The following is a 72,089-nucleotide window of genomic DNA, read 5'->3' as shown; positions in this document are numbered from 1 at the left end:
AAGCAACTACACAGAAATACTGAAACAGCCAGAATATTAAAACCACCTGACAGGAAAGTGCCCATGTCCCCATGTGTCCCCCAAGCCATCCGCTCTGGGGGGCCCCTGCATTCCTATGGCAGCCCCGCTACACTGCGATCCTTGGTCGCACGACAGCTGTCGCATGCCAAAATTGCCACGTAGCCGAACCCTTAATGTCCGAGATGGATGGAATAGCCCTTTAAATTTCAGGCAAAAGACAAAATACTTTTCTATACAGACTAATTAGGCCAGGGATGACACTAGCGATGCTAATGGTTCTCCATTAACGTCCTAGCAGCTGGTGAATGGGAGGGAGAAGATCAGATCAATAATAAGCGTTTATGACCTTGATAACATTAAGAGCCAGATAATGTGGACTCAACGCGGCCATAGCGCCGAGGACTAGGGAGGTCAGATCAAAAATTTATGAAATATCGGCAATTTCCGTAAAGCGTAAGTGAATCGGGTGAGCAAATCAAGCACAATGTGTACCGATAAGAAACGGTAGCCATTTTCTGTTTGAAGAATCTAGAAGAGTGAGGGCTCATGCACACGGCCGTTGCCATTTTTGCGGTCCGCAAACCACGGATACCGGCCGCGTGTGTTCTTCATTTTGCGTAACGGAACGTCCTATCCTTGCCAGCAATACAGACAATAGGACATGTCCGTTTTTTTTTTTTTTTTTTGCGGGGCTGCGGAACGGACACGGACAGCACACGGTGCACTATCTGCAACGTTTGCAAAAGATGCGCACAAAAAATCCACGGTCGTGTGCGTGAGCCGTTATCCTCTGTAAATAGGCTGTAGTTTGCCTATATCTGACATGAAACCTCAGAGTCCATAGTCATTACGTATATCAGAGAAGGGCACAGCACAGTCTCCATTTTATATTCTGTGTTATGACTGGTTGCTATGGGCAACAAAGACTGCTGAGGTAAACTGAAACCTGTCCTGTGATTGGTTGCTAGGGGCAATAGGCAGACTTTCTTTAAAACTGCTGTGACTGGTTGCTATAGAAAGATTTCTGTGAAAATGCTGTGGTAAACTGAAAGCTGTGCTGTGATTGGTTGCTACAGGCAATAGGCAGACTGCTGAGATACAATGAAAGCTGTGCAGTGACTGGTTGTAATAAGAAGAGAAGTCTGTGAAACTGCTGAGGTAAACCAAAAGCTGCTCTGTGATTGGTTGCTATGGGCAAGAGACAGATTTTGTTTTAAATTGCTGTGGTAAAATGAAGGCTGCTTTGTGGCTGGTTGCTATGGGCAACAGGAAGATTTTCTTTTAGTCAGTTTCACAAATCTTCCTCATAGTCTACAGTATTTACATGGTAGCCACCCAATCATGGGAAAACCATGGCCTATGCACCAGTTGGATACCATTGGCCACACGTCACATATTCACACAAGACATTATGGATTCAACTTCTATTTAATTTTCGTATACTAGGAAAAACATTGCCTTAAATCGTACCCTGCATACATTACAAAACATTATATAAAAAATAGCCATCTTCCCCCTCAGTGCATGAAGCAGACTGAACACAAAACTTTGGCTTTTGAGGATGATGGTGGAATGGCAAACTAAGACCGTGAAGGGTTAATTAACACAAGATTATATGGTGGTAGGCACCTAAAATGGAGAAGACATTGAAGACTTGTTATAAGGTGTTCCAGTCTCAGTATGGGCCCCTCTCCGACCTCGCTGCCATGGCCAGAGGTGGTCGGAGCTATGGAGATATCTGGCCGGGCACAGTCAAGTAGTATCGGAGCCCGCGCGGCTGTTTCTGTAGCTCCGACCACCTCTGGCCTCAGTACCAAGGCGGGATGAAGTCGGTGGCGGGGGCCCCCGGAGATAGGAATACCCTTAATTAAATGGAATGTCTTAAAGTAAAAGGAAGATTTACAACACCCTGCTTCATTGCTGGAAACGTTGGACCACAGGTATATGGTGACAGGTGGAAAAAAAAACTAAGATGAATATATAAAAAATGAAAACTTGCAGCATGTAAACATTTTTGTAGGACCCACTTCCAGGATTTGGCACCTCAGGTATTGTCCTTTAGCTTTCTGTAGGCAAAGTGTAAGAGAACCAGTAGTAACATTTCTGAGGTGCCACTTAGGGCCACCAAGAAAGGTGCCTGAGAAGAGAGGTCTGCCTCAGCCCGGGGAAACGAAAGCTGAAGAACAGCCAAGGCCAGAAGACTGTTCTGCACCCCGACCTCAATGCTGACTGTCCGACGCTGGGCAATGGGTAGACGCAACAAGTATGCCAGTAAGTATCCGGTCACAAGTCCTACCAACGGCACAGTGACCCCCGCTACAACCAGTATGGGGAGCACTTTACTTAGCAGGGAGGAGCCCATCTGATAGGCCATGAACAGACCTCCTACCATCAGCACAACACTGAAAGGCTTTATCACTAGGAGAAGAAGCTTGGACACTTGAGGAAAACGCCATTTTATCACCATTCCTGTCGAAATTGGTACAGCTATGAAGAGCAACGTGGCGAAAATCTTTAGAAAAGGAATGTGCAACGTCTGGTGGACTCCCAAGAAATGTCCATAGAGGGAGGAGGAAAGCGGCATCAAGCCCACAGCCGCTAAGGTGGACACCAATGTCATTGATATTGCCACAGTAATGTCTCCACCCAGCAGGAGACTGTACAAGTACCCGCCGCCACCGCCAGGAGAGGAGCAGGTCACCACCAGTCCTAAGGCCAAGGGCTGAGAGAGTCCAAAGACCAAGGAGAGGAGATAGGCATAAAGAGGCATCAGAACAAATTGGCCCACAATGCCGAGTAGGACAGGGTAGGGGCGCTTGATTAGGCTTTTCAGGATCTCAAGGTCTACTTTACATCCAAAGGCACATTTGTTGATGAAGAGAAGGGGCAGAAGTGCGTAGAGGAGAGGGCTTTCGGAGAAGTGACTGGCGGCAAACCCTCCATTTTCCTGAGTTTCGGGATTGGCAACCACATGGATGGAGAAGTCATCTCGTTCTTCAAGTACAGATTCAAGAAGCTTCAGTCTCAGGTGGAGGTGAGCAGTTCCAGGCATCTCTGACCAGATATGAGCCAGGAACTTATCCGGCAAACCCTCGGGGGCACGACTCACGTTAAGGACCTTTAAGACCGACGTGTCCAGGGAATGTACGCTGAGCTCGGAGGCGAGGGTGGCAGATCCCACACTGATCACAATGACACCTTTACTATGTTCTGGAAAGTCAAACTGTAGGCAACACCCATCTCCAATCTGAAGATAACCTGGCGGAGAGGGCGATAAGGACGCGGAGGAGGGAGTGCCAGGTATGTTTAAGGTCAAATGCTTGCCGGCGCTCCACTGATGATCTGTTAATGGTTTAGTCTCAGTCACGGGCTTGGACGTGGAGATGGACAGGAAGTAACCAAACATCAGAAACAGGGAATACTGCATTGTGCATGGCAGTCTCAGTCCTCACCACCACTATGGTGCCCCTTTTGGGACATGTATGTCTCGGCACCTTATCCAATACTCATGTGCCACCTTCACCACTACTGTGAGGTGTCCATAAGATGATCCTCAGGGAAGTAATTGTATAGATCCCTTTAAGAGTTCCTTAATAGTGTCAGTTGTCAGGCGTGGATAGGTATACTGAAGCAAGGAGACTCTAGTTACCAACCAAAGTGTACAGGTTTCAGGGGGTCTACAAGGGGATCTCCATAAATGTCTCTTTAGATACCCCTTGGTGGTTTACCTTTCATGGCTTGCAGGATCTCCTCGCACTGTATAATCCTCCTCGGTGCTGTCACCAGGGTCTCACGATATTGAACACTCCCTCTCAGCTTCTTCTCAGATATATGGACCTTCCCTTTAAGAGCAGCGGGTGACTCCCTGCTACAGCCAGGGCTAGGTCCTGTAGGGTCCCCTCCATAGGACAGGGCAATCCCGGCTCGGCTCCATAGACTTGCACAATCACTTCCCAGACAGTCACTACGTAGCGATCACAGGCTGAGCAGGCTGATCGCCTTTCCTGGTTATCACGTGACCACCGAGTGCCACGCCCCCCCTGCTGCTCCCTCCCTGCTTTGCTTCCGGATTCCGCGCGCGCCAGGGAGCGGTGCACGGCGGTAAAAGTAAATACTATACTTGGTAAGGAGGACCTCCTGACGTCACAATATCACGTGACATCCCTAGGTCACGTGCGTCGGCATCTGGCGCGCTCTGCTATCACAGGCAGGCACTTGCCGACTGTTTGCAGAGTAGGAAGGTCAGGCATGGCTGCTCAGCAGCGTCTGTAACACTGAGAGGGGAGAGAGTCTGACAGACAGTGCTAGAGAGGTGGAAGCGAAGAGAACTGTATACAGCGGGGGATTCTGTGTGGGATTATATACTGGGGAGGGGGGGGGCTGCTGTGTGGGATTATATACTGGGGAGGGGGGCCGCTGTGTGGGATTATATACTGGGGAGGGGGGCCGCTGTGTGGGATTATATACTGGGGGGGGGGCTGCTGTGTGGGATTATATACTGGGGAGGGGGGGGCTGCTGTGTGGGATTATATACTGGGGAGGGGGGGTGCTGTGTGGGATTATATACTGGAGAGGGGGCTGCTGTGTGGGATTATATACTGGGGAGGGGGCTGCTGTGTGGGATTATTTACTGGGGAGGGGGGGCCTGCTGTGTGGGATTATATACTGGGGAGAGGGGGGGCGCTGTGTGGGATTATATACTGGGGAGGGGGCTGCTGTGTGGGATTATATACTGGGGAGGGGGCTGCTGTGTGGGATTATATACTGGGGAGGGGGCTGCTGTGTGGGATTATATACTGGGGAGGGGGCTGCTGTGTGGGATTATATACTGGGGAGGGGAGGGGGCCGCTGTGTGGAATTTGTATACTGGGGGGGGGGGGCGCTGTGTGGAATTTGTATACTGGGGGGGGGGGCGCTGTGTAGAATTTGTATACTGGGGGGGGGCGCTGTGTAGAATTTGTATACGGGGGGGGGGGGGCTGTGTAGAATTTGTATACTGGGTAGGGGGGGGGCGCTGTGTGGAATTTGTTTGGGACCCTTACAGTAAACTAACTGCACAGAAATCCAGCATTTTATTAATATGCAAATGAGTACATAACTAGTACAACATATATATGGTACTTACTGGGACATGAGTGGAGGAGTACACACCGGAGCACCCTATATTGTAACTCGGACGTGACTGGAGGAGTAGTACACACCAGTACATCATATATTATTACTGGGACGTGGTTCCTTATGATCTCCTGCATCAGGCCGTGATCAAGGTCCTAGTAGGACTGAAACGATACGTTGGCCAATTGCAATATATAAACAAGATCCTTTTGGGATGGACAACAAATAAATGAATTGAATTTTGAAAAACGACTTATCGAGTGCCGTGGTTTCTATATTTATTTTGATTGACCCCTTCCACTGAGCACCGCACATCATACCCAGGAGTGCCATCCACTATAATTAACACATGTGACTGGAGGAGTAGTACACACCAGTACATCATATATTATTACTGGGACGTGACTGGAGGAGTAGTACACACCAGTACACCATATATTATTACTGGGACGTGACTGGAGGAGTAGTACACACCAGTACACCATATATTATTACTGGGACGTGACTAGAGGAGTAGTACACACCAGTACACCATATATTATTACTGGGACGTGACTAGAGGAGTAGTACACACCAGTACACCATATATTATTACTGGGACGTGACTAGAGGAGTAGTACACACCAGTACACCATATATTATTACTGGGACGTGACTGGAGGAGTAGTACACACCAGTACACCATATATTATTACTGGGACGTGACTGGAGGAGTAGTACACACCAGTACACCATATATTATTACTGGGACGTGACTGGAGGAGTAGTACACACCAGTACACCATATATTATTACTGGGACGTGACTGGAGGAGTAGTACACACCAGTACACCATATATTATTACTGGGACGTGACTAGAGGAGTAGTACACACCAGTACACCATATATTATTACTGGGACGTGACTAGAGGAGTAGTACACACCAGTACACCATATATTATTACTGGGACGTGACTGGAGGAGTAGTACACACCAGTACACCATATATTATTACTGGGACGTGACTGGAGGAGTAGTACACACCAGTACATCATATACACTGTTCAAAAAAATAAAGGGAACACTTAAACAACACAATGTAACTCCAAGTCAATCACACTTCTGTGAAATCAAACTGTCCACTTAGGAAGCAACACTGAGTGACAATCAATTTCACATGCTGTTGTGCAAATGGGATAGACAACAGGTGGAAATTATAGGCAATTAGCAAGACACCCCCAATAAAGGAGTGGTTCTGCAGGTGGTAACCACAGACCACTTCTCAGTTCCTATGCTTCCTGGCTGATGTTTTGGTCACTTTTGAATGCTGGCGGTGATTTCACTCTAGTGGTAGCATGAGACGGAGTCTATAACCCACACAAGTGGCTCAGGTAGTGCAGCTTATCCAGGATGGCACATCAATGCGAGCTGTGGCAAGAAGGTTTGCTGTGTCTGTCAGCATAGTGTCCAGAGCATGGAGGCGCTACCAGGAGACAGGCCAGTACATCAGGAGACGTGGAGGAGGCCGTAGGAGGGCAACAACCCAGCAGCAGGACCGCTACCTCCGCCTTTGTGCAAGGAGGAACAGGAGGAGCACTGCCAGTGCCCTGCAAAATGACCTCCAGCAGGCCACAAATGTGCATGTGTCTGCTCAAACGGTCAGAAACAGACTCCATGAGGGTGATATGAGGGCCCGACGTCCACAGGTGGGGGTTGTGCTTACAGCCCAACACCGTGCAGGACGTTTGGCATTTGCCAGAGAACACCAAGATTGGCAAATTCGCCACTGGTGCCCTGTGTTCTTCACAGATGAAAGCAGGTTCACACTGAGCACATGTGACAGACGTGACAGGGTCTTGAGACGCCGTGGAGAATGTTCTGCTGCCTGCAACATCCTCCAGCATGACCGGTTTGGCATTGGGTCAGTAATGGTGTGGGGTGGCATTTCTTTGGAGGGCCGCACAGCCCTCCATGTGCTCGCCAGAGGTAGCCTGACTGCCATTAGGTACCGAGATGAGATCCTCAGACCCCTTGTGAGACCATATGCTGGTGCGGTTGGCCCTGGGTTCCTCCTAATGCAAGACAATGCTAGACCTCATGTGGCTGGAGTGTGTCAGCAGTTCCTGCAAGACGAAGGCATTGATGCTATGGACTGGCCCGCCCGTTCCCCAGACCTGAATCCAATTGAGCACATCTGGGACATCATGTCTCGCTCTGTCCACCAACGTCACGTTGCACCACAGACTGTCCAGGAGTTGGCAGATGCTTTAGTCCAGGTCTGAGAGGAGATCCCTCAGGAGACCGTCCGCCACCTCATCAGGAGCATGCACAGGCGTTGTAGGGAGGTCATACAGGCACGTGGAGGCCACACACACTACTGAGCCTCATTTTGACTTGTTTTAAGGACATTACATCAAAGTTGGATCAGCCTGTAGTGTGTTTTTCCACTTTAATTTTGAGTGTGACTCCAAATCCAGACCTCCATGGGTTAAAAAATTTGATTTCCATTTTTAAATTTTTGTGTGATTTTGTTGTCAGCACATTCAACTATGTAAAGAACAAAGTATTTCAGAAGAATATTTAATTAATTCAGATCTAGGATGTGTTATTTTTGTGTTCCCTTTATTTTTTTGAGCAGTGTATTATTACTGGGCTGTGACTGGAGGAGTAGTACACACCAGTACACCATATATTATTACTGGGCTGTGACTGGAGGCAGGGGCGTTGCTAGGGTCTCAAAGAATCCGGGGACCAAGCCCCAATGCATATGGCCCAATTCTCTAAGTCAACTAATATTCCTGTTTACTGTCCTCCGAAATTATATTTCCTCAGCTCCTCCACCATACAGTCCCATGTAAATAACATGATTTCCCTCGCTCCGCCATAACTTCCCTCCCTTCAGCCCTAAAATAAGTCCCAGTTAAATAACTACAACTCCCAGCATTGCTCTGCCTCTCCCTTCACTTACCTCAGCTTCTTCCCAGGACTTCTCTTCACTGCTGAGCCGTCTTCTCTTTGTAATGGCTAAACACTATACTCGGCAAGGGGGTTGTGTTGCAGGGCGCTGCCCATGGGTGGTATGTGATGGTGGGGCATCTGTGTGTATGCTGAGGGGGGTGTTTTGTGGGATTGTATGTTGTTGGTAGTGTGTGTAAAGGCTGTATTACATAGGCAGATTTTCCAGGCGATAAGGAAGGGATCGCTCGCTTTGCTGAGGAGACGGCTCCTATTACATGCAGCCATCTTGTCCATAGTATGGGGAGGAGCGGTCATTGTACCGTCGCTTGTCTGCATGCTGTATAGTTTGTAATTAGCACGATCTGCTGTTTGCTTGTTCATCGGGTAATTACCGGCGGTATTACACCGTATTCATGATATGGGATGACTTCAGACCAGAGGTCGCAATAACGCCTGTACAAGCGTCATAGATGCCTGTTCAGGCTGTTTTACTCTCTGGAAAAAGTTTAAGGTGTACCAATACGCCGTAGACTCTTGCATGCCATTCATCAGCGCAGGCGCTCTGACCGGCATGGAGGTGCATCACTGCTGCCTGGGCCTGCAATAAGGAGCTCTGTCATTGGTTAGTGTCCTGCAGCAGAGAAAGCTGGCGGCCGCTGTAAGGAGGAGGAGGGGCGAGCTCCTGGCGTTGCTATAGTAAGGAGAGCCGGGCACGCTTCCCAAGGCCCCCAGCAAATATGGCAGCGGTGGAGCTGAAGACGACATCCCAGACATCAAGATGGACGCGCAGAACAAGGTGACGACAGCAGTGTGTGATCTATCGATGTATGTGATGATCACACACTGCACCGCGCGCGCCCCTCGCACACACTGATGTATGTGTGCGTGATGCCTGTTGTGAATGCAGCTATTAAAGCCAACTGATAAAGTACAGGGTTAATTCCGCTATATTGGACTGGACTTATCACTTGGCTATAATTGCCTGATGGTGTTTAGTAATGGTCCCCTGCATAAATCCCCTCCTCTTAGGGCTGTTTCACACGAGCGGATGCCGTGAGTGACATCCGCTGCGTGAATGAGAGCCAAGACCCGATGCGGACTGCAGAGGCACGGAGCATTAACATGACTGATGATGCTCCGTGCCTCTCTGTGATCTCTTTACTACAAAATCACAGGGAGATAAAGTTGTCACTGTGATTTCGTAGTAAAGAGATCACAGAGAGGCATGGAGCATTATCAGTCATGCTAATGCTCCGTGCTTCTGCTGTCCGCATCGGGTCTTGGCTGTCATTCACGGAGCGGATGTCACGCACGGCATCCGCTCATGTGAAACAGCCCTTAGACTAATTTCACACTAGCGTTTTTCTTTTCCGGCATAGAGTTCCGTCACAGGGGCTCTATACTGGAAAAGAACTGATCAGGCATATCCCCATGCATTCTAATTGGAGAGTAATTCGTTCAGGATGTCTTCAGTTCAGTCGTTTTGACTGATCAGGCAAAAGAGAAAACCGTAGCATGCTACTGTTTTATCTCCGGCGAAAAAAACTGAAGACATGCCTGAATGCTGGATCCGGCATTTTTTCCTATAGGAATGTATTAGTGCCAGATCCGGCATTCAAAATGCCGGATCCGGCCTGCGCATGCGCAGACCGGTAAAAATGTGAAAAAATATACAAGACGGATCCGTCTGTCCGCATGACAAGCGGAGAGACGGATCCGTCCTTGCAATGCATTTGTGAGACGGATCCGCATCCGGATCCGTCTCACAAATGCTTTCAGTCAGCGGCAGATCCAGCGACGGAACTGCCCGCCGGATCACACTGCCGCAAGTACCCTAAGGCCACGTTCACACCGCCACAATTTATTTCTGTTCTTCTGCTCCTGTTATTGTTGCTGCTCTGCTCATCTAACGAAGTGCTGGATCGGCAGTAAAGGTGGGTTTTTGTCTTGCGTTCAACATATACAAAAACCGTATACATTAACGGACTCATCAGACAGATGCCATGCTGTGGCATCCGTTACCATGGGGGGCCACAAGGAGACGTTTTACTTTATGGGGGCCACAAAGAGACGTTTTACTTTATGGGGGCCACAAGGAGACGTTTTACTGTATGGGGGCCACAATGAGACGTTTTACTGTATGGCACTGTCCGGGGCAGCAGCCACAAGGTGACATTATACTGACATTTGGAAACTGTATTATTGTGTAGGTCCAAAGGGAATGTGTTTTTGGCAGTAATTACTTTTACCTTTTATAGCACTTTACAAATGTAAAGGCCGGCAGTCTGATTACAGCGAGTGCAGTGGGGACAAATCTGCTCAAGCCACACAGACGTTGCCTGGGCATTGGGGACAGCAATTTGCGCTCCCCAGTGCACGGAACGGGTGGCACATGTGCCATGAGCCCTAAAAGTCCGAATTTCTCAATATGGGAGCATCTGACCAGATAAAAAAAAAAAAGGTACTGTTTGAAAGAGTGTGACGTGCCCTACAGTGGGTTACCTGCTGACAGACTCCTTTTAAAACATAAGTTTTTTTTTTTATTTCTTTTTATAGGGATAACTATTATTTGTGGTTAAATGTTATGTTTCAGATGAATAAAATATGTAAACATTTCAATAATAAAATAATTTTTTATAAATAAGGGTGGGTTCACATCAGCGTTATCCGTTATGGCTTTCCGTTATAACGGAATCCATAAGATGGAAGTCAAAACGGAAGCCTTTAAGAGGCATTCCGTATTAAACCGTCACCATAGAAGTCTATGGGCATCAAAACGGATCCGTCTGGTTCCTGTTATGCAAGACGGAAAACAAAGTCCTGTCGACAGGATTTTGTTTTCAGTCTTGCATAACGGAGACCATACGGATCCGTTATGATTCCCATAGACTTCTATTATGACGGAAAGCAAAACGGAAGGCCTTCCCTTTTGACTTCCATCTTATGGATTCCGTTATAACGGAATCCATAACACTGATGTGAACCCACCCATATCCATATTATTATTATTATTATTTTTTTTTAAATAACTATATACTTTGGCATTTCGTGGATCCACTTCAACTCACGAAATGGTACCTGTAAGGCTGGGTTCACACTTGAGCGTTTTACAGCGCGTTCAAACGCGCTGTAAAACGCTCAACACATGAAAACCAATGCTTCCCTATGGCCCTGGTTCTCACTTGAGCGTTTTACAGCGCGTTTGAACGCGCTGAAAAACGCCCTACGCTCAAACAAGTTCTTGAGCTTCTTTGGGGCGTTTTGACGCGCGTTTGTGGCCATAGGACACTGCAGTCAATCACACAAACGCGCGTCAAACGCGCGTTTACTATTGCAAAAAACGCGCGTTAAACGCGCATATCAAATACGCTCAGGTCTGAACCCAGCCTTAGAGGATCTCAAGGATACCCTAGGAAAATTGAAAGAGTGATGCTTATCAGGTGCTGTAGGAAACCACAGGGGTAGAGGTTTTGCTTGGTCGCACAGCGTTATCTGTTGGTTCTCTTTGTATTATGCCAATTAGCTTTGGTGGAATATTCTTCTACTTGCACTAATTATTTCAGCTGATTTGTGATCTTTTGTACAACTTCATATAATGTGTTGTCTTCGTGTATTTTTACTACATGTATGATGGTCAGTTGAAGTGATGACATTTGAATATGGTTTTGTTTCCCTTTGCTAAAGAATGAAACCAACTAAAATATTTTTTGAAAAAAAAAAAATCGGTTATGGTCAAAACGTCGTTGTGATTATGCTGCTATTTGAATAAAACAACCACATTTTTTTCACCTTGTTGGCGAGTGCTGCAGATTCTTTTACTTTGTTCTTAAACCCAACACTTCTGTCTAGAGAAGCTCCTCCAGTTTTCCTAATTATCCCTCCTGGAGTGAGATTGCGACTTTTTAAAAAAGTCGCAATGATAAATCTGGAGTCAAAAAACTCATTAACATAGCTAACCCCGCCCACTTTTCGACCCATATTACAAAACTGGAGTGAGTGGTGTAAAAATGCAAAAAGTCACAAAAGCTATATTTTGCAACTTTTTGATGCCAGAATTCTGGAGTTCTGACAAATCAGGGCCTATGTATGTAACGGACATACAGTCAGGTCCATAAATATTGGGACATGGACACAATTCTAACATTTTTGGCTCTATACACCACCACACTGGATTTGAAATGAAACGAACAAGATGTGCTTTACCTGCAGACTGTCAGCTGTAATTTGAGGGTATTTACATCCAAATCAGGTGAACGGTGCAGGAATTACAACAGTTTGCATATGTGCCTCCTACTTGTTAAGGGACCAAAAGTAATGGGACAATTGGCTTCTCTGCTGTTCCATCGCCAGGTGTGTGTTATTCCCTCATTATCCCAATTACAATGAGCAGATAAAAGGTCCAGAGGTCATTTCAAGTCTATTTACATTTGGAATCTGTTGCTGTCAACTGTCAAGATGAGATCCAAAGAGCTGTCACTATCAGTGAAGCAAGCCATTATTAGGCTGAAAAAACAAAACAAACCCATCAGAGATATAGCAAAAACATAAGGTGTGGCCAAAACAACTGTTTGCAACACCGGAAGACCACGGAAAACAACTGTGGTGGATGACCGAAGAATTCTTTCCCTGGTGAAGAAAACACCCTTCACAACAGTTGGCCAGATCAAGAACACTCTCCAGGAGGTAGGTGTATGTGTGTCAAAGTCAACAATCAAGAGAAGACTTCACCAGAGTGAATACAGAGGGTTCACCACAAGATGTAAACCATTGGTGAGCCTCAAAAACAGGAAGGCCAGATTAGAGTTTGCCAAACGACATCTAAAAAAGCCTTCACAGTTCTGGAACAACATCCTATGGACAGATGAGACCAAGATCAACTTGTACCAGAGTGATGGGAAGAGAAGAGTATGGAGAAGGAAAGGAACTGCTCATGATCCTAAGCATACCACCTCATCAGTGAAGCATGGTGGTGGTAGTGTCATGGCGTGGGCATGTATGGCTGCCAACGGAACTGGTTCTCTTGTATTTATTGATGATGTGACTGCTGACAAAAGCACCAGGATGAATTCTGAAGTGTTTCGGGCAATATTATCTGCTCATATTCAGCCAAATGCTTCAGAACTCATTGGACGGCGCTTCACAGTGCAGATGGACAATGACCCAAAGCATACTGCAAAAGCAACCAAAGAGTTTTTTAAGGGAAAGAAGTGGAATGTTCTGCAATGGCCAAGTCAATCACCGGACCTGAATCCGATTGAGCATTTCACTTGCTGAAGACAAAACTGAAGGGAAAATGCCCCAAGAACAAGCAGGAACTGAAGACTGAGTTGCAGTAGAGGCCTGGCAGAGCATCACCAGGGATGAAACCCAGCGTCTGGTGATGTCTATGCGTTCCAGACTTCAGGCTGTAATTGACTGCAAAGGGTTTGCAACCAAGTATTAAAAAGTGAAAGTTTGATTTATGATGATTATTCTGTCCCATTACTTTTGGTCCCCTTACAAGTGGGAGGCACATCTGCAAACTGTTGTAATTCCTGCACCGTTCACCTGATTTGGATGTAAATGCCCTCAAATAAAGCTGACAGTCTGCAGGTAAAGCACATCTTGTTTGTTTCATTTCAAATCCATTGTGGTGGTGTATAGAGCCAGAAATGTTAGAATTGTGTTGATGTCCCAATATTTATGGACCTGACTGTATACATTAAAAAGAACCCATATAAATATACACAAAATGGATGGTATAAGAGTCAGGTCATCCACAAACAGTAATAGAAAATATTTATACTACTGTTTGTGGCTGACCTGACTTATACCATCCATTTTGTGTATATTTAAAAGGAGGCAGTAATCTGGTATTTAACCATCTTTTAACTGGCACAAACTATGTAATATTGCACAGTATTTTTTATTATGTGAGATGTAGAGCTGGGTGGGGTGTCTTACCTTCTTAGCACTTACCTGCATTACTTTTATGATCGATTGTGTTATCATTCATGTACGTCTGTGTATGGACAACTAATAAAGATGGTTTTTGTATTATACGTGTGGTGTTGTTAAATGGGTTCTCTATCCTGTTCCCACACAGTTTTCTTTGTTATTTGATATGTTTTGGGGTATCCAGACATACACATTAAACAGCCTTGGTGACCTTTACTATTAGGGAGCAGCATCTACTGCTACGAGGGGACTCCCTGCATTGTACAACGCTTCAAGCATGTGTCACAGAAAGGACAATTCTGATGCTTCTCTACCCATCCACAGTCCCTCCTTAAGGCTACTTTCACACTTGCGGCAGAGTGACCCGGCAAAACATATGCCAACTGATGGCATTTGTAAGACTGATCAGGATCCTGATCAGTCAGAAAAATGCATTGGAATGCCGGATCCGTCTTTCCGGTGTCATCCGGCAAAACGGATCCTGCATTAAAGTGGTTGTCCGAGTTATGAAAAAAAAATATATAGCACTGAAAATCTGATGGGCAGCAATATATGACTGAGCTAAGCAAGTTTTATGCAAAAAATATATTTCCTCATTTCCCTGGTTCTTTTCTGGCCCTTTGTTTACATGCAATAAAAACAACCTCTGCCCCCCCCCCCCCCCCCCCCCCCCCACCCATTCTCTGCTAAGGGAGTGGCTACAAGAGCTGCCCTGGTGACATGTCTGCCTGCTGGGAGACTCAGCAGTATGTTGTATGTGTAGGACTACAAGTCCCAGCTGTATAATGACACTGCTAAGGGAGTGGATACAAGAGCTGCCCTGAGTGCTGGGAGAATCAACAGCAACTTGTAAGTGTAGAACTACAAGTCCCACTTGTATAATGACACTGCTAATACACACAGGATCTTCCCCCTACCTTCTTGTGCAATGCTCTCTCTGGTCTGTCAGATCCTGTGCCCAGAATTGTCACTGCTGCAGATACCCAGTGTGTGCAGCTGAAGGGGTTAAGAATCCTAGGAGAGAGAGAGCAGACAGCAGTGAAGGGGGTGTGGCCAGCACAGTGACGTCTGGTTTACAGGCTTGTAAACGACCTTTATCAGAGCAGGGAGAGAAGCTGACATCACAGGTCATGTGACCCTCAGTGAAATCTGAGAAACCAGCCCCCGGAGATAAAGTGAGTTAATTGGAAAGCTGTTACATTTGCCTAGTTAGGAACATAGAAAGAACAAAAAAATAACTCTGATAACCCTAATTTTTTTTTTTTTTTTTTTTTTTTCGGTCTGCGCACTAATACATTCCTATAGAAAAAAATGCCTCAGGCAAGTGTTCAGTTTTTTTGGCCGGAGATAATACCGTAGCATGCTACGGTTTTATCTTTTGCCTGATAAGTCAAAAAGACTTAACTAAAGACCTCCTGAACGGATTGCTCTCCATTCAGAATGCATGGGGATATAACTGATCAGTTCTTTTCCGGCATTGAGCCCCTAGGACTGAACTCAGCGCGGGTAAAGAATACCGCTAGTGTGAAAGTAGCCTAATGAAGTGCTGGGGCCTATATGGGGAAGTTACAGTGGGGTCAAATTGACTGACTAGTGACAGATCGGCCAAAAGCAGGTAAAAACAAAGCGGAAACAGACGAGCCAGCCAAATTACACCAAAGTCAATACCAGGAGAGACACATGAGACATTTTCACTATCACTCCTGCAGTTTCTGCACAGTGTGCCAGGCAGGGTCGCAGCATCCATTTACACAGGCTGTGCGTGTCACTGACTGGACCGCATCTCAGTCACAAATTCTCACACCATCTATCTGTGCAAAAGAACACGGACCCTGTAGTGACTGCGCGCTCTGTATTTACTGCAGAACCAGCCAACATTGTTGTTTTTTTCTTTTTTCTTTGAGCAAAAACTGCATTTTATACAGCAGGTAATCATCACACGCCATTTTGGTGTGTATGTGAAAAAATTGCATTTTTATGTGTATATTTAAAATAAAACCGTACACTGGAATATTGCTTGTAGTAGAGGAAATGGGTTTCTTGCATCATAGACTGAAATTTAGGGTTTAGTAGAAAACACAGCTACATTGGACTAGGATATGTTTGGCCGCAGAAAATGACAAAAGACAGGATGGAGGAAAAACCACGTCTTCCACCAGTAATGGCAGTGGCCGGAGCGGCCTGTATCAGCCAGCGACCCCACCTGTTGTTGGCCGTCATTATAGAGGAGGGAGATGAAAATGTGGGAAGCATCATCTCACAGCCGCATGATGTCACCTCTGACAGTGACGTCACCCTCAGATTTTGCCCCTTCCTACAAAGTTGGCTATTTACATACTGGCCTTTCTATTCTGCCTTCACTGCCCCCGTCCACCTGTAATGTGTCAGCTCCATCCAGGATCTGCCCCTTCTAAAGGAAATGCCATATAGTGCACTTGTCTGTAATATGTATGTGCACCCCTTATCATATGTACAGCGCTATGGAATGAATGGTGCTTTAATAATAAATAATAATAATATAAAAGAAAAGTCGCTTCTTCATTTCTGGACCACAATCATGATCGCTGCCACATTATTTTTTTATAAAAAATTTGTGTAACAACTTCCTTGTACATAATAGATGGAAAAGGTCCTTTTGGAGTACGGGAAATAGCCTGGGTGTAAATGTTCATATCCTTTTGATCTATATGAAGCTAATTGAAGCAAGCCTGTAGGCTCTCATAGTAGACATGCTCTTTAAAAGGAGCCTGTAGGATACTCACCTGTCCACAGTCCCGCCACTGCTCTGTTCCCGGCTGCTTTCAATTCCCATGGGGCCGTGCCCCGAGTAACATCCCCCACCCTTAGCTTTAGGCTACATGCACATGGCCGTATTGCGGCCCGCAATACACGGGCGCCGGCCGTGTGGATCGTGGACCCATTCACTTGAATGGGCCCGCAATTCTGGAGATGCAGAACGGAAGACCGGAAGCACTACGGAGTGCTTCCGTGGTGTTTCTTTCCGTTCCGCACCACAAATAAATATGACATGCCATATTTTTTGGCGGTGCGGACAGACCACGGACCCATTGCACGGAACGGCCGTGTGCATGTGGCCTTACTACGGGTCCAGAACATGCCGCACCAGTAACCAGTCTCTGTAGATGTCTGCCTAGGCTACATTCACACAAATGTATTGTGGACGGCAAACCGCGGATCCGCAAAACACGGGCACCAGCCATGTCCATTCCACATCGCGGTGCAGACCCATTGACTTTAATGGGTCAGCCGTACGCAAGATGCGGCAAAAGATAGGACATGTCCAATCTTTTGCAGCACGGACCCAGGTGCACACAGAAACGCTTCCGGGTTTGCGCCTCTGTACCGCCAAAAAATGGACATGTCCCGTCTTTTGCTGATCGCGGACCCATTGATGTCTATGGGTCCGCACCGCGATGTTGAGGGCACGTAGCTGATGCCCGTGTTTTGCGGACTTGCGGTTTTCGGCCCGTGAATGTAGCCTAAGATAAATGTGTAAACTTACTAAAGGTAGATAAATAACCAAAGTCCGAGCCCCAGGACGATGACAATGAGCGGGGGTCATTTAAAAAGACGCTGGTGGAAAAAGCGCCTAGTTTATGATGAGGCTCAGGCGCACCCCCGGCAGTCCTGCAGATGCTGGCTGACACTGAGACATAGTACAGACAGCACGTAGGCCTGTACCTTATTCTTATCTCCAAAATGTGGGATGTATGACCTTCATGGCAATTGATACATAACTTCTAGTAGGAATAATAGAGGAATGGCACAAGAACAGATGCTCCATTATTGTTATTATATGGGGGATGCAAGTGGTTACTAAAACAGTCAGGAGAGGAGATGGGTGTTTAATAAATCTGCCCGCTCTTCTTGCCCCAGTAATGTGGGATGTATGCCCATGGCAACAGACGAGGTCTACAGGCTGATTGTTTTCAGCTTATCTTCAGATTTCCTCCTTGCTCGGCTTTAGATCTTTATCCTGCACTTTAGTCTATTATCACAACCTGTGATTACTGAGGAGATGATGTAACGGTTGTGTAATCGCAGATAATGCCAGGAGGTGAACGACCCAGAATACACATATATATATATATAGCGCTGCGCAGGATAAGAGCTTTGACCCCTTATGGAAATGAGCCACAAGTGCCCCCGAGGACGGGTCTCATCAGTACACCCTACCCAAAGCCTTCCACTCGGCATTGATTGGCACTGAAATCCCTCGCCACATGCAAAGGACACATTCGGGGTCACTTACAAAGATAGGCTTTTTACCCAGCTCTGCCGGGGCCATTCCCAAGTGGCGAGGATGGCGTAAAAACGCGGGTGCAACAAAATATTGCTGCAAAAAGGGGACTTGTGGCATAAAAATGTTTGCAATTTGCACGGGCCCAGCCAGCGCACCTTTGTGTATGGGCCCTTACGCAAACGATAATAGGTAATGGACACCTGCATCCTTTTCAGTAAAAGCTATTCATAATGGATTCTGCTGCGCAAGGACAAATCTCTGCTCAAGTTAAACCTAAAAATTCAGATGTGACCACAGGTGATCCCAACCCCTTCCTGTAGGGCCAGCTACAGGGCCCTAATGCCTGAGGATGGGTAAAGGCTCCTCCTCCATATGAAAAGATGTCCTACATCCTACGACAGATCAAAGGCCCTAGGGAACTCTGTGAATTGTTCATAGACTCCCATGTTAAAATAAAAGTGTACGTTGTACGGGCACTGTTGGCCTCCGTCAGGTGAATGGGTGCATACAGATAGGTTTTACGCATGCGCAGGGAGCTTTCTTGGCGCATAGACAGGAGGATACCGCATGTGTAAGCATCCTAATACAGTTCAGCTGTCGTTACTGTCGGTGAGGAATGTGTGTAGTGGTGGAGGCCAGCGTGTCTATTTTATTCAGGACCATCTCAATTAGGACCCTATTTAAAAAAAGGGCGATATGCTGCCCATAAATGATGATTCCATGTGCCGCACAATGGAGGCGTTTGCCTGTTCATCGGGTGATTGGCGGCACCTTTACAAAGGACAATTATCATGAACGTGTGTTTGGAGTAGAGTTGTTGCGATACCAAATTTTTGATTCGGTTTCGATACCATGAAAAAGTATTCACCACCTAGATTTTTTTTTTATATTTTAATAGTTTGGACTTTTCTGACGTGGCGATGTAATATGTTTATTTATATATTTTATATGTGAAATTGGGAAAAGGGGGGTGATTTATACTTCATATTTTAGTTATTTTTTTTTTTTCACTTTTTATTTAATAACTATTTCCCCCCTTAGGGGCTAGAACCTGGGATCTTTCATCCCTTTTCCTATTCACCCTGATAGATCTCTATCAGGGTGAATAGGACTCCACACTGTCCCTGCTGCTCTGTGCTTTGTGCACACAGCATCAGGGATGTTACCATGGCAACCAGGGCTTCTGTAGCGTCCTGGCTGCCATGGTAACCGATCGGAGCCCCAGGCTTACACAGCTGGGGCTCCGATCAGAAGCTGCCACTGCACCACCAATGAGGGGGAGTGGAGAGGTCCCTGTGGCCACTGCCACCAATGATTTTAATACTGGAGGGTTGAGAGGGGCCGGCGCACTGTGCCACCAATGATTTTAATGGGATGGGGGGATTGAGGGGGGGGGCACACTGCACCACCAATGATTTTACCCCTTTATACAGGAGGCGGGTACTAGCAGATCAGCGGCAGTTAACTGCCGCTGATCGCAGCTCCCTGTCAGGGGCAGGGTGCCGGCAATGCGATTCTGCTGCCGGCACCCGCCTCCTGTATGTGTTAAAGACTGACTCTTACTATCAGGCCACACAGAGCGGCGCCCAGCGATGTCTCAGCACTCACCATTAGTCCTGGGCGCCGCTCCGTTCGCCCGCAGTGCCCCATTACTGTCTTCTCTCCTGCTCCACATGCTGCTGATTACTATCGGAGCGATGGGAGGAGACATCAGCTTCACTAGTGGGCGTTCCTTCTCCCTGGCTGTAGCGCTGTCCAATCGCAGCGCAGGGAAAAGGAACGCCCACTAGTGAAGCTGATGTCTCCTCCCATCGCTCCGATAGTAATCCTATCATTGGTGGCGCAGTGCGCCCGCCCCTCCTCCGCCCCTCTCTTCTCATTGCCGCCCCTCCTCCACCCCCTCTCTTCTCATTGCCGCCCCTCCTCCGCCCCTCTCTTCTCATTGCCGCCCCTCCTCCGCCCCTCTCTTCTCATTGGTGGCAGCGGCAGCAGCACAGGGGGAGGGAGGACAGCTTCCTTCTCCCCGTGCTGCTGAGAGAGAACATGAGCGCGCCGATAGCAGCGCGCTCATGTTCAGAGATACTAGACTGCGCAGAAGCGCAGCCCAGTATCGAAAAAACGGAAATCCCGGTATCGTATCGATACCGGGACAAAAGTATCGATTGGGTATCGAAATTTCGATACCCGCAACAACCCTAGTTTGGAGAAATGCTCATCACTGATAATAGTCCCAATCTTTGGCCCGTGTAAAATGGGCCCTAAGTCAGAGTTCAGGGCCGCTACAAAGACCATCCATCCCCTGGAGGAACCGGCGCATGTACAGTTGAAACCAGAAGTTTACATACACGATATAAAAAGACACATACTGTATGTTTTTCTCAATATCTGCCACGAAATCACAAAAACCTTTCCTGTTTTTGGTCAATTAGGATTACCATAATTATTATTATTATTATTTGCCAAATGTCAGAATAATGAGAGAGAGAATGTTAAGGCATTTCTATTACTTTCTGCAAAGTCAAAAGTTTACATACATTTCATTAATATTTGGTTCCATTGCCCTTAAACTGTATGACTTGGGTCAAACGTTTTGGATATCCTTCCACAAGCTTCTCACAATAGTTGGTCGGAATTTGGGCCCATTCCTCCTCCTGACAAAACTGCTGTAACTGCGCCATGTTTGGTTGTCTTGCTCGCACCTGCCTTTTCAGCTTTGCCCATAAATTTTCAATAGGATTGAGATTAGGGCTTTGTGATGGGCGCTCCAATACATTGACTTTGTTATCCTTAGGCCATTTTGTAACCGGTTTGGCAGTATGTGTCACGGCATTGTTGTTGTTCGCCGTGACACGTGTGCCGTGCATGCTGGTTGCCAGGGGCAATGTGTTGTTGTTGCAGCATGTTTTTACCTTCCTCCTGGTTCTTTCCCTGTCTGGTACTGTTGGGGTTAACTACCTGGCTGGGTATGGCCACTAGGGGTTTATATCGCCTGTGGCTTTCAGGATGGAGTCAGTTGTACTCCAGCCTTTGTTGGTGCTGGAGCTTTGCTCCTTTCCTGGGTGTTCTTTTTGAATCAGATCATTTTTATTAAAAGGTTTTACATACAGCCAATTGTTCAGATAAACCATACATTATATGACAATAGGATATCAATACAGTAAAATCAATCATACTTTATCCAAATCAGCACGTCAATAACACTGCATCAAATAAACCTTTATTAAATCTCCCAGTCCCCCTCTCCGTGTGGTCATCTCCCTCGACATGGACAAAAATGCCCCAATTCTCTTACATCTTAGCTTCCAAATCCCCTTAGGACCATTCCATTCCAAATATGCATCAATCTCTGAGACTTCCCCCCAGGTCCAGCCAGCCACACCTGCCATTGCTTCTTAAATTTCTGTACAGTGCCTCTTTTAATATAGATGCCACTCTCCATGGATATCATATGATTGACCATATTTATCCACTCTGACTTAGTCGGAGAGATCGGCTGTATCCAGTGTTTTGCAATGGATTTACGTGCAATGTACAATAATTTAGCAATTGCTAATTTATAATCATTGGTGGTTGTTAGGTCTTCTACATACCCAAGATACCCGGCCCACCAGTGGAGTCTTTGGTAAAATAACTCCATAGCTGTTTTCTATTTGTCTATACACTCCACACCAGAAACGCTCCAGTTCTGTGCAGGACCAAAACATATGAGCCAAGTCTGCATCCGGGGCAGCACACCTAGGACAGTTAGAGTCCGCACATAGACCCATCTTAAACAGGAGCCGTGGCGTCTTGTATACCCTATGAATAAGGAATAATTGTGATCGCCTATGTGCCACACTCATAGATATCGTGGGTACTGCCCCCTTTTCCTGGGTGCTCAGTCCTTGAGGGCCACCTAGTGCAGGGATGGCCAACCTGAGGCTCTCCAGCTGTTGCAAAACTACAATTCCCAGCATGCCCAGTCTGCCTACAGCTATCAGCCTACAGCAGGGCATGGTGGGATTTGTAGTTTTACAACAGCTGGAGAGCCACAGGTTGGCCATCCCTGAGTCCTAGTGGGACATCGATGTCTTCCCATTGTCTCCTTTCCTTTACTATCCGTTTTGTGTTATGGTGTTGTTTATGTATGGGTGGGTGGGTGTTGTGATGTCTTGTTTGGTGTTCCATGTCTCGTTTGTCTATCGTGTATGCTCAGTCCTGCATGGATGCTAGACATCTCCCTGTGTATCTGTGCCATTGGTGAGAGGGCCCCAGGGTTCCCCAGAGGGGGATCTACAAATCAGTGAGCAGCTCTGCCTGGTGCCTTCATGGATACTGTCCGCATGGGAGTCCAGGCAGTTTCTGGTGTGCTGGTTCTTATGTTTGTACTGTGTCCTGTTTGGTGTGTGGGCTCCAGTACATATGCACAGGTTCCAGTCGTGTGGCTGCGCCAGGTAGGTGTGTTGTTCTGGTTCTTACCTGCCGATCCAATAGCTGTTCACAGTCTCCTCTTTTCCCTGCATCTAGGCCAGGTGAGACTCCTGTTCTTCCGTATCTTGGAACATTATCAGTAGGGCTGTTCAGGGATTCCAGGGTCCGAGGTTCCTGGGTATGAGCCATCCTACCATCTGGGACCGCTCATACAGGTAGAGTCAGGGCCAGGATTAGGGTGGCATTAGGAGGTTACCTGCTCCCTTTTCTCGGTGTCCAGGCCTAGTTATCTTCCTCGTTTCTCCACTGTGTTCGGTGGGGAGTTTCCCCCACTCCCCACGTGACAGTATGCTTCGGGTCATTGTCCATTTGAAAGACCCATTTCCGCCCAAGCTTTAACTTCCTGGCTGATGTCTTGAGATGTTGCTTCAGTATTTCCACATAATCTTCTTTCCTCATGATGCCATCTACACTGCTCAAAAAAATAAAGGGAACACTTAAACAACACAATGTAACTCCAAGTCAATCACACTTCTGTGAAATCAAACTGTCCACTTAGGAAGCAACACTAAGTGACAATCATTTTCACATGCTGTTGTGCAAAAGGGATAGACAACAGGTGGAAATTATAGGCAATTAGCAAGACACCCCCAATAAAGGAGTGGTTCTGCAGGTGGTGATCACAGACCACTTCTCAGTTCCTATGCTTCCTGGCTGATGTTTTGGTCACTTTTGAATGCTGGCAGTGCTTTCACTCTAGTGGTAGCATGAGACGGAGTCTACAACCCACACAAGTGGCTCAGGTAGTGCAGCTTATCCAGGATGGCACATCAATGCGAGCTGTGGCAAGAAGGTTTGCTGTGTCTGTCAGCGTAGTGTCCAGAGCATGGAGGCGCTACCAGGAGACAGGCCAGTACATCGGGAGATGTGGAGGAGGCCGTAGGAGGTCAACAACACAGCAACAGGACCGCTACCTCCGCCTTTGTGCAAGGAGGAACAGGAGGAGCACTGCCAGAGCCCTGCAAAATGACCTCCAGCAGGCCACAAATGTGCATGTGTCTGCTCAAACGGTCAGAAACAGACTCCATGAGGGTGATATGAGTGCCCGACGTCCACAGGTGGGGGTTGTGCTTACAGCCCAACACCGCGCAGGACGTTTGGCATTTGCCAGAGAACACCAAGATTGGCAAATTCGCCACTGGCGCCCTGTGATCTTCACAGATGAAAGCAGGTTCACACTGAGCACATGTGACAGACGTGACAGAGTCTTGAGACGCCGTGGAGAACGTTCTGCTGCCTGCAACATCCTCCAGCATGACCGGTTTGGCATTGGGTCAGTAATGGTGTGGGGTGGCATTTCTTTGGAGGGCCGCACAGCCCTCCATGTGCTCGCCAGAGGTAGCCTGACTGCCATTAGGTACCGAGATGAGATCCTCAGACCCCTTGTGAGACCATATGCTGGTGCTGTTGGCCCTGGGTTCCTCCTAATGCAAGGCAATGCTAGACCTCATGTGGCTGGAGTGTGTCAGCAGTTCCTGCAAGACGAAGGCATTGATGCTATGGACTGGCCCGCCCGTTCTCCAGACCTGAATCCAATTGAGCACATCTGGGACAGCATGTCTCGCTCTATCCACCAACGTCACGTTGCACCACAGACTGTCCAGGAGTTGGCAGATGCTTTAGTCCAGGTCTGGGAGGAGATCCCTCAGGAGACCATCCGCCACCTCATCAGGAGCATGCACAGGCATTGTAGGGAGGTCATACAGGCATGTGGAGGCCACACACACACTACTGAGCCTCATTTTGACTTGTTTTAAGGACATTACATCAAAGTTGGATCAGCCTGTAGTGTGTTTTTCCACTTTAATTTTGAGGGTGACTCCAAATCCAGACCTCCATGGGTTGAAAATTTGATTTCCATTTTTTTTATTTTTGTGTGATTTTGTTGTCAGCACATTCAACTATGTAAAGAACAAAGTATTTCAGAAGAATATTTAATTAATTTAGATCTAGGATGTGTTATTTTTGTGTTCCCTTTATTTTTTTGAGCAGTGTATTTTGTGACGTGCACCAGTCCCTCCTGCAGTAAAACAACCCCACAACATAATGCTGCTACCCCCGTATTTCAGAGTTAGGATGGTGTTCTTAGGCTTCCAAGCTTCTCCCTTTTTCAATTTTAGTTTCGTCAGACCACAGGACATGTCTCCAAAAATGTAGGTCTTTGTTCCTGTGTGCATTTGCAAACAATCTTTTTTTTTTTTAGGTTTCTTCTGGAGTAATGGCTTCTTCCTGGCAGAGTGGCCTTTCAGACCATGTTAATACAGTACTCTCGATTCACTGTGGATATTGACAGTCTTACCAGCTTCCGCCATCATCTTCACAAGATCTTTTGCTTTTGTTCTTGGGTTGATATGCACATATCTAACCAAAGCATGTTCATCTCTGGGAACCCGTTCATCCAAAGTCAATTCGCTCATCCCCATTATTATCCATATTGCTTCCTTTGTTTGCTGGATTCGTTTTTCCATCACATTATACACTGCTTGTATCCATGGTTACGACCACCCTGCAATCCATCCGTGGTGGTCGTGCTTGCACACTATAGGAAAAAGCGTCAGCCTCTCTGGTGGCCGGTACCATGGTAGAGCACATAGGCCAGTGCTTTTTCTTATAGTGTGCAAGAACGACCCCCACAGATGGATTGCAGGGTGGTCTGTAACCATGGAAACGAGCAGTGTATAATGTGATAGAAAAATGAATCCAGCCAGCGAAGGAAGCAATATGGAGAACAACAATACATTAGTAAGCGGCTTGTATTAACTTTCTCTACATGATAAATGCCACTTACTGAAGTGAGACAACCCCTTTATTAAAAGGAGTGGGCCAGTTTCCTATATTGATGAATTCTCCTTCCCATTGAAGTGAATGGGGACAGAGAAGCTGTAATTGCTCCTCCTCGTCGCTCTAATGACGACAGTGAGCAGGTAAACAGTGAAGAGAACGCGTCGCTCGTATGAGCGCTGAGTTCAGTTCACTTCAAACAGCTGATTGGCGGGGGTGCCGGGAGTAGGAGTCCTAAGGATAGGTCATCAATATAGGGAACAGGCCAACCCCTTTAACTGCAATGCCTCATTTTACCTATGGCAGAACTTGAGGGGGATGAAAGGGGTTTTCCAGTCCTTTTATATTGATGATCTATACTTGGGAAAGGCCATCAGTTCCAGATTGGCAGGGGGTCCGGCGCCCTGCCAATCAGCTGTTCAACAGTACCTCCAGAGGCAGGTGCTGGAACTACACAGCTCCATCCATTCTATAGTCGACGGTGCCGGTTACTACAGCATTGCTCCCACTGAAGGGAATGGGAGCAGTGTTGCAGTTACCAGCGCCATCCCCTACATAAATGGATGAAGCAGAGTAGTTCCGCGGTCAAAGCTACTGAAAAACAACTGATTGGCGGGATGCCAGACCCTCGTTGAGCAGATGTTGATGGCCTATCCTGAGCAAGAAGAGTTGACAACCCCACAACCGATTACTAGGGGGCAGCAGAACATCCCCTTTAAAAGGGCATCTGTCAGCAGTTTTGTACCTATGACACTGGCTGACCTGTTACATGTGCGCTTGGCTGCTGAAGGGATCCGTGTTGGTCCCATGTTCATATGTGCCGGCATCGCTGAGAATAATTATTTTTTAATATATGCAAATGAGCCTTTAGGAGCAACGGGGGTGTTGCCGTTACACCTAGAGGCTCTGCACTGATTGACAGAGCCAGGTGTGATGATGATTTCACTGCCTGACTCTGTCAAAGTGCAGAGGGCGTGGCAGTTGCAGAGAGAGCAGAGCCTCTAAGTGTAATGGGAACGCCCTTGTTGATCCTGAAGGCTCATTTGTATATATAAAAAAATGATTATTCTCAGCAATGCGGACACATATGAACATGGGACCAACACAGATGCCTTCAGCTGCCGAGCGCACATGTAGCAGGTCAGCCAGTGTCATAGGTACAAAACTGCTGACAGATGCCCTTTAATATATACTGAATAAGCATCTACTTTAAATAAAAACACAGGCGCTGGAATAAAAAACAAATTCAATTTAATGGAAAGTACACGTGACATTATGGTAAATCCTCTGTTTAAAAAAACGTCATCGTGAAGAAAGCACTTGGGCGTGCCCTCATCTGTCCCTACTCCATTACATACGCACTCGCAATCACTGTGCATGCACCCATTCCTAATGTAAGAGGTAGGTCTTACACCAGGGCAGCCATACGTCACTCCCCCTGAATAATGGTAGATGAAGGCTACTGATCCTCGCCCTCCATTCTGGATCATGGCTATATTTTTGGTGTGTGGTGTAAAATCACCACGATTTAATACCGCCCTCCCACCTCCCCGACTGTTTAATATTAAAATAAATTATAATTATCTTGTAACTTGGAACATCAGAGTAGATTATATCCACCCTTTGATAGACCTCTTAAAATACTTTGTCGCCATTGAGGAGGAAGTAGTGGTGGGCCATCAGATCTAGTGATGGGTCACCTATGCACAGGAAAAGTGGATGAGCAAAGGGGGTCCGACCGCTGGGGCCTCCAATCAAGAGAAGGAGAGTTTGGAGTCTCCCATTTCAGCATGTGCGCTGACACTCCACTCAGGTGGGACTGCCGGAGATGCAGATCGAATCTGAGTGGCATTGCTCATCCTCAATCATCATTCCATTGAAACAGGGGACACGGGACCCCCTTTCTTGCGATAGCCCAGAGGTCAGACACCACCTGTCCTGTGGATAGGTGATAAAGTGTCAATCTTAGTAAAACCCCTTTAATTAAAACAACTATTCCAAGCAGAAAACCCAAATACACTCTCTTGATTGAAAAAAAAAACGGGAACGTGTGGTTCGGATCCTGTTTCCCTTGACGTCATCTTCAACCAATCTGAAGGTCTTGAAATTTAGGACCGTTCTAGCCCTTAGCTCCCCTCCCCGGCCTCAAATGGCTTCAGAGTCTCCTGAGGAATCTGTCCGTGCACATCCAGTTGCAGGACATCGGAAACACGCGGTCGTGCTTTCAGAGGTTTAGCCCTAAAATTCATCTGCTGCTGCTCATGCAACGACGACCAACGACGACGAGACATGCATGGAAATGTACAATAGTTTTTTGCAGATTGCAGCTTGGTAGGTTTAGTTTCTTCATGCCGCGTATCAGGCAGACTGCACGCCTCACATGTACGGTCATCCGGAGGCACTGGAAGGAGGAGGAGGACACAGGACTAGCAGTAAGATCTGGATAAGGTGCAGTTTCTGTCGGCAAAGAATGGCCAACAGCTCAGAAAAAAATAAAAATAATAAAATCACAAAAATGGAGAAAATCGGGTCAGTTGCACGATCCATCACAAGCGCACTCAAGGTCCTGCTTGGGTTGATGTCTTCACCACTCTTTCACTCGACATCTAGCGTACGCTGGGGCACACAACCCTCCAACTCCACGGCCTCAGGCCAGCCTTCATACTTGTTGCTGCCTTTACTGTTCTTTATCAGCTGAGACACAAGGAGACAACTCTCAATATAGTAAAAAATATATATATAATAGTTCACCTAGCCTGTACCCTTTTAGAGATGGCAGCGATGCTAATGGCGGGGGACCAGGCACCTCTTCAGGCTGTTGGTATCACGGCCATGTCTAAGGGTAAAACGTGCAGATCAGGCGATTGTCGGGAAGGAAGCGTTGCTCGTCAGTGGAGGAGACCAGTGAAATTACATGCAGCGATCTCCTCCACAGTATAATGTCATTACTCATCCCCATACTAAAATCATTATTTGCCGGCAGCAGAGCGCGATTACACAGCACAACCTGCCGCCGGCAAATGATGATTTTTAAACCTGCTAAAAGATTCCAATTGCCCAATGAACGAGCATTTGTTCGCTCATCGGGTAAATCGGTGGCAGTATTACACCGACAGATCATCGTTAACGAGCATTCATGAAAACGCTCGTTAGCAACGATTAACTGCGCGTCCAATATTAGCTTAAGTCTGCATCACCTGTCTTGCGACGGCGCTAGTCAAATGTCGGGTCCGCAGTGCCGCATTTGGGAAGTCGCTGGATAAACGATGCTGCTCCTACAATCTAACAGGAGCAGATCGGATCCACACAATCACTATGGGGAATGGATATTGCGGATGTGCTGGCGGCCATCTAGCAGCCCATGCCCTAAGCTCTATACCCAAAATCCAGGTGACAGGTTCCCTTTAAGAACAATCAAGTTGGAAATAGTGACCTAAGGCTAGTTTCATATTAGCGCTAGAGATTCGGCAGGCTGTACCAGCAGGGAACAGCCTGCTGGATCCCTCTGTATTGCGGCACTGCCAAAAGCTTTAAGGGGTTTTCCCATCTCAGACAATTGGGGCATATCGCTAGGGTATGGCCCCCCATTGTCCACCTCTGGGTGCTGCACCTACACCGAGAACAGAGTCCCAAGAGGGCGCACTGTGCATGTGCAGCCGTCCCCCATTTCTTTGGGGCCGCCAAAAATAGCCGAGCTGGCTCAGCTGTTGCCATCGGCCCCATAGAAATGAATGGAAGCTGTGGCAGCACAAGCGTGATGCGCTCCCATTCACATCTATGGGAAGGGAGCTTGGTGGTGGCCGGACCCAGGGAAACCCAGGGTCCTTCGGCCACCACCTCCCCTGCTCCATTCTCGATATAGGTGCAGGTCCCAGCGGTGGGACCTGCACCCATCAGACAATGGGGACATATCCTAGCGATATGCCCCCATTGTCTCAGATGAGAATACCCCTGTCCAGCCCCATTAACTGTAATGGGGATCGGCAGAGATCCAGCCGCAATCCAGCAAATATGCCTAAAATCGGCTGGAAGAAAAATCGCTGCATGCATTATAGTGAACGGGGCCTGACGGAGACATTCAACCTTACTTCTATTACTATATACTACTTTATAACACACAAAGGAGAAGGAAACTTACCTGCTCAAATGGAGACTTATCCTGAACCCCTTTTGCTCCCACGAAAACCCAGCTATCTCTGAAGGCTACCTCCTTTGCTGAAGAGCTTCCCAGCTCATTGAACATCTTCCTGGCATCCTCACTCATTCTGGAAGAAGCAAAGAATGGAGCACACCACGGAAAAGACAAATTTTGGGAAACTTTGTGGCCTGATCAGTGACTTACTTTGTGGCTGGATCATCGTAAGAAGCCAACATCACCAAGGTGCCTTCATGGATGGGACGCAGGAAATTCAAAAGCTCGGATACATCTGAATTAAAAAAAAAAAAAAGACCAAACCCATGTTGTAAAGATGATAACTAGGCGAGGTGCATTGGGGGTAGAGGGGTACATGGACCCACAGAGATTAACACATTGGAAATGGCTGTCTAGTACAGACACAGTTGTAGTAAACGCTCAGCTGTAGGCAGGTGTGGATGGGTTTTTAGCTTTTGCATTTAAACAATAAAGTTTATATTCCCTGACAGCAAGAAAGATCTTACAAATGGAAAGTAATCAAAACACAAACTTATTTATAATCCACAAGTGGTAGCTTAAAGGGGTCGTCTCACTTCAGCAAATGGCATTTATCAGGGAGAGAAAGTTAATACAAGGCACTCACTAATGTATTGTGATTCTCCATATTGCTTCCTTTGCTGGCTGGATTCATTTTTCCATCACATTATAAATTGCTCATATCCGGAGGTTTACGACCACTCTAATCTAGCAGTGGTGGTCGCGCTTGCACACTATAGGCCTATGCGCACTCCCGTGGTCCCAGCCACCACAAAGCGAGCTTCGGATGCTACATCCAAAGCCGATTCGCTAAAAAATTTGTTAAAATGCTGTACAGATATCCTTCTCCGTACAGCAGTAGAATATACTGCCTCCAATGAGGTGAAGTCCATTATTCACAAAGTCGCGCGAGACTTTGTTGAATAACTTCGGTAATTGATTATTACAGTGAAAAACCACTTCAAAACTTGGAACCGAACTCGGCTTCGGTTCCAAGTGGTACCTTGGAACCGAAGCAGAGTTCGGTTGCAAGGTTTTTTTCACTGTAATAATTCATTTCCGAAGTTATTTGATGAAATCTCACGCAACTTCGTGAATAACGGACTTCACCTCATCAGAGACAGTACATTCTACTGCTACACAAAGAAGGATCTTCGTACAGCATTTTAACGAATTTTTTTAGCGAAGCGACTTCGGATGTAGCATCCGAAGCCGCTTCGCTCATCTCTAATCACAACACATTAGTAAGTGCCTTGTATTAATTTTCTCTACATGATAAATGCCATTGGCTGAGGTGACACAACAGCCATCGTGGTGCCGAAGAAGACCGGGAAGATCAGAGGTCTGATAAGATTGGGGGGGGGGGGGGGGGGGGGGGAGTCCAATCAGAGGTCTGATAAGATTGGGGGGGGGGTCCAACCAGAGGTTTGATAAGATTTGGGGGGGGGGGGGGGGGGGAGGTTTACAATCAGAGGTCTGATAAGATTGGGGGGTATGAATTTAGGTCTGATAAAGATTGGGGTCTAATCTGAGGTCTGATAAAAAAAAAAAAAAAAAAAAAAAGAGGAAGTCTTTATTATTTTCCTCCTCTAGGTGCGTCTTATAAAGTGAAAAATCCAGTAATATATTTATACATGTGTATGGGCTCAGGTTGGGAGAAAACGCTGTGGCCCGCCATCTAATGTGTATGGCCAGCTTAGCATTTCCAGACCTGCACGTCCCATTCATGCTATTCGTACTGGATGTGAACAGTAAGGCACCAGTTGCTTGTGCCGCCCGTGTAACCCTGCTACAACCACACAGTATAACCGTACACATCAGAACTTGCCTCCATCCCACATGTCAAACGTCTTGGCCTCTAGGAGTTCTCCATTCACTCCTGGAAATGCAAATGAAGAATATGTTGGTGGACATCAGCAGACATTATAGGACCCTACAGCAAAATTCAGAAAAGTCTGACCTCAAGAGTATCAAACATATGAGGAGATGCAGCCATAGAAGCTTTGCACTGCTCCATGGACTACGGGAATTCTGAAAATCTGAAGGTTGGTATAACAAGATCCGTCAGGCAACTGACCGTTAACTAGCGCAATATTCAGTCCCCGGCCGACGTTGTTCTGGACGCTGCTCATCACCCTGCAACAGAAAGCGAGCCGGTAACTGAAGGGAGGAAACTCTGCGTGCCCCGTTCATGCCATCTGGCATACTTGCTCAGCATCATGGGTACTACAACACCCACAGTCTTCCAGGCACGACTCACATTTTATCTTCAAAGCAGATTTTCGGGCCAATGACGTTCGCTGCTCCGCTCACTACCCGGAAGGCAAAGTGCTTTTCAGGACAAGGCTGCGGTAAGCCACATTTATATTTCCTAGGCCGTGGGTCTGAGAGGAAAGAAAAAGCAAGCAGAGGTCACGGACGGGCAAAGGGTGTAGACATGACATCGAAGAATGGGCCACTAAGGGTCAGTTATGAAACTGCCAACCACAGCACAAATGACATGAGGCCGGGAGCATAAACCGACCACCTGTGTATACCTTCAGGTGGTCACGCAGATCTGCACTCCGCGATAGCCACTATACGATTAGTACTTTGGTCTACAGCATCTAGATTTTGGGGGGGTTTTAGCGGTGTACCTGACGATTCGGCCCCCACATGTCTTTAAAGGGGTTATACCATTATTTTTTTCTTTTTTTAAACTCGTTTTATTAAAGGAAATTAGCACAAGCATGGTACATACAAGACATTGTGACAACCCACGCAGGGGTCAATGATAAAAGGTAGAAGGTTACATAATAATGGCTGGGATTGTAAACGGTTTGTAAATGCATAATACATACATAAGGGGCATCGTATCAATTACAGCCGTATATACGGTGCGAGCTCACTATTGATAAGTTGGGGAGTCAGGGAGGATCATCAATTGCCGAGTACATATGTGTAGTATGCAGGGTGAGCGGGGATGCGCACCAATCTCCCCAGACTTTATGTGGACAACCTGTGTGTTTATAGACAATATTCTCCATGGAGACTGCATGATTTACTAGGGAGATCCACTGCCCTCTTGAGGGGGGTCAATCTCCCATCCAACGCATGGCTATCGCCTTCCTGGCCAAAAACAGCGTCTCTCCAAGAAAAATTCGGTGATAATGCGACCAGGACTCCTCGTCTATAACCCCCAATACACAAAGCTTGGGACATAAAAAGGTAACGTCACAGGAACCATGGTTGCGGGGTCCTCCAACAATGAGGTCCAGAACTGGCGAATGATCTGGCAGTCCCACATCATATGCCAGAAGTTAGCGCCCTCCGCATCGCACCTGTGACACCTAGTAGGAGTAAGTCTTCCCGTCTTGTGAAGTCTAGTGGGTGTGAGGTAGCTGCGGTGAAGGATAAACAGCTGCACCATTTTGTTATTTATCGAAGGTGACACTTTAGTCGGGGTTTTCAAGGCCTCCTCCCATTCTTCAGGGGACAAAGAGGGTATTGACAGCCTCCACTTATCCTCAACTGCCAACGGGATCGCTGTCATGCGACAGTTAAGCAAGTGCGTATACAGTACTGACACGATGCCCCTTGGCCCCCGAGACCTCAGAACCCCAATGACGGGGTAGTTAGATATGCTCCTTTTCGCACCCTGGAATTGGGCCTGTAATGAGTGCCTCAGCTGGAGGTATCTGAAGAAGAGAGAGTGCGAGAATGAACGTAGCTGATCTCAGGACACCATGCCGTCTCCACTCAGATACTACGGGGACTGTATCAGGCAGGTCTTTGTGCACATTTAACTTAGAAGCCTGCCAGACCTAATGTGCTAGTTTGTGGATTGGGAGGAGGCCAGAGCCCTCAAGGACAGGCCACAGCGTGGATACACGCAGATAATCATGTAGAACTCTGCACTGGGCATTGAGGCGTCCGTGATCCACCACCTCAGGAATCTAAGTTGACTCGCTATAAAATAGAGAAAGAAATCTGGAAGGGACGCACCTCCCTGCAACTTCGATCTCTGCAGGACCGATAATGAGAGCTTCCTTCTGGCCTTGCCCCAAACAAATGAGGCGATTAGAGCGTGAATACGCTTAAAAAATCCTTGGGGTACCGGTGTGCAAGCGTGGGATGACAGGTATAGGCCCTTAGGTAACAGCACCATCTTTACTAGATTCAGTCTCCCCATGGTGGACAATGGGAGGGCTCCCCAAGTTTTCATCTTTTCCTGAAATACAGATTCTAGGGGTTCAATGTTCAGGGTATAAGAAAGATGTGGCTCTTTTGTAATTATTACCCCTAGGTATTTAAATCTATCGACTACAGGCAGATTGTGGCGATGCGCGGGCCAGTCGTGTGGCCAAAGTGGCATGATGGCAGACTTGGCCCAGTTTATGTACAGACCAGAGTACCGCCCGAAGCGCGCTATGATATCAATTGCTCTGGGAAGAGTCACCTCTGGGTCCGACATAAAGAAGATCAAGTCATCCGCGTATAATCCTATTCTGTCCTCTCTACCACCCGCACTTACACCCACATATACCTGATCCTGTCTAAATCTAATAGCCAGATGCTCTATTGCTATCGCGAACAATAGACAACCCTGTCTCGTGCCTCTATGCAGGGGAAACTTGTCAGAATGACTACCGTTAAGTTGGATATTACCAGTGGGGCTCTTGTATAGCGTTTCAATCCATTTAATGAATTTGGGACCAAAGCCAAAGCTCCTAAGTGCGGCCAACAGGAAGGGCCATTCTAATGAGTCGAAGGCTTTGGCAGTATCTAAAGAGGCCAGGGCCCATCTTGCCTCCTCAGATGCACCCATCTGCGTTACCACCTGAGCTCTCCTTATATTGTCAGAGGTGGATCTGCCGGGCATAAAGCCCGATTGATCAGTGTGGATCACTGACGTGATCACCCTATTTAATCTATTAGCTAGAATCCTGGTCAGGATTTTATAGTCCAAGTTCAAAAGGGAAATTGGGCGATAAGATCCACAGTCCAGCGGATCCTTGCCGGGCTTCAGAATCACTACAATAGTGGCATCGTACATAGAATCCGTCAAGGATCCGCGGCTCTGTACATATTCAATAGCCGTGGACCCAGGTTTTCCGCATATCTAGAGTAAACCTCAACTGGGATGCCATCCGGGCCAGGCGCTTTCCTTGACGGGAGATCTGTGATGTCTCGCGTTAACATCCTCCTCCATAAGACCTCTATCCAGGTCATCTAGCCGAGGATGAGACATCTCACGGAGGTATGTCTCCAACTCATGCCCTGAGTATGCCACAGCTGAATTATATAGGTCCCCATAGAAATTGCGAAAGCTCTTTAATATGTCTTCCACCGACTCGCCATATGCCCATCAGCATCCTGTATGCGGAGTACTGGGGGAGCCACATTGTTGCTGCGTGCAATGTGCGCAAGCAATTTCCCGGTCTGGTTGCCTGTTTCAAACGATTGTTGCTTAAGGAAGAAAAGTTTCCTTTTGCCCTTTTCTTCCAAATGCAGCATGTATCTTCTCCCTCTGGAGAGCCATTCAATTCTACGTTCCTCAGAGGGGGACTCGGTGAATGCCTTTTCGGCCTCCCTGCAGCTGGCATGCAGATCATTCTCTTTACGTTGCGAATCCCTCTTGACGTGGGAAATGGATGATTTGAGACACCCCCCGAGATATGCCTTTATGGTTTCCCAAAGCAACAAGGCGTCAGTTGAGTCGCCCTGAACCTCCAGGAACATCTTCAACTGGTCTGGAATTCTGTCGTTCGAGCCGAACAGAGACAGCCAAAACGGATGTAGGCGCATTTTACAGCCCTTACCGGCAGAATCAGTCATGGCTAGCTCTGCCAAAACCGGTGCATGATCAGAGGGTCCCTGAGGCCCAGAATGTATCTCAACCAGGTCAGTATATATCGTGGCCTTACCGAACATGTAATCTATCCTAGACAGGGCACCTCTGGCTGGGGTGAAGCAGGAGTATTCCCTAGTGTGCGGATTCCTAGCTCTCCACATGTCTATCCAGCCCATCTCCTGAGAAATCCTAGCGAGAACCGTGCTATCCCCTCCTGACCCACCTCTGTCGCCCCTACTGCTAAATCTGTCTAAGTTCTCATTCATAACCTGATTAAAGTCCCCCATGCAGAGTAAACGAGCACAAAGCCCGTGACTGCCTGTAGAAGGGAGAGATAGAGGCAGGGGGAGAAAAATATACTGTCCTCCTGGATCCACAACCGAGTCATGAAGCTCACACCTAAGGCTTTTATGGACCAACAGAGCGACCCCCCCTGGAGTGAGAACTACCATAAGCATTAAATAAGTGTGTTACCCGTTTCCAGAGTCAGATGGGTTTCCTGAAGACCTACAATATGTGGGTTGAATGAACGAATGTGGGAGAATACCGCAATCCTCTTTTTAGTATCTCCCAGACCCCTCACCATCCATGACAACACTCTCATGGAGGCCATGGGTGCTCTAGCAGTACATCAGAGACATAGACACTCACCCAGATTACACTTCCTGGGTATCCAGGTACCTGATCTCCATGCGGACGTGTCTCCCTTGCTACTTTTGTGAAGTGAGGTAACCATACTTGAGCAATTACGAACAGGTTTTAAAACATTAACAGTGACAACGTGAAAAGGTCGGAGCTAAAACCGACTAACATAATGGCCAATAACTCGGGGACCTGCGTAGCGTAGGTAGATGTAATGACTACGCAGGTTGTGCTCCCTCCCTCTTCAGCACATTGGTAAATAACAGCGGATCACATAGGCAAAGCGTCCAGCATTGCAAGAGAAGATATCCCCCACGCGCTTAAAGGAGCTCTCCTGTAAGTCCAGCAAGATTGAGTGTCACCAAATAAATGGGTCATTAGGTAAACGAATGACATTAAGACTTGCAAGAAATCAGCATCTGACTCAAGGAGCCAACAGCCATGGCCCACTGAAAACAGGAAAGAGGGGGAAATAATACTTGCTGATAGTATTCTTCGGCTTCTCTAGGATCACTGAAGAAAACAGATTTGTCGCCGTCTATCACTCTGAGACACGCCGGGTACGCCATTGAGTACTGGAAATTTAGGTCGCGGAGGCGGCGTTTGACCGCGACGAATGTGGCTCTTCTCTTCTGGAGGTCAGCGGAGAAGTCTGGGAACAGGGAGACACGTGCATTGTCATGTCTGATGTCTTGCTTGCTCGTGGCCTGGCTGAGGATGAGATCCCGGTCTCTCCAGTTTAGCAGTCGCGCCAGCAGAGGTCTTGGAGGAGCCCCAGGTGGGGGAAACCTGGCTGGGACACGATGCGCCCTCTCCACAGCATATGCAGGAGAAAAAGGCGCCTCTGGAAATTGTTCCCTGAACCAGGATTCTAAGAAGGCAGCGGGATCGCGGCCCTCAGCTTTCTCCGGAAGGCCCAGGATCCTTACATTGTTGCGGCGAGACCCGTTTTCCAGGTCATCACATTTCTGCTGCCACTGACCCACAGAGCGCTCCACCTCCTGCACTTTCCCCGCCATTGGTCTGGTCAGATCTTCCAGAGCAGACACGCGGTCCTCAGTAGTCTTGACCCGGTCTCTCAGCTGCTGCATGTCATGGCGGAGCAGGCTCACATCCACTCTCACCTCCTCCAGCTTCCCTGTGAGCGAGGACTGGCACGAGGATATCGCCACTAGCAGCTGCTCGTAGGCAGCTTTCAAGGTAAATTCAGGCTCAGCGCTTTCTTCTGCTTCCACCTGCTGGGCGGCCTGACCGCGGGTGACAGCCGCGGCGCCATTTTGGGCCTCCGACCGGGCGAATTCTTTTAGCCGCTCGGCGGCCGTTTGCGCCTTGTTGGGACCCATATTCGGTGTTCGGGGTCTTCTCCTTCATCTGCACACCGTCCACTCTGTATCAGGAGTCGGCAGTTTGACAGGATGGAACAGGATCGGTGAGGATAGCGGAGCTGTGCTCAAACGCGTGCTTAGATGCCGGCTACTGGCCACGCCCCCAGTTATACCATTATTTGGGTCCATTCATACGTCCGTTTTGGTGTTCCGCATCCGTTCCGATTAAAAACGGAACATTATGCGGATCCATTCATTTTCAATGGAATCCGCAAATAATCGGACAGCACTCATGGTGCTCTCCGATTCCGTGATTCCGTTCTGTTGGTTCCGTTATTCGGATCCTGGAAAAAAAATATACCCTGTCCTACTATTTGTCCGATTTTGCGTTCCGTCATCCCATTCTAGTCAATGGATCCGTCAAAAATGCGGATGACATGCTAAAAGCATCCTCATGTCCTCCAGATTTTCGGATCCGCAAAAAAACAGGAACGTTTATCTGGAAAGGTAAAAATACTGACGTGTGAATGCACCCTTAATCTGACAAATGAAAATCAGACATCATACAGTACAGGACAGTCTCTAACAACCAGCCCTGTACCTCACATGGATCCTGAGATCTCCCCTTTCATTGCTCCAATTGTTCTCTTCGAGCTAGCAGCTCCGCGAGTGTGTCCTTTCTGCAGCAGCTCTCTCCCCATCACAACTGAGGGGACATATCTTTTGTGCAGCAGCTTCCTCCGTATCACAGCTCAGGAGGCGTTTCCTTACTGCTGCAGCTCTCTCCCTATCACCGCTCAGGAGGTGTGTCCTTACTGCTGCAGCTCTCTCCCCATCACAGCTCAGGAGGTGTCCTTACTGCTGCAGCTCTCTCCCTATCACAGCTCAGGAGGTGTGCCCTTTCTGCTGCAGCTCCCTTCCTATCACAGCTCAGGAGGTGTGTCCTTACTGCTGCAGCTCTCTCCCTATCACAGCTCAGGAGGTGTGCCCTTTCTGCTGCAGCTACCTTCCTATCACAGCTCAGGAGGTGTGTCCTTACTGCTGCAGCTCTCTCCCTATCACAGCTCAGGAGGTGTGCCCTTTCTGCTGCAGCTACCTTTCTATCACAGCTCAGGAGGTGTGTCCTTACTAGAGTTGTTGCGATACCAAATTTTTGATTCGGTTTCGATACCATGAAAAAGTATTGCGATACTCGATACCATTCGATACCACGCGAAAAAAATAAACAAAAAAAGCCACGTGCATTCCTCATTTTTAAAAATGGCGAATCGCGCAGTTTTTATTTTATTTTTTCTGTTCCGGCATTCACCACCTAGATTTTTTTTTAATATTTTAATAGTTTGGACTTTTCTGACGTGGCGATGTAATATGTTTATTTATATATTTTATATGTGAAATTGGGAAAAGGGGGGTGATTTATACTTCATATTTTAGTGTTTTTTTTTTTTTAACTTTTTATTTAATAACTATTTCCCCCCTTAGGGGCTAGAACCTGGGATCTTTCATCCCTTTTCCTATTCACCCTGATAGATCTCTATCAGGGTGAATAGGACTCCACACTGTCCCTGCTGCTCTGTGCTTTGTGCACACAGCATCAGGGATGTTACCATGGCAACCAGGGCTTCTGTAGCCTCTTGGCTGCCATGGTAACCGATCGGAGCCCCAGGCTTACACAGCTGGGGCTCCGATCAGAAGCTGCCACTGCACCACCAATGAGGGGGAGTGGAGAGGTCCCTGTGGCCACTGCCACCAATGATTTTAATACTGGAGGGTTGAGAGGGGCCGGCGCACTGTGCCACCAATGATTTTAATGGGATGGGGGGATTGAGGGGGGGGGCACACTGCACCACCAATGATTTTACCCCTTTATACAGGAGGCGGGTACTAGCAGATCAGCGGCAGTTAACTGCCGCTGATCGCAGCTCCCTGTCAGGGGCAGGGTGCCGGCAATGCGATTCTGCTGCCGGCACCCGCCTCCTGTATGTGTTAAAGACTGACTACTGTATATGAGTCCAGACTTTCACTATTAGGCCACATAGAGCGGCGCCCAGCGATGTCTCAGCACTCACCATTTAGTCCTGGGCGCCGCTCCGTTCGCCCGCAGTGCCCCATTACTGTCTCCTCTCCTGCTCCACATGCTGCTGATTACTATCGGAGCGATGGGAGGAGACATCAGCTTCACTAGTGGGCGTTCCTTCTCCCTGGCTGTAGCGCTGTCCAATCGCAGCGCAGGGAAAAGGAACGCCCACTAGTGAAGCTGATGTCTCCTCCCATCGCTCCGATAGTAATCCTATCATTGGGGGCGCAGTGCGCCCGCCCCTCTCTTCTCATTGCCGCCCCTCCTCCACCCCCTCTCTTCTCATTGCCGCCCCTCCTCCGCCCCCTCTCTTCTCATTGCCGCCCCTCCTCCGCCCCTCTCTTCTCATTGCCGCCCCTCCTCCGCCCCTCTCTTCTCATTGGTGGCAGCGGCAGCAGCACAGGGGGAGGGAGGACAGCTTCCTTCTCCCCGTGCTGCTGAGAGAGAACATGAGCGCGCCGATAGCAGCGCGCTCATGTTCAGAGATACTAGACTGCGCAGAAGCGCAGCCCAGTATCGAAAAAACGGAAATCCCGGTATCGTATCGATACCGGGACAAAAGTATCGATTGGGTATCGAAATTTCGATACCCGCAACAACCCTAGTCCTTACTGCTGCAGCTCTCTCCCTATCACAGCTCAGGAGGTGTGTCCTTACTGCTGCAGCTCTCTCCCTATCACAGCTCAGGAGGTGTGTCCTTACTGCTGCAGCTCTCTCCCTATCACAGCTCAGGAGGTGTGTCCTTACTGCTGCAGCTCTCTCCCTATCACAGCTCAGGAGGTGTGTCCTTACTGCTGCAGCTCTCTCCCTATCACAGCTCAGGAGGTGTGTCCTTACTGCTGCAGCTCTCTCCCTATCACAGCTCAGGAGGTGTGTCCTTACTCTCCCTTTTACAGCTTAGTGGTGGTGCACTTTCTACTATAGCTCTTTCCCTGTATCTGCAACAACATAAAGCTGGTGACAGTTGAAGATTTAAACTGAGCACTTGCGACCACCTCATGGAGGTGGAGAAGAAAGAAAATTAAAATAACAAACAGCAGGTGGCGCTATACAGATACATTTTATTGAATTGCTCACGCACTTTTTCCCCCCAGGCCGGCAGTGTAACGTCACTCACTCAGTCATGCTCCTTCCACTTCATTAATGAAGCTGGCGGAGCAGGAGCGTGAATGAGTGAGTGACGTTACGCTGCCGGCCTGCCCGCCGCTTTGTTAGTGAGTACTACTACAGACGATTACGGTAGTTTAACAAACCAGAGCCCCTGCTTGAGCATTAAATAAACAGACTTTACATATGAAGACTGCTGTGAGCAGGGCCTGGTGTAATGGGGGTCACTATTCACACAGGGACATGAGAAGACAGAGGGGACCAGCATAAGAGGCTATATATGTGTCACCCACAGATCCCCTCCATGACGATGCATCATCCACAGATCCCCTCCATGACGATGCATCATCCACAGATCCCCTCCATGACGATGCATCATCCACAGATCCCCTCCATGACGATGCATCATCCACAGATCCCCTCCATGACGATGCATCATCCACAGATCCCCTCCATGACGATGCATCATCCACAGATCCCCTCCATGACGATGCATCATCCACAGATCCCCTCCATGACGATGCATCATCCACAGATCCCCTCCATGACGATGCATCATCCACAGATCCCCTCCATGACGATGCATCATCCACAGATCCCCTCCATGACGATGCATCATCCACAGATCCACCATTAGTTCAAAACCCACCAAAAGCACACCTTTAAATATTTTTTTTTTCTCATTTTCTTCCTCAAAAACCTAGGTGCGCCTTATAAAGCGAAAAATACAGTATTTTTTTTTTTTATTACATGCGATTACAAAACTATTCAGATCCAGGTGCTAGCTTGAAAAGGGTAGAATGTGTTTGGTGGCATAACCCCTTTAAGTCTGTTAGTGGCTTCCCTTCCATAGAGGCAGAGCATACAACTGCCACGGGGCACAGCACAGAACTGGCCTGGGCCTCATATATGACACACAGGAGTATTTTCCTGCTGCCACCACTAGGGAGCGCTCACTGCATAGAAGATCTTACCATACATTTACCACAAATCCATATGCTCTGAGCTCCCCCTAGTGGTGGCTGCAGGTGCCAGAGTTTTATAATTTATTACATTATTTGAAACTTTTGGCAGACCTTCATATTTACAAAACCCTTGCCAGTCATACCACACAGGTCTTACAGTGCCCAGATTTTTATATATTATTTTTTTTTTGGAGGGGGGGGGTACCTCCCAATTTGCAATCCTGAGCTCCAACCCCTATAGAGACATATTACAAAATTACGCTGGTCTTGCAAAAAAAAGTTTTTTCTCTGCCCTCAGTGTACTTAGGAGAGAGTTATGGCACATTATAGAACTGTAGAATCAGTGCCAATGTATAATTTATCACATAGATGGGTACAGAAGTACAGGTTAAAGTGGAACTCCATAACACCCCCACTATGTATGCCTGCTGCTACCTGAAAAACCTCTTCTATATCTCACTTGTGGTTCTATTGTCTGTAGGTACCTCATTGCTTTAATAAAACGCAGCACTTTCTGCACCGACACCGGCTGCAAGCAAAGCTACAGTGTAAAGCATGGGGGAAGAGACAGGTCAGCACCTGACCACCTGCTGAGAATATCAATTGCTGCCATTGTTGATCATATTACCGTATATTCCAATGGAGCAAACTAAAAAGCAAGCAGTGACAATGACAGAAACTCAACGGCAGGTAAGTGGCACCCAATGATAGTGACTACAAGCACGACGGCCTTCCCGCCTGTCTGAGTGGAGCAGTCATTTGGGTCTGTGGTTGGTAAATGAGCCTTAGTTTGCAGGGTAGACTTTATCCATGGGTGACCATGCAGACACTTCAAATGTGATTAGCGCTCACTAATCATGCATAGGTCTTGGTATAAACATGTAGACGGTCTGGTACGTTCAGTAGAGGTGTGCTCTTATCGGAGGCGGGATATTCCCATCTCGCACACACCACAGGATATAATATGAATGTCTGATACACGTGGGTCCCACCTCTCCATTAGGGCGCATTCAGATGACCATGCTGTGCTTTGCGGTCTGCAAATTGCGGATCCGCAAAAGATGGATGCCGTCCGTGTGCCTTCCGCAATTGCGGACAAGAATAGGACATACTCTATATTTTTTGCGGCACCTCGGAACGGAACAACGGATGCGGACAGCACACAGTGTGCTGTCCTCATCTTTTGCAGCCCCGTTGAAATGAATGGGTCGGCACCCACTCCGCCAAATTGCGGAACGGATGCGGACCCATGCAGGACGGTTGTCGGGGATGCAGGTTGCAGGTCCGATAGGAGCCGCATTTATCATACATTTATGGCATATCCTGTGAATATATTTAAAGGGCATCTGTCGGCAGATTTGTACCTATGACACCGGCTGACCTGTTACATGTGCGCTTGGCAGCTGAAGGCATCTGTGTTGGTCCCATGTTCCTATGTGCCCGCATTGCTGAGAAAAATGATGTTCTAATATATGCAAATGAGCCTCTAGGAGCAACGGGGGCGTTGTCGTTACACTTAGAGGTTCTGCTCTCTCTGCAACTGCCGCGTCCACTGCACTTTGATTGACTGGACCAGGTATGATATTTTCATTATCTGAACCTGTCAATCAAAAGTGCAGAGGGCACGGCAGTTGCAGAGAGAGCAGAGCCTCTAGGTGTAATGGCAACGCCCCCGTTGCTCCTAGAAGCTCATTTACATATAATAAAACACCCTTTTTCTCAGCAATGCAGGCACATATGAACATGGGACCAACACAGATGCCTTCAGCTGCCAAGCGCACATGTAAAAGGTCAGCCAGTGTCATAGGTGCAAAACTGCTGACAGATGCACTTTAAGATGGGGATACCCCTTTAAATGGTGTCATGCATACAGCTGTGTGCACAGCAACTTCACGATTAGCGTGTGGATTTAGAATGGTTAGTGAGAATCATTGGTTAAGGTTTCCAGTGAGAAGAAGTTAGTAGAAGTCACTGGCACGAATACTCACCAGCCGTACTGATCACATCGGAACCTGCAGATAATGAGCACAATTAAGACAACATGGCAAATATATCAAGCAGGGCGGCAATACATTGGGGGGAGGGGGGAGAGTGCAGTGTGGCTTCGATGGAGCATATAATACCATTTACGAGTCTATGAGATGAGGGAGGCACAGCACGGGGCGTATGACGGTTTACTTACCACCCATAATCTGCTGTAAACGGGGGAAGCCATTCTGTGTTCCCAGGAGGATTCCCGCTAATATCCATGTCAGGCCCAGGGTGAGCAGTACCACGATTATACGCACTGGACCTGTGGTCAGGGGAGAGAAGTCAATGTAGCTCTCAGACATCTCATTCCCATCAAATAAAGTTATGATCGGTGGGGTCTGACCCGGGGGACCCCCACCAATCCGGAAAATGAAGGGTGAATGCAAGAGCCTGGGGCTGGGCCAGGAACTGCAGACCTAAATCAGCACTGTGGCCCTTTCATTTTCAGAATCATGGAGGTCCCAGAGGTCAGACCCCCATAGATCCTAGCGATATGACATCACTTTACAAGATGCCAATAACCCTTTAAAGGAGTCTTCTATATTGATGACCTATCCTCAGGATAGGTCATCAGCATCTGATCGGCGGGGGTCCGACTCCCAGCACTCCTGCAGATCAGCTGTCTGAAGGGACTGCGGCGCTCCAGTCTCCTCACACCTTACCAAGCACAGCGCCATACATTGTATTGTGGCTGTTCTTGGTATTGCAGCTCAGCCCCATTCACTTGAATGGGACTGAGCTGCTCCTAAGCCACGTGACGTCGCTGGCCTGGGAAGAAGTTGCAATTCTGACTGGAATACAGCTGATTGGCAGGGGTGCAGGGAGCCCGAACCTCACCGATCAGATACTGACGAGTCCTATCCTGAGGACAGGTCATTAATATATAGAGGACCTGGAAAACCCCTTTAAGAGTTGGAGAACTTACCCGCTAACCGCATAATTCAGTGAAGAGGCACAAGTCCGGCCCTAGTGCACTGGGCTCTTCTCTTCTAGCCGTATCTGGAAAACAGGAAGCGCATGTGTAAAAGATATTACTACATGCATTGCACATGCAGGGTTAATGGGACTGCCACCTAATGATCTGGGGGATGAAAGGAATCAAAAAGACCCTCTACTGAGAAACACGTAACTTGGGTGTCACACACACAGTCAATGGATTCCACGTAAATCATGACCCGACATTCATGACCAAGTAACGCTGGAATGATCTGGTAATCTGACAGTCTCCCACTAGATGGCGCTGTGTTACCAGTGTTTAGGGACCACATACTCTTACAGGTCTATTTAGGGTGTGATAAGTGGCAAAACATACAACCCAAAACCGAATTTCACTCTTTGATCACACCCCAAAATAAACACGCCAAAATTAAATCAGACCTCCCGCGTCACTTAACCCTCCTTGCTCCTGCAGCGAGCCGTCCTCCTCGCTCTCCAGCACGGTCATATGCAAGATCTTGTCGCTGGGGCCGAGGAAGGAAATGCTCATCAGTCCCAGGGTCACGACGTGGCGCCAGGAAGGCTTTTGGCTGATAGTCCAGAAATCTTCTCTCTTTGTGAGACTTGTGGCTGTGGCTTACGGCTAGAGAGGAGCGCATTTCATATTTTGACATTCGTTTACGCTTCGTTTGACGGTTAACTGTGAATTACGTTATGGATTCCGTTACCACGGACCATAACGCAATTCTATGACGGAATGCCTTTATAATAGGAGTCTATGGGCTGCATAACGGATCCGTCCCGTTTCCGTTATGGTTCGTGGTAACGGAATCCGTAACGCAATTCACCTTTTACCAACAAGCGAAGTGTGAACCAATGTCATAAGCGGAAATTCACTCATCTCTACTTACGGTTGTCAGGGCATGCTGGCAGTTGTAGTTGTTAAATCTAACTCTATGCTCTTGTCTCAAGGTGAAAAGTAAATGTTTGCCGGTAAACACCGCTGCCTCCTTACAGCGTGTCTCACAGGCTCGTCACCGGAAGGCATCGCGCTGCCTTCCATGCCATCGGGTCCCCCCTACAGCCCCACGGGGAACCGATGGCACCGCCGCCCGCAACATAAAAAGCAGCAAACCGCAGGTCGGGGGGGGGGGGGGGGGGGGGGGTTTCACAGGACCCCCCCGCGCATTGAGCCAAGGTGCCTGCTCAATGATTTGAGCAGCCACCTTGTTCCGATCACCGCCCAGCATGGTGTCGCAATGAGACATGTTGCGACGTGAAAACTGGAGAAAATCCAACTTGGTTGGATTTTTTGCGACTGTTGTGTCGCAACGTGTTGCGTTGCTAGACCACTGAAATACATTATATGAAATGTAATTTAACCCTAAACGGATAGTGACGGCTTCTACTCAGGATACGTCATCAATATTGCACTCCTTGAAAACCCCCTTTAAACAGGGTATAGCCCAGCAAAAAAAAAAATATATAATTGTACAGTACTGTAAGAAGGTACAAGGAATCATCGTGGATGATAGGTACGTGTCACCAAGGTTCCTGGCCTCGGTGGAGTGGAGCAGTTGCTGTTTGACACCTTAATACTTAGTATGGCTGTATAGCTGATCCAGGACGGCTCTTACTGGGAGTAGTCAAAGTGCTGGGTGGGTGACTACTCCCCATGTTCCAGGCCGGGTTTTGCCAGGCCTAAAAACCAGCCAGCACTGCCAGGTGAGGAGGATTACCTCAGTCTGACAGTGGAGCTCAGGAGATGTATGTGCTGGGATCTGAGGCTTGTGCTGGAGGGCTGAGACCCATCTGTAAGGGAAAGGGGCCCCCTGAAAGCCTGCTATGGACTGCTGGAGGCAGAACTGCCAACAAGGTGATTTTTGCTATGTGGACTTTCCATTGTGTGTGAACTAACACCAAGACTGCAAAGTGACGTTTTGTTTCTGCTTTATGTGTGAATAAACACGGAAGTTTGATTTAAGAACTGGTAATTTGCCTCTGTACTGCGTCCGCACACCCTGTCTACCAGAGCGAGTCCAAACACAAGTACATTTTAAGATCCCCCCCCCACAAAGGAACCCTATGGTACCGGATGCCACTGTACGGCATTCATCTGAGGCACGTGCTTAAAGGGGGCTGTCTCATCTCAGAAAATGGGGTCATATCGATATAGGACCAGCACCTATATCGAGAACAGAGTCCTGCAAAATGGTGGCTGCAGGACTCCCCAAGCGCTCTCCCCATAGAAGTTAATGGGAGCGCACCGAGCATTACCAGCCACCACTCCCATTCACTACCATGGGCCCAATGGAAACTTTCGGTAGACCCATAGAAATGAATGTAGGGCGGCTGTGCATGTGATGTGCGCTCCCCACCACTTTCAGAGCTCCGTTTTCAATATAGGTGCGGGTCCCCCAGCACCTTTAAAACAATGGGGGCATATCCTAGCGATACACCCCCATTGTCTGAGATGAGACAACCCCTTTAAAGTGTAACTGTCATTTTTTTATTGGCTCGTTTATTAGAGCTGGGCATGTATACCGGAGTTAGTCTGTCAGTGATTGCCAAAAGATCTGTAATTACCTTATAATAACAGCTTTCATTAATGTCCCCTGTCCCTTTCTACTGCTCCCTTGGCTTGTCTGTCTTCCCTTTAGTATAAACAGAATACGGAGGGGCGGTCCTTCACACTGCAGGCCTGCATGAGGCTTCAGAGTAAGGAGGCGTGTCTCTCAGTAATCCATTCTGATTGGCTGGCAGGGAGCTGCTGGCTACAGCAAGTGTGTATGGGAAGTGAGGGAAAGCAGTTTTGGCCTCAGAGAACTGGCAGAGGTGCCATCTTGAGAAGATCCTCATATTGTAGAAGGCTAAAGGGGTTCTGCACTTTTTTTTAACTGATGCTCTATCCTCTGAATAGATCATCAGCATCTGATCGGCGGGGGTCCGACACCTGGGACCCCCGCCGATCAGCTGTTTGAGAAGGCAGCGGCGCTCCAGCACCACCGCGGCCTTCTCACTGTTTACCGCTGGCCCAGTGACGTCACGACTGGTATCAACTAGCGTGGGCGGGGCTAAGCTCTGTTCACTTGAATGAAGCCTAGCCCCGCCCACACTAGTTGAAACAAAGTGCAGAACCCCTTTAAAACAGCCATAAATAAGGGAAACTGTGGTAAGTGAAGAAACTAATGATTTCTTTATGCATAATGCTCCAACAGCAGTAACATGTGCTAAAACTGCTTTTTTTTTATATAAAAACATGACAGTTACACTTTAAGGTATATGTCGTCATGTGAACACGGCCTTAAAAAGTGCATCAGGCAACGTGTCACATAAAGGGTCATTAGAGAAGACATGGTTACACTGGCCGTGGAAAAATACCCGTTATGGAATTGTATTATGAGCATAGAAATGGGATGAGAACAGGCGGCACCGACGTCTGGGTGGGGCGGCCTACCCAACCTCTCAGTCAGCTGCTGACCACAGCCATGTGCAGATTATATATAATTTATCCCTGTTACGTCATCTCAGAGATCTGAAGCCACTGTATTGTACACACAGCCGGCGGCGGTGACACATGTCCTGGCATATGGCGTTCACACTCCATGGTACAGAAGGGCTGGCATGACCCAGTGTGTTGACACGTGCCGCTTATCGTCCGGGCAGTTTTCTCAGGTTAGACAGATCACCGCCCATTACCTTATACTCAACTGTGCCAACTACACGGCACATGCACCCCCAGGTTACTACAGAGCATGCATGTGCCAGGTTACTGCAAAATCTGCCTAGGTGCCCGGGCGTTGTCTACTGCTGGGAGGACTGAGCAGAGTCCTGCTGCTACAGCCTGCCATGCTTTTCTCCAGGGCTACAAAAAAATGGCCGCTTCCAAAAACAGCACCACACCTGTCCACAGGTTGTGTGCGGTATTACAGCTCAGCCCCATTCACTTCAATGGAGCCAAGCTACTACAGTACCGGGCGCTGTTTTGGGAATAAATCAGCCATCTTGGTCTAATCCTGGACATCCCCTTTAAAGACTTTTTTTTTTTTTTAACCAATTCCAAGAGGACAGAGACGGGCATGCAGACTCGGGTGAGCGATGCCACCACTGCCGTGCCAACCCTCTCTATTCTGCTAAAGGTCATTGGCGGAGTCAATGGAGGAGATGCCACTTACCACTATGGGCTCAAGATGAAAGGTAACAGCGGTCATGTGATCAGCATAGGTCATGTGACACCCAGCAGCCATTTAGAGGTCACATGACCAATGCCATATGTCAGACTTAAAGGAATTTTCCACTTTTATTAGAAAAAAAAAAAAAAAAAAAATATGACATCTATTTGGCTGGAAATAACTTGGCGCAAGTGCTGCCAAGCTGCTTCTCGCCTTCCCAGCCTGGTTGCTAGGGACATACTGCTTAGCAACCGTGTGTCGTTGCCATGCTGCGTATCACTAGCAACCAGATTACTGAGGTCAACTAGTTTTACCAAAGGACCAAGTGAAGAAAATAATGTATTCCTATAAACAGTTTAAGTGGAGAACCCCTTTAAGCACGTGACAAAGCTATATATAGACAGCCTAGCAGGGATTATATGGTTGCTATGGTAACAGGCCAAGCTTCTGCAGTCATTTTAGACATTTCCCAACCTGACACAACCAAGGTTTCCGAACACACGCACAGTCCCTGCCATGGAACTACAAGTGCCAACATGCCTGCCAAGTCACTGCCATATGCTGGGACTCGAGGACGACAAGGCAGTCTCAGGCCAAAGCTGACAGCAGGACACTCACCTCCGCTCACTGTTATATCCCGTTATATCACGATATTATGGTCCGGCGACAGCTTCCCACCCGTAACATATCCGGAAGTATTCGCTGTCCCGAAAGGTGTCGCCTACGAGTTTTCTCAGAACGTGATTGGTTGAGAAGAACGTGGCTCGCCAGTGATTGGCTGTTTATTTAACCAATAGGGACGCGTGTCTTTCCAGGACGGCTGCCGCTCAGGGTCAAGCCTCGGTTCGGCCATGTTGCTACACCCAAGAAGCGGTGTTTTCATGGTTGTCTATGCTGAAACTGCGCTCTGATGGAGGTGACGTGAGGATTCCAGTATTGGGCTTCCTTTCATCTATAGAAAACAGAATTGCGATATGACAGATTTATTGGGTGGACTAATTTTAGAAGTGTGCGTTCTATCTCATGGCAAATAAGGTTAGAGGTAGGGTAATGACTTATCAGCACGCTCAGGTGCCAAATCAAACTACCATACAGTGCTCAAATAATACCGTCATGCAGTGCCATAAAGAGAAAAATAATACCCCCATAAAATGCTGTTATACTGCCATATAATGCCAAAATAATACCCCTCTACAGAGTCATAATGCTGCCATACAAAGCCACAATAATACCACCATACAGTGCCATAATACTGCTATACAATGCCACAATAATACCTCCATACAGCGCCATAATAGTTCCATATAAAGCCAAAATAATACCCCCAGAGGCCCAGACAGTGCCATATAGTTCCAAACAAAACCAAAATAATACCCCCATACAGTGCCGTAATACTTCCATACAAAGCCAAAATAATACCCCCATACAGTGGCATATTGCTACCAAAGTCAAAAATATTACCCTCATACATACAGTGCCATAAGACTGCAATATAAATTCAAAACAATACCCCATACAGTGCCATAATACTGCTATACAAAGCAAAAAATAATACCCTCATACAGTGCCATAAGACTGTCATATAAATCTAAAACAATACCCCCATACAGTGGCATATGACTGATAAACAAAGCCAGAATAATACCCCCATTTAGTGCCATAATACTGCCGTACAAAGCCAAATAAAACCCATATACAGTGCCATAATACTGCAATACAAAGGCAAAACAATACCCCAATACAGTGCCATAATGCTGCCATACAAACCCGAATAATACCCCTATACAGTGCTGTAATACTTCAATACAAAGCCAAAATAATACCCCCATACAGTGCCATAATACTTCCATACAAAGCCAAAATAATACCCCTATACAGTGCTACAATACTGCCGTACAAATCAAAATAAAACCCATATACAGTGCATAATACTGCAATACAAAGGCAAAACAATACCCCAATACAGTGCCATAATGCTGCCATACAAATCCGAATAATACCCGGCCTATACAGTGCCATAATACTTCCATACAAAGCCCAAATAATACCCCCATACAGTGCTACAATACTGCCGTACAAATCCAAAAATAATACCTCATACGGTGCCATAATACTATCATACAAACCCTAAATAATACCCCCATACAGTACCAAAAGGCTGCCTTAGGCCCCTTGCCCCTTCAGTTTTACCTGTGATCGCGTTCAGTTCAGTTTTTATCGCGCGGGTGAAATGCGTTTTGATGCGTTTTTCATGCACGTGATAAAAAACTGAATGTATACAAACAACATCTCTTAGCAACCAATCCGTGAATATCGCATCCGCACTTGCTATGGGGCCATCGTTGCGTGAAAAATCGCAGAATATAGAACATGCTGCGATTTTCACGCAACGCACAAGTGATGTGTGAAAACCAACGCACATGTACACAGCCCCATTGAAATGAATGGGTCCGGATTCCGTGCGGGCGAAATGCGTTCGCATCTCGCATTGTACCCGCGCGGAATACTCGCTTGTGTGAAAGGGGCCTTAGGGCTGTTTCACACGAGCGAGTCCATTGCGGCAATCGCGCTCCGTGTGCGAGTGTGATCCTCCGCTCTGGACTTGCAGGAGCGCACGGCATTATCATGATTTATGATGCTATGTGCCTCTGCTTATTTCTACAGAATCATACTGACAGCTTATGATTCTATAGAAATAAGGCCATGCAGAGGCACATAGCATTATAAATCAGGATAATGCCGTGCGCTCCTGCAAGTCCAGAAACTACCCGCCTTATCCTGATGAAGGATTAAAAAAGGTTCCCTACAGGAAAGCGCTGCCAACTCTGAGACACATAAATCACTGAAGAAAATGCACCAAAAGGATATGTCACTGACTAAACTAGCTGGTCATACAAGCAGATATTAAAAGCTGAGACTTCCGCCAATATGTTCCTGTCAGGAAGATATCGGAGCCCATCATTGCACCACGTCACGGTCACTCAGCATGGCAAAGGGTCCTACCACTACGCTAACTGTGGTGTGAACACGGTCTGAAGGTGATGTGATCCAGCTCACAGCCCAGCCTGCACACAAATGCCTAGCAGGACAGCCAGTGCAATGTGAACAAAGCAGGGCTGTGAGCCCCACCCATATCAGACCATGTGATGAAGGATTCCAGGTGCAAAGGAATGTTCAATTGCCAGATGAAGGCACATTCAAGACATATAAAACAAAATCACTGTAGAATTGCAGTGGCCAATATGGAGGAACTGCTCAGACCCCAAACACTGTAGCGTGTTTCTCATTGGGCGAGCAGTCCCATCGCATGTGAACCACAGAAATATCGTGGCAGATATGTACGCATTAATTGCTCGGGATGGTCGTTTGCTGCGGTCCACATGCGGTGGGACTGCTCCCCCAATGAGAAACACGCTACAGTGTTTGGGGTTTGAGCAGCTCCTCCATATCTGCCACAATATTTCTGTGGTTCACATGCGATGGGACTGCTCGCCCAATGAGAAACACGCTACAGTGTTTGGGGTCTGAGCAGTTCCTCCATATTGGCCACTGCAATTCTACAGTGATTTTGTTGAAGGCTGGCATTGGTGGTAATGATTGTCCACGAGACCGGGAGAAAAGACTTCCCTGACTGCAAAGTCGGGGTCCGGAGCCACCACCTGAGAGCTAGACGCACCAGTGTGGGCAGAACAATGTGACGGTCCAGGGACTCTGGAGATTTGTCCCGAGTCAGGATCGCCAGTTGGAGCGGATGGGAATTAAATTGTGCTAATGGAATCGCCTCGAAGGAAGTGACCATAGCCCCCAAGACTTGCATACAGCAACGGATAGATGAGCACTTGCGATGGAGAAGCAGACAAACTGACCACTGGAGTGCCAGCTGCTTGTCCACAGGGAGGCGGATCAACGCCTCCTCCGTGTCCAGGGTCATCCCCAGGAATGTGAGTCGTCTGGCAGGGGACAGGGAGGACCTCTGGAAATTCACCAGCCAACTGAACTGAGTGAGGGTATCCAAGATGATACGAAGACTGGCCTCATTCTGAGCCAAGGTTGCCTCCTTGACCAGAATGTCGTCCAGGTAAGGAATCAAGGTGATGCCCCTGGAATGAAGCAGAGCAAGTAGGGGAGCGAGGATCTTGCCGTTGCCAGCCCAAAGGGGAGGGTGACAAACTGGAAGTGATGGGGCCCTAAAGCGAAACGGAGAAAGCGCTGGTGCGCTGGGGCAATGGGAATGTGTAGGTACGCGTCCTAAATTTCTATAGAGGAAAGGAATTCTCCCTGGTCCAGTGAAGCAATAACGGAGTGGAGGAACCGGTTCAACAATTTGAGGTCCAAAATTGGCCGGACAGAACCCTCTTTCTTCTGAACCACGAACAGGTTCGAATAAAACCGGGGGATCGGGGAGATCACTTCTCGAGCTAGGAGGGAATAAATTGCCTGGAACAAGGCAGAGGCCCTTTTTGCCTCCTTGGGTAATTTGGACCAGAAGAAGCGATCCGGGGGAGGGGAGGTAAACTCGATTTTGTAACCTGATGTGACTACTTCGAGTGCCCATGCATCTGAGATGTGGGCCCGCCAAATCTCCTGATAAAGGAGGAGACGGCCCCCCACCCGCGAGGGTGGAGGCGCACCTTCATGCAGAGGCCTGTTTGGTGGCCGAGGGATGGGAGGATTGAGCCTTTGGCCTCCAGGCCGCTTGAGACTTAAAGAATGGCCTTTTCTTCTGTTCCTGTGCGGTAGCAGCAGGAGACACCCCTGAAGCTGGCCGCGTACCAGAGGTGCGGCGAAAGGAATGACCCCTAAAAACGAGGACTTAGCGCGAGGGGTGCGCTTGGACTTACTCTGGGGAAGGTGAGTACTCTTCCTGCCCGTGACCTCTGAGATTATCTTATCCAGCCAGGTACCGAACAAACGGGAACCAGAAAACGTCAGGCCTGAAAGAGAGCGTTTGGAAGAGGCATCCGCCGCCCATACCTTGAGCCAGAGCTCACGCCGCAAGGTGATGGCGAGGGGGCGTAAGAGTGGGCAACTAAAGTACCCGCGTCCAAGGAAGCCTCCCAAAGGTACTTCCCTGCCTGAGCAATCTGCAGACCTTGGGACTGGAGCTCCGCTAAGGGGAGGCCCGTCGCCAGATCCTGATGCAAACGGAGCACCCATTCAGAGACCGCCTTAGCTACCCAAGCGGAGGCGAAAATGGGACGCAGGGCTGAGCCGCTTGCTGAAAACAGGGACTTAGACACTGTCTCCATCTGGAATGGCAGTGTTTTTTGCCAGACGTGCAACCAGGGGATCCACCTTGGGAGGGGAAACCCATTTAGTCACGGACTCAGCCGGGAAGGGATATGGTAAATCAAGTCGCTTAGGCGGGGCAAAGGGACGATCTGGGTGGTCCCAGGCCTTGGCAATGACCACAGGAAAGTCGTCATGCAAGGGAAACACTTTTGGAGTTTGCCTGGAGCGGAGGAAGGACACTCCCTGGCTAGTGGAGGGAGGGTCGTCTTGCACCTGGAAGGTGTCCCGACTGCCAATACTAGGCTATCCACCATGGAAGCAATCTTAGAATATGATTCTGAATCCATGTCAGATAGTGAATCACCAATCTCCCCTTCGGACAGGACTTCCCCAGGAATAGAGGATATGTCCGAGCATGACTCCAGGGGGGGTGGGGAAGCAGAGACGTCAGAGGAGGACGGCGTCCTGCTCTGGTCCGCTTCTGAAACGACCTCGCTTCTGGGGTTCGCCCAAGGAAAGTGAGGACTGCTCTGGTGGGGACTTATCAACCAAGCAACCCATGAGGGATAGGGTGGATTGGGATATTTTAGCGGGGTGCTCCACCGCTCGGGATAGGGAACACGCCCAGCCCGGTTCCACAAAATCAGAGCGGTCATGCAGTTGCATAGGCTGGGGGGGGGAGTGTTACCCCAGGCTGAGAGCATGCGGAGCATACAGGGTCCGACTGACCGCAAGGGAATTTCAGATTGCATAAAGTACATGCAAAGTGCGTAACAATAGGCAGGCAGGGGTCATTGGTGGGTTCAGACATGGCTGAATTAGCCTAAATGACGACTCAAGGCTGAAGAGGCAGTAAAGAAACGTCCTACCAGCAAACAGAGGCTACCCGCGTCCTATGCTCCTCCTGAGACGCGGCTGCAGCAACAGAAGCGCGGAAAGAAGGGAAGGAACCGCCCGCTGCGGTGGCGGGAAGCGAAGCCACGCCCCTCCCTCTCAGAGGGAGGTATCACATACGGCCAACCCGGCCGTGAAGCCGGGCCCTAAATTTGAGCCGCGGCCGACCGCTGAGCATGTTGGTCGGCCACCGGAAGAAGTAGGACCAGAGCCCGCGCAGGAGCGGCCCATGTAAAATAAACATAACGTGGGCCCCCCTTGGAGTATTGATAAAGAGTACCGCGCCAGAGGGGGAAGGGAGAGGGAGAGACGGGAGGTATACTCAGCCATTTGATGCTGTCCACGTCCTCTTCCGTCCGGCAGAACCAGTAGGGTCACCACTTCAGCCACTGGCACCTAGGTGGCAGGAAGCTGGAACAGAGGGCTTGGAGACATGGGTGACCCTTAGGCTGTGGGGAAGCAGGGGAGCGAGGCTGCCCTGGTCCACATTGGCTTCTTAGGGGAAGGATAGTTGGTGAGGGAATCCGACACCGGCTATACACCCCGAGAAAACAGAGAGGCAGGCGACTCTGTTTCCCATCCTAAGGAGAAAGAAAAAGGGAAAAATAAAGAAAATTCTAATAAAAATTCACCCTGCAATATGCAGGGAGGTCTGCCTTCTATGACACCAAGCTAAAGACTGATATGCTCTCTCCTGGCTGGGGAGGGTATAGCTGGCAGGGGAGGAGCTATCACTTTCTAGCCTAGTGTCGCCTCCTAGTGGCAGCAAGCAACTATACCCACGGTCCTGTGTCCCCCAATGATACGAGCGAGAAATTGACCTTTTTTTACGAAAGGAAAACAGACACAGACGTGTGAATAAGGCGTTACTCCCATCACAGCAGCTGAAAAGCAAGAGGCCCATACGCTGTTCTTGCTTAGAAGTTAGCACCAATCTGTGTGTGAGGGGGCCCAAAAGATTGGTCACTGCTGCTATGTTTTTAGGCCTGATTGCATCCTCCTCCACCCATAAATATCATCTGGGGTTCAATGGTGATCTTAGGGGGGTCATTTATCAAACCGGTGTAAAGTAGAACTAGCTTTGTTGCCCATAGCAACCAATCAGATTCCAATTATCATTTTCCAAAGGAGCTGTCCAAAATGAAAGGTGGAATCTGATTGGTTGCCATGGGCAACATAGCCAGTTCTACTTTACACCAGTTTGATAAATGACCCCCCCCCCCCCCAAGATCACCATTGAACCCCAGATGATATTTATGGGGTTTGGATCATTAGGACTGCCGGGTACAAGGTACGCTTTTCCAGTATATACTCCATGCTGGGAGGTATATACCAGAATGGCGGCTCGGATGCGGACCCAAACATGGTCCGCATTCAACATTTTTGGAGCATTCAATTTAATGAAAATAACGATTAAACTGAAACAGGCTGTTTTTCAGCTGATCAAAAGTTTAGGACCACATGCCTTTAAAAGGCCAAATCTGTGCAAAGATGTGGATTCATTGTCATTCTCTGTCAGGTAGTCACACGTTGTGATGGCAAAGGCAAAAAAACTCTCCCTTTTTGAACGTGGTCGGGTTGTTGAACTGCATAAGCAGGGTCTCTCACAGCGCGCCATCGCTGCTGAGGTGGGACGCAGTAAGACAGTCATTTGTAATTTCTTAAATGATCCTGAGGGTTATGAAACAAAAAAGTCAAGTGGAAGACCCCAAAAAATTTCATCAGCACTGAGCCGGAGGATCCAATTGGCTGTCCGTCAAGACACTGGACGATCCTCGGCCCAAATTAAGGCCCTTACTGGTGCTGACTGCAGCCCCATAACCATCAGACGGCATCTGAGACTGAAGGGCTTCAAAAACAAAAAACGTCTTCAAAGACCTCGTCTTCTTGAACGCCACAGAACTGCTCTTTTGGACTTTGCAAGAGAGCACCAAACATGGGACATTCAAAGGTGAAAGAAAGTTTTATTCTCTGATGAGAAAAAATGTAACCTTGATGGTCCTGATGGTTTCCAACGTTACTGGCATGACAAGCAGATCCCACCTGAGATGTTTTCCTACGCGCCACAGTGCAGGGGGCGCCATAATGGTCTGGGGTGCTTTTTCCTTCAGTGGAACAATGGAGCTTCAGGAAGTGCAGGGGCGTCAAACGGCCGCTGGCTATGTCCAGATGTTGCAGAGAGCATTCCTCATGACTGAGGGCCCTCATCTGTGTGGTAACGACTGGGTTTTTCAACAGGACAACGCTACAGTACACAATGCCCGCAGGAGAATAACATCACTCTTTTGGCCCATCCTGCGTGTTGCCCTGATCTAAATCCAATTGAGAACCTTTGGGGATGGATGGCAAGGGAAGTTTACAAAAATGGACAACAGTTCCAGACAGTAGATGGCCTTCGTGCGGCCGTCTTCACCACTTGGAGAAATGTTCCCACTCACCTCATGGAAACGCTTGCATCAAGCATGCCGAAACAATAACGGCGGAGCTACTCATTACTGAGTTCATGTTTGGAGGTTGGATTTCTGTTTTGGGAGGGTTTAGTTTTTTTTTGGAGGTGTGGTCCGAAACTTTTGATCAGCTGAAAAACAGCCTGTTTCAGTTTATTCGTTGTTCTCATTAAATTGAACGCTCAAAAAATGTTTTGTCTCACTCCCATTTCTTCTTGTTGCATGTTGAAGCTCTACTTGGAACCTTGTTAAGATCCAGCCATGCTAAATAGGATTGTTTGCCATTTTTCAAGTGGTCTTAAACTTTTGATCAGGACTGTATTTGGGTAATAGTATTATTTCTGAGGACAAATTGGAGATCCCGGTTATTATTGAATATAACTGAGCCCTGCCTCTCTCAGTTTAAGTGGGTCAATGCCCACTGTACTGAAGGAACTGTTCTAATAATCATAGGACTATTGGCATTTACTATATATTTGAGCCTTCTTGTCATCATATAAAGAAAAATCTCCCACCCACTGCATTGATTTAAATATCCTGCCTAGAGTGTAAATTTGGGTCAATGCTAGGCATTTCTTTAGAAGGATGGAGGATTTTGTAAATTGTAGACAAAGGGTACTATGAAATATATACCGGGTACAGTCCTTTGATAGCTAAATACCTAATTTTTATAGTGTATAGGTTGAATATATGTGTTTCTAAAGTACGTTGATAAGTGGCGCAAGAAGCTTGAGTCTAAAGGTAAGCTGAGTGTGGTTGGATGTGACAAATTAGTGAAGGAAATTGAAAAGTATGATGAGAAAAGGAGAAGAAAGTATGGGATTGATTGTGCAAGAAAATGGTTAAAAGTCTCTCAAAAAAGAGGAATACTGCTAGACAAATAGTGATGGAGAAAGCAGGAAAAAGAAGAAAATGGAAGGGTGTAGCAAGTTGTTGATAAGAGCTGGGATTCCAAAAGATGGAAGTTGAAGAAAATGGACGACACAATTAAAAGGATACCTTGTATTCAGATTACCCTGAATTAAGAATATCCTTGCGAGTGCGGTGTATAGAAAACTGTACTTTAATATATGCTCCTAAATAATAAGTAATTTCAATGATCATTGTTTGTATATAGTTTGGGATATCCCTTCTGTATGTATATCAGTAAGTCCACGTGGCATTGTATTAATCATGTTATGTGCATTTTTAAGGTTCTGTCTGGAATCATTTGATTTGTATCTGTTATAACTTTCTGTTTGTAGGAAAAAAAGATAAGAAGAATGTCCATTATTGGCCAGAAATTGCATTTTTAATATGTCTCTTTCTCTCTGAATATAGGTGTGTGAATAGATTGTTGAGTTAGAGGAATGCTGGGTACTTGTATGAAGGGAGACAGCGGGGGAGGCAGCTGTGAGTGGAGTGACCTCATGACCCTGAAAAGGGATAATGGAGTGTAACTGAAGTATTGCAGTCATAAATTATTCATTGACTGTTTGAGTGCTTGAAGTTTGTAGAGAAAGCAGAATGTGAATGGCTGATAGCAAATCACTGAGTGTGTGGAGAGAGTTTATAATCAGGTATGTTTTATGTGTTTTTATATCATGTGTATGGAGCTCCAGGAAAACCTATTGTTATGTGTTCAAGGAACTTGTGTGTGTTAATGTATTGGAAACGTTTCTTTGTGTCTGTCCCCAGATCATGTTTCTATGTCTGTTCTACGTTGAATGTTGTGTCTGTTCCTTGTCATGTCTGTGTGGACCAGAGTTCTGACCTTGTGTGCTGCCAAATAGACTTGGGGGGAACTATCTCTCTTTGGGGAGAGAGCGCCTTAATCGACTTGAGGGGCAATCATCCCAAAACAGCTGTCTGCAAATGAGGTGCTGGCTTATTTAATATCCGATTCATGTCTCAAGGCCTATTTAAAGGGTTGAATATTGACTTATAGGATAGATGCCGTACATCTGGTGGCATCAGAGGCAGAGCTTGTTAAGAGCTCATTTTCATCCCTTTCTTGCCAAATAGAAAACTGATTATTAGAGAAAGGTCCTAAAAGTCCAACCAAGAGGGATGGACTTGGATAACATAGAGGGAAGGGAGCAGCTAACCTCCCCCTCCCTGTTCACTGGGGGGCTTCTGGATATTTGGGAGTCGCGCGGATCCACTGCAGTATTGTGGCCTCTGGATCTTGTGCTTCCAGTACAAGGGTCCATTGTTTGTATATCTGAAGTTGGACCAACATTGTTCCAGAGGCAATAGATGCCTTTTATACCATGAAATGTGCATTGATCACAGCCCCACATCCCTGACTCCAAGACTTTTGTATTATTTTGCCATGAACAAGCAGGGCAAGCTAGATAAGTCCTTAACCAAGACCATGGAGGAAGGCAGAGACTGTTGGGGTATTACTCAGTGGTTCTGGACCCTGTAATCATTGGATATCCATTTATGTATGAACAGTTGTGGCTGCAGCTGAACTCGTTAAAAAGCTGCAAGAGCCCCATGCAATGTCTAAAATTCTACCAAGTCAGACACCTATCTACAGCTAGACCAGACACCTTTCCAAGGTTAGATTCGCCAATTATGAGGGGTTTTTTTTCTCTTACCCTCCAATCTAGTTAAGTGTTGCAATGTTACGAATCCAACCACCTTGAATGTTACGAATCCTACACCAAAGAATAAGGTGAAAACCAGTCTCTAATTTTCAATTAGTCAGTGAGGAATGCCCATTTAACATGACTTACAAATATGATAGTCAAGCATTGGAAGGTATGGAAACAAGTGGATTGGCAAATTTATTTGTGTCCCACTCAATAACCCTTCTGCTGAGTATTTTGTAGATGGCTTGATATCAGGGGACAAGGCCCAAGGAAGATTTGTCGCTGAGTATGCCATAGTCCAAAATGGTGAGGAAAAAAATACAGAAACCACTCCCTTCTAGTTGTTTGACACAAGATGTGGAGCTGAAGGTAATCACTGCAGAGTGTAATCTGGGTAAGGGAAAAGAGGTAAACCTCCATATGGACTCGAGGTATGCGTTCGGTGTAGCACATGACTTTGGAGCTCTTTGGAGGAGCCACAGTTTCTTGAGCTCTGTAGGTAAGACTAAGGCTGGGTTCTGGCGTATACACACTAAGGTCTGTCTTTCCTGTTGTTTGTTTTCCATGATGACCACCCTGTCTCAGTCAATGGTCCATAACTTTAAAGGTTTTACAGAACTAGTTTGCCCCAGGGTTTCAGAATGCGGTTGAGAAAAATTTGTATAGGGATGCCTTACATGTGCAAGGCTAAACCCTGGTAAGCCTACCCGGGTACCCAGGAAGAGCACCACAAGAGCAGATTACCCATTCCAGAGATTGCAGGAGAACTACGTACAGCTACCTAAGATGACCCTACACACGAGAGCAAGACTGTGAAGCCAGGACGTTGGGTGCTGATCAGAGTAATAAAGTGGAAACGCTGGCATCATCCCCGTTGGGAGGGACCATATCAGGTTTTACTCACCACACCTACTGCAGTAAAGATAGCTGAGCGTACCTCTTGGATAGACTTATCACACTGCAAGATAGTTAGGGAACTGCCAACATCCTCCTAGGCTACAATAGTCTGATTACAAAGGGTGATCATTTGTTAGAAGTGACTGGTCTCAAATTTCAGTGAAGAAATCATCCAGAGCCTGGGAGGGAGATAGGGCAGGATGAAGCAAGTTATAATAATTGTAGCACTGTATCTGGAGTTCATAGAAAACACAAAAAATTACCACAATTTGGGTAGATATAACTAGAAACCCACTTGTCATAGAAATAGACTTTTGTAGGGTTGCCATTTGCCCTGACGATAGACAGGAACAGCTACAGCGGGCTGATAAATATATCTGTGTCACTGAAGCAACAACAGGATTTGGATCAAATTGTGAGAAACGGGGATTTGTAGGATGGAACACAGGATCTGTAAGCTGGTGGTATGCACCGTATATAGCCCAAAAGAAAATAAGGTACGGTCGCAACTTGTTACAGAGAATGACCATGGTAAAAGGCCCAGTTCACAACGTGAAAATCGAAAAGCTTTATTGATAATATATAATAAATACATACATAATAATAAAAAAAAGGCAGCACAAAGGTGGAACACAAAGATGACTGATGACGATCTAGATTCTGGTAGAGGAGTCTGGGAAGATATCCACCGACTTGTTCCGCAAGGCGACATCTACCAATTCAGTCCTACATGCGCATTCCTGTCACCCACACAGCCTCATCCGAAGCATTCCATATGGTCAGTTCTTGAGGGCCAGGAGAATTTGTTCAACGGACGAAGCATTTAACAGACAGTCCCGGGACCTGCATCTAAGGTTCTCTGATCGTGGATCTTCTGAGGCGAACATTGTACAATGTCATCAAAAAGCCAAACAGGCACAAAGAGATCCACTATTGGTATACAACCGTAAACGACATAACCAAGCCGACAAGGTACGGTTCATTACTTCCTATAACCCACAGTGGAAATTAATTCGGAACACATTAGCAAAACACTGGGAGATTTTACAACTAGATTCCACCTTGGCAAAAATACTACCTACTCGTCCGTCCATTACGTATAGACGCACTAAAAATCGAAAAGATCTTCTGGTGAATAGCTATCATCCAGGCCATCAGACAAAATTGAACCCTGATTCAAAAGGTCCCAAATGGGGGTGTTCCCCATGTGGGAAGTGTGTTGCATGCTCCAACATTGATAGGGCCTCCACCTTTGGTAACCCATTTACGAACAGTAAACAGTATACCATCACACATACCATTACTTGTAATACACCGGGTGTAATATATTTGGGGATGTGCCCATGCCAATGTATCTATGTTGGGTTGACCTCTAGAGAACTAAAAAGGAGGGCACGCGAACACGTTTTGGGTATTGAGGCTGCCAAGGACGAAAACGACATCACCCTGTTAAAAACAATTCCTAAACACTTAAAACTGTTCCATGACTGCGATAGCAGCAAATTTTGAATTCGTGGCATCGTGGCACAAAAAGAAGTGCGTTGGATTCATGAGTTAGATTGTATGACACTCAGGGGATTGAATGAGGACATGTCCTTTGCCCCTTTTCTTTAACTAGAAACCCACTTGTCATAGAAATAGACTTTTGTAGGGTTGCCATTTGCCCTGACAATAGACAGGAACAGCTACAGCGGGCTGATAAATATATCTCAATAATAAATATCTATCTCAATATATCTCGATAAATCAATAATGACCATTATTGATTCCGCTACCACGGACCACAACGGAATTCGGAATCCATATCGGGATCCTCCGCTAACCGGAAGCCGAACTTTAGACGCCGAACTTAAAACAGAAGTTCGCTCATCTCTAATGATATGTAATCAATATTTGTTCTCAATCCTTTGTTCCTTTCACTGCACTTTGCACCTTTTCACTCCCATTCACACCCTCCTTTTTCCTCTTGTATTTCACTTTCATCATTTTTATGTTTTATGAATTTTGATACTATACCATGCACATATTCATTCATTGTAAATGCCTTGTAGCTCTGTATATATAATGCTAAGTTCTCTGACCTATGCCTCTGTGATATAGATAATATAAAACAGTCTTATATAATATGCGATTGCACATTGCACTTTATGCCAATAGCGCTTTGTGATTTAGTGCACTGGCACTTTATTGTCATTGCCCTTTTATATTCATGTTTGTATTTATAATTGCACTTTCATATAATAAGGTTTTTCGATCAAAGGTTTTTCGATCATGTGATGTGACACCGTAACCCGGTCATGTGATTTTTCACATGACCGTTTTGCCATCTTGCTGTTTCTGTCTATTAGTTCAATCTGTGGAAAATCATGATTTGGACCTATAATTATGCGGTCCTCTATCCATTCGATTGGTTGTATTTTACTCTATTTTCATTATATTACATATACTACCTGTGAATGTTTGGAGGGAGGTGTGGTCAGGGTGTGTTTGTGGCGCTGCGGTCATGTGTTGTACCGCGCGACCGCTTCGTCACACTTGCTCCGCTTCGTCACACTTGCTCCGCCCCTGGTGCTCCCTCCGCATGTTGCTGATTGATCGCTGGTTCCTGGTGGAGGCGGTGGCCGTCATGTGCCTTTGGCGCTGCGGTCATGCGCTTTGCCGCGTGACCGCCGCGTCACAATTCGGTGCTCTCGCATAGCCTGTGGTGGGGCGTGGCCATGTCGGCTTTGTGACGTTGCGGTCATGTGCTTTGCCGCGCGATAGCTGTGCCACATTTGCTCCTCCCCCATCATGTCTTCATGGGCTGTAGATTGGCCATTCCGCTCCGGTGGGGGCGTTGGCTATGATGTGTCTTGGATGTCACGGTCACGTGTTTTGTCACGTGACCGCCGCGTCAGTCTGGCCCCGCCCCCACCACGCCTATGTGATACTGCTGATAGGTCCACAGCAATCGAAGCTCCATATTCATTGGTGGAGGTGTCATTAGGCTTTTAATGATTTTCCTACACACCTGTGTGGGCACTATAATAGGGGAGGCTTTTTGTCTTTGGTGTGCTGACCTCTCGGCCCCTCCTTGGGTCCTGTTCCTCATATTTGTGTTCCACCTTTGTGCTGCCTTTATTTTTATTATTATGTATGTATTTATTATATATTATCAATAAAGCTTTTCGATTTTCACGTTTTGAAGATTAGGGTTTAATTTTTTGGTGACATTTATGGCTCCTTGTGGGTCGGTTTTTTCGTGATTATTCCTGTCCGGTAATAATTGGGTGGCAAAGATAAATGTAATCCTATAATAATAACTATAAAGGACCGTGGAGAGATAGATATGGGAACATATGTGATGCGAGCATACATCCCTGGAACCGATCCCTTCGGAAAATTGGTATTAAAAGCCTTAAAAAATGACGACACCTTCTCTGAAACTAAGGAGATTGACAATCCCGATAAAGAACCTAGCCCAGGAATACAATACCTGTCCAATTTAACCTATGAGGATAAACTTGCATTAGAAACAGGATATAGTGATAAAAATGAATGGTTAACCTGGATTAGATACACTGCAATACAGATTAATAGAACTGACTGTATAGCTTGTGCTAAGGCTAGACCACATCCAGGTACCATACCATTCCGGCTATCAGATAAGGAAAGCCCACAAGGTCTGCAATGCATATTGTCTTTATATAATGCCTCACATAATCCAGATGATAGTTTGTCAGACACTTTCTTTACTGTATCCACCTGTGGGGAGAGACGAAGTTCCTCCTTAGTGGTTGCCTACCCAGGTCACAACACCTGCTTCATGAGCAACGGACCAGGTAGGGAATTAGGGAACCTTACTAAAGAATACTGTGAAAGAACCATAAGGATTGATTACTACAATAAGTATTCCTCTAGCTGGTTTATTAACCAGACAAGCACCAGGACTGATATTTGGTGGCTGTGTGGAGATAGGAAGCTGAGGCCTAGGCTCCCCGCGGAATGGCAAGGAAGCTGTACTTTGGCTCAGCTCCTTATGCCCTTCCATTTTTTTTCAGCCACAGAGTTTGAGAAGGTGAGGAAAAGTCCTGAAAGCCATAAAGGGTCCTTTGACTCTAAGGATCCTTTGACTTTTTTCAGCCACAGAGTTTGAGAAGGTGAGGAAAAGTCCTGAAAGACATAGAGGATCCTTTGACTCTAAGGTGTATATTGATGAAATTGGTTTACCTCGAGGGGTGCCAAATGAGTTTAAGGCCCGAAATCAGATTGCAGCAGGGTTTGAATCTGTATTCTTTTGGTGGGTAACAGTAAATAAGAATGTTGACTGGATTAATTATATCTATTATAATCAACAAAGGTTTGTTAATTATACAAGAGATGCGATAAAGGGCATAGCAGACCAACTGGGTCCTACTTCTCTGATGGCATGGCAGAACAGGATGGCCCTAGATATGTTACTAGCGGAGAGAGGAGGTGTCTGTAAAATGTTTGGTACTTTCTGTTCTACTTTTATTCCCAATAATACAGCTCCTGATGGCAGCATTACCAAAGCATTGGAAGCACTCACATCCCTGTCTGAGGAATTGGCGGAGAACTCAGGGATAGATGATTTTTCGAATTGGCTTGAATGATGGTTTGGAAAGTGGAGCACCCTTATATCCAGTTTATTGATCTCTAGGACAACAGTGGCGGTCGTGTTGATGACTTGTGGACTTTGTTGTATTCCCTGTATAAGAGGACTGATTCAAAGACTTATTGACACTCCTATTACTAAAACTATGTATCAAACAATTAAAGTTAAAGATATATACGATGACTTGGAGATATCCCATGATGATGATGATGATGATCGAGATTCTGAAATATGAAAGGACTGGTGAAAACTCAAGGAGAGAACCTGTCCTCGAGGTCTTACAGAAAACTCGAATGATAAATTTATAAAAGGGGGGAATGTTGGGGAAATTTAAAATTTACCCTGTGTTTTCTAGAATATACTTTATTGCAATTACTTGATGTATGTGCAGGGGCCTGGTCTATGCAATAAAGAGGTCAGAGGCCCTGGAGACACCTTGAAACTAGAGGTAAGCCTAACAATGGACAGCTGGAACAGATCTTGTTCTCGGGGCACTTTTTGATAAATTATCCTTAACCCTTTCATGACCAAGGGTCATTGATGCCCCCCCGTGACCACGTCTAATTTTGCAAATCTGACGGGTCACTTTATGTGGTAATAACTGGAACGCTTTTACTTATCCAAGCCATTCTGAGATTGTTTTGTCGTGATACATTGTACTTTATGATAGTCATAAATTTGAGTCAATATATTTCACCTTTATGAAAAAAAATCAAAAATTTACACAAAATTTTGAAAAGTTAGCAATTTTCAAAATTTCAATTTCTCTGCTTCCAAAACAGAAAGTGATACCTCATAAAATATTTATTACTTAACATTCCCCATATGTCTACTTTATGTTGGCATCATTTTGTAAACGTCACTTTCACACTTGCGGCAGAGGATTTCGGCAGGCAGTTCCGTCGCCGGCATTTGTCAGACGGATCAGGATCCTGATCAGTATGATCAATGCATTGGAATGCCGGATCTGTCTCTCTGGTGTCATCTGGAAAAACGGATCCGGCATTTACTTTTTTTCAAATTTTTGCGATCTGAGCATGCGCAGACCGCAAAAACTGATCCATTTTGCCGGAACACTCGAGGCCGTATCTGGCGTTAATGCATTTCAATGGGAAAAAATGCCGGATCCGGCATTCCGGCAAGAGTTCCGGAATTTTGGACGGAGATAAAACCACTGCGGTATTATCTCCATCCTGAAAAAGCAAAAAGACTGAACTGAAGACATCCTGATGCATCCTGAACGGATTGCTCTTCATTCAGAATGCATTAGGATAAAACTGATCAGTTCTTTTCCGGTATTGAGCCCCTAGGACGGAACTCAATGCCAGAAAAGAATAACGCAAGTGTGAAAGTACCCTTAGAATTTTAGAAGCAATTCTGAAAATTTTTAAGAACATTTTCAAAACCCACTTTTTAAGGACCAGTTCAGGTCTAAAGTCACTTTGTGGGGCTAACTTAGTGTAAACCCCCCATAAATGACCCTATTGTAGAAACTACACACCTCAAGTTACCCAAAACTGATTTTACCAACTTTGTTAACCCTTTAGGTGTTCCACAAGAATTAAGGGAAAATGGAGCTGAAATTTGGAAATCTCCCCTTTTTTGGCAGATTTTCCATTTTAATCCATTTTTCTCTTTAACACATCGAGGGTTAACAGCCAAACAAAACTCAATATTTATTACCCTGATCCTGTGGTCGTAAACTGATGTAAGGGCACACGGCAGGGCGCAGAAGCAAAGGAACGCCATATGGTTTTTGAAAGGCAGAGTTTACTGGACTGGATTTTAGATGCCATGTCCCATTTTAAGCCCCCCTGATGCACCTTAACAGTAGAAACTCCCAAAAAGTGACCCCATTTTGGAAACTAGGGGATAAGGGGCCAGTTTTATTGGTACTATTTTGGGGTACATATGATTTGTAATTGCTCTATATAAAAATTTTTGTGAGGCAAGGTAACCAAAAAATGGCTGTTTTTGGCACTGTTTTTATTTTTTACAACATTCATCTGACAGGGTAGATCATGTGCTATTTTTATAGAGCAGGTTGTTATGGACGCAATGATATTAACTATGTCTACTTTCTTTCTTTGTTTCAGTTTTACATAAAGCAAAATGTTTTTGTGTCTCCATTTTCTGAACGCCTTAATTTTTTTTATTTTTCCGCCAATCGTCTTGTGCAGGGGCTCGTTTTTTGCAGGAAGAGTTGACATTTTTATTGGTACCATTTTTGGGTACATATGATTTTTTGATCATTATTACACTTTATGGGGCAAAGTGAGCAAAATAATTGGTTGTTTTGGATCAGTTTTTATTTATTTATTTTTACAGCGTTCACCTGAGGGGTTAGGTCATGTGACATTTTTTTTTAGCAGATCATTACGGACCTGGCAATACCTAATATGTATACTTTTTCTTATTTATTTACGTTTTATACAATAATAGCATTTTTAAAACCTAAAAAAGTTTCATGAGATTCATACAATGTCAAAGAAATAGCATGTCATAAAGCAATTAGGAAGTGTTACATTTTTTTCCATTTAGCATAGTCTGAGAGCCATATTTTTTTTTTTTTTTGACTGATTGTCTTAGGTAGGGTCTCATTTTTTGCGGGATGAGGTGACTGTTTGATTGGCACTATTTTGGGGGGCCTACGCCTTTTTGATTGCTTGGTGTTGCAATCTTTGTGATGTAAGGTGACCAAAAATTGCTTTTTTGGCACTTTTTTTTTTTTTTGTAATATCTTTTTATTAAGTTTCATGAGATTCATACAATGTCAAAGAAATAGCATGTCATAAAGCAATTAGGAAGTGTTACATTTTCTTCCATTTAGCATTGCATTAAATCAGATAAAGCCAAGAAAGCAAATCACACATAACAATTGAAATCTCAATTTTCATTTTTCACCCCCCCCCCCTTACCCATAAGCTGGTATATCTCCCCCCTCCCCCCATCCCCAACTGATGCTATTAGCTATCATACAATCTTTCCAGAGAATCATAGTTTCACACCTTAAGGACTTCTGTTAGGCATCACCCAGATATTTTGAAAGGCCCCAAATCCCCCTTCAGGTCTTCTTTTAGGTACCAAGCTGTCAACTTGAATGGGCTCATAATTTTTGTATATTCTGGACATGGAACATATGACAACGCAAACATTTTCCAAGTTTGAAAGAAACGTTTTTCTAACACTTCCTTGCAGTTTAACGCTTCTAGCCATTCTAGATGAAACAGATTACGCATTTGAGTTACTACCATATCTCTAGTGGGGGTCTCAGTTGATAACCACAGCTTAAGAATGCATCTTTTGGCGACCATGATCAATTTATGACCTATCAATGGCATATTAGATAAGTCCTCTCCCTTTTCTCCTGAACCTTGCTTAGCCGTTTGGTTTACTGCATCACAATGCAGTATTGCCAACGATGGTGTTATTGCAGTACGCACCCTGCTAATCTTGTTAAGCACCTGGCTGATCTCATCCCAATACACCTTCAATTTAAGACAAGACCATAAACCATGATACAAATCAGTTCTGGGAATGTCACACTTGGGGCAAGCTGTTATTCTCTCTGGATAGTTTGGAGAATTGGGTATGTCAAATCCGTATATAGCATGATGCAAAATTTTCGTATGGGTTTCCCTCCAAGTTTCATTAATTATGGCCTTACGCATTGCTGCGATACCTGACCATACTGTTTCATGGATCTCTGTCACCCCCAATTCTCGGGCCCATTTCTTAAATATTCCCTTATGGTCTAAAGCTCTCCACCTGTCTCTCAATACCTGATGTAACATTGAAAGTGATCTCTTCATCGAGGTCTTAAGGAATGAATCGAAGTCATTTTGCTTCCATTCCTTTGATATATCACTAGATAGGTTCCTACAATAATTTCTTATTTGAGAGTACTGCAAAAACGATGACCTTCCTAGTAAAAATTTGCCCTCCAGTTCGCTCAAAGTCACCCACCTCCCTTCAGATTCGTGGAACAGGTCTCCTATCTTGCTTACCCCTTTAAGGGCCCAGTCCTTAAAGAACACACTATCCATGCCAGATTTGAAGGTAGGGTTTCCTCTCAAGGGGAGGTGCTTGGAAATCTGGTATGAAAGGTGAAAATGGGTTCTAAGTTTTTTCCATACAACTGTCGTGTCCCTAACTACCAGGGAAGACTTGATGTGTGCTGGTAGAGTGGATCTTTTAGCATGTAACAGGGCCACCAGATCCCAAGGTAGTGCCAATTCCCTTTCTAGAGTCAGGTTTGAGTAGTGAGTCGTCCCATTAGCCCAATCTAAGATGTGCCTGCTTATGCACGTTAGATTGTAACCCCTAAGATCTGGGAAGTTTAAGCCTCCTTCCTCCTTTCTAAGTTTTAGTTTGTCCAGCGATATTCTGGGCCTTTTACCCTGCCATATGAAACGAATGAACCTACTTTCCAGTAACTGGATATCCGCATGTCGAAGTAAAAGTGGAATGGTCTGGAGTGGATAAAGGAGCTTGGACATACTCATCATTTTGATGAGATGGCACCTTCCTACCAAATTTAGAGGCAGTCCTTGCCATCTATCTAGTTCTTGCACAATCTTGGCAATAAGAGGAGGGTAATTTAGTGAATATAATGAGTGCGGATCTCTGCCTATTTTTATGCCCAAATAATTGACACTCCCTTTCGCTCTTTTTACCTTTAAGTGTTTAGGTATCAGACAACCTCCTAAATCTTTCTGTGACAAGGCTAGCATTTCACATTTTGAGGCATTTAATCTATAGCCTGAATAAGATCCGAAGTGATTAAGTGCCTGGAAAATCTGTTCCGTATGCATTTTTGGATTGGCTAAAAATAATATTATATCATCTGCGAACAACGCAGCCTTTATTTGCCTAGTGCCTATCCCTATCCCCTCATATAGATCTGAGTGGCATAAGAACCTGGCTAGTGGCTCTATTGACAAGTTAAATAAGAGGGGTGATAAAGGACAGCCCTGGCGAGTCCCCTTCTGGAGGTAGAATGGTCTGGATAGAAAACCTGGGGTATATATCCGAGCTCTAGGGAGCCTGTATAATTTTGAGAGGAAAACCCTAAAAGTCCCAATAATACCCATCCTATCTAAAACTGCCTCCAGCCATGCCCACCTTACATTATCAAATGCTTTCTCTGCATCCAAGGTGAGCATGGCTGGAGCCTCGCCAGGCCTTGGCTGTTGACAGACTCTATCTAACACCGTTAACACCGTGCGTATATTGGTAACCGCTGACCGGCCTTGCACAAATCCCACCTGCTCATTGCCAATGATTGATGGTAAGATGGTGGCCAAACGATCTGCAATGATCTTTGAAAGTATTTTAGTGTCAACATTAATAAGTGAGATTGGTCTGTAAGACCCTGGTAATAAGGGGTCCTTACCGGGTTTGGGAAGTAGTTTAATATAGGAGACATTTTCCTTGTCTGGGGACGCTGTGCCATTTAAAACTTCATTGTACCATTTCACTAGGACCGGGGACACCTGACTTAACAATACCTTATAATACTCCCCCGAATATCCGTCTGGGCCAGGCGCTTTTGCATTCCCTTGCTTTTTAATAACTGACTGTAGTTCTTCTAAACTAACCTCCCCATTAAGGTAATGTAGCTGTTCCGTAGTTAGGCATGGTAATTTGACCTTATCTAGCAAAGAATCAGTAAGGTCGGGCTTAGTGTCGTCCTGATACAATGCCTCATAATAATCTCCTAGCATTGAGTTAATCTGGCACGGGTCGGTAGTGACCTGTCCTTTTCCTTCCTTAAGCCCATTTATGAACTGAGGGGCTCGTCTGCCTTTTGCAAGGTTTGCCAGCAGGCGTCCTGATTTATTTCCAAATTTGTGCAACGTTGCTGAAAGGTTTGCGTTATTTAGCAGCTCCCTATCCTTCTCATTAGCCTCAAAAACACTCCTAGCATCTATCCATTTCTGCCTATTCTCTGCGGTGGGAATCCTCCTGTACTCTTGGTATGCAACCCGCACTAGCCTACTAGTTTGGTCGAATCGTGCTTGAGCTTGTTTCCGCTTACCGAAAACATAACTTATGATCCTACCCCGAATGACCACTTTAGAAGCATTCCATAGTAACTGTGGTGAGTCAATGTGTTCCTGGTTATCTCCCATATATTCCTCCCACCAGGCAATCAATTTGTTAACAAAATCCTTGTTTTTTATTAAATGTGAGGGAAATCTCCATAAATAGTCGTGACCCTTAGGGTATGTATCCCTAAATTGAATCCAGATTGGGGAGTGGTCTGATATTACCAAGTCACCAATTTCAGCCAAATCCACCCTCCTCATCAAATTAGAACTGGTCAGTATATAATCAATACGGGACCAGGAGTCCTGTGGGTGAGAATAGAAGGAATAGGAACAATCATCAGGATGCAACTGGCGCCATGGATCCACCAAAGACACTCCTTCTATCAACCTCCCTAATGCTTTATCATGTTTGTTGGTCATTACCTTTAAGGGTCTATTTCGTTGCCTATCTTCTTCCCCTTTCACCGCAGCATTAAAGTCTCCCCCTACAATTTTGTTCTCACATGGGTCGGATAGCAGTCTCTCATTATTTCTCATTATTTTTGTTAGGACCATAAACATTGTAAATACTATAATGGACATCTTGG

At 46.6% G+C, this 72,089-nt stretch overlaps 2 protein-coding genes across 2 annotated transcripts; both read right to left on the bottom strand.

Annotated features, from left to right (window-relative positions):
• Positions 1-1,439: 1,439 nt before the first annotated feature.
• SLC10A3 (solute carrier family 10 member 3) lies at positions 1,440-4,034 on the bottom strand. Its single transcript, XM_040442044.1, has one exon. The coding sequence runs from the start codon at positions 3,446-3,448 to the stop codon at positions 2,066-2,068; it is 1,383 nt and encodes a 460-aa protein (XP_040297978.1). The 5' UTR covers positions 3,449-4,034; the 3' UTR covers positions 1,440-2,065.
• A 22,726-nt stretch (positions 4,035-26,760) lies between these two features.
• Positions 26,761-49,510, bottom strand: FAM3A (FAM3 metabolism regulating signaling molecule A). Its single transcript, XM_040442043.1, has 10 exons — positions 49,404-49,510; positions 44,603-44,676; positions 43,829-43,939; positions 43,635-43,658; positions 31,958-32,081; positions 31,775-31,833; positions 31,526-31,576; positions 29,869-29,953; positions 29,665-29,791; positions 26,761-28,220 (listed from the first exon to the last, which is right to left on the bottom strand). The coding sequence occupies exons 2-10, from the start codon at positions 44,613-44,615 to the stop codon at positions 28,122-28,124; spliced, it is 693 nt and encodes a 230-aa protein (XP_040297977.1). The 5' UTR covers positions 44,616-44,676; positions 49,404-49,510; the 3' UTR covers positions 26,761-28,121.
• Positions 49,511-72,089: the final 22,579 nt, after the last annotated feature.

Source organism: Bufo bufo, chromosome 8 (assembly GCF_905171765.1).
Source record: "Bufo bufo chromosome 8, aBufBuf1.1, whole genome shotgun sequence".
In the NCBI taxonomy this organism is placed as follows: domain Eukaryota; kingdom Metazoa; phylum Chordata; class Amphibia; order Anura; family Bufonidae; genus Bufo; species Bufo bufo.
This window is presented reverse-complemented; position numbering and strand designations above follow the sequence as displayed.

Excerpts from the sequence above, each read along its gene's own strand:
- SLC10A3 (XM_040442044.1), bottom strand. The coding sequence starts at position 3,448 with ATGCAGTATTCCCTGTTTCTGATGTTTGGTTACTTCCTGTCCATCTCC.
- FAM3A (XM_040442043.1), bottom strand. Across the intron at positions 43,659-43,828 it reads TTTACAGCAGATTATGGGTG|GTTCCGATGTGATCAGTACG; the intron begins GTAAGTAAACCG and ends CATTATCTGCAG. Across the intron at positions 31,577-31,774 it reads GAATATTGCGCTAGTTAACG|GAGTGAATGGAGAACTCCTA; the intron begins GTCAGTTGCCTG and ends TTGCATTTCCAG.